General features: G+C 33.1%; 3 protein-coding genes and 1 long non-coding RNA gene across 7 annotated transcripts in view; 2 read left to right on the top strand and 2 right to left on the bottom strand.

The window, feature by feature from the left end:
* Positions 1 to 2,808, top strand: part of LOC131614509 (uncharacterized) — an 11,720-nt gene extending 8,912 nt beyond the window's left edge. The window contains exon 3 of the mRNA XM_058886083.1: positions 2,560 to 2,808. Coding sequence (XP_058742066.1) covers positions 2,560 to 2,808 — 249 coding nt within the window. The remainder of the gene's footprint in view (positions 1 to 2,559) is intronic.
* Positions 2,809 to 23,862: 21,054 nt separating this feature from the next.
* LOC131609745 (uncharacterized) lies at positions 23,863 to 27,966 on the bottom strand. Of its 4 annotated transcripts, none has more exons than XR_009286314.1 (5): positions 27,551 to 27,966; positions 26,994 to 27,069; positions 24,247 to 24,625; positions 24,054 to 24,138; positions 23,863 to 24,008 (listed from the first exon to the last, which is right to left on the bottom strand). It is a non-coding gene; the product is annotated as an uncharacterized LOC131609745 (long non-coding RNA). The 4 variants fall into 4 exon arrangements; XR_009286313.1 differs by having other exon boundaries at positions 23,863 to 24,138; positions 24,247 to 24,452; positions 24,563 to 24,625; XR_009286312.1 differs by having other exon boundaries at positions 23,863 to 24,138.
* An 11,631-nt stretch (positions 27,967 to 39,597) lies between these two features.
* Positions 39,598 to 41,572, bottom strand: LOC131612199 (cyclin-U4-1-like). Its single transcript, XM_058884008.1, has 2 exons — positions 41,206 to 41,572; positions 39,598 to 39,960 (listed from the first exon to the last, which is right to left on the bottom strand). Exons 1-2 carry the CDS (start codon positions 41,544 to 41,546, stop codon positions 39,684 to 39,686), a joined length of 618 nt encoding a protein of 205 aa, XP_058739991.1. The 5' UTR covers positions 41,547 to 41,572; the 3' UTR covers positions 39,598 to 39,683.
* Positions 41,573 to 51,832: 10,260 nt separating this feature from the next.
* LOC131614508 (uncharacterized mitochondrial protein AtMg00810-like) lies at positions 51,833 to 52,405 on the top strand. The gene has a single exon (XM_058886082.1). It carries the CDS (start codon positions 51,833 to 51,835, stop codon positions 52,403 to 52,405), a length of 573 nt encoding a protein of 190 aa, XP_058742065.1.
* Positions 52,406 to 72,089: the final 19,684 nt, after the last annotated feature.

Below are 72,089 nucleotides of genomic sequence, written 5' to 3'. Positions count from 1 at the left end.
TTGTTTTTGTTCCAGTAAGCCTACTGATGATTGGTCTTCTTCTAGTAACCCTAATGATGATTGGTCATCTTCCAGTAACCATACTGATGATTGTTTGTATTCTAGTAACCCTACTGATGATTGTTTTTCTTCCAATAACCCTACTAATGATTGTTTTTCTTCTAGTAACCCTCCTGATGATTGTTTGTCTTCCAGTAACCCTACTGAGGATTGATGGTTTTCCAGTAACCCTACTAATGATTGTGTGTCTTCCAATAACCCTATTGATGATTGTCTTCCAATAACCTTACTGATGATTATTTGTCTTCTAGTAACCTTATTGATGATTGTTTATTTTGGTAACCCTACTAATGCTTATTTTCTAACCCCCGAGTTGATATCATCCCAGTAACTATACTGATTCCAGTAACCCTACTGATGTTTCTTTTCAAATCATCGAGTTGATATTATTCCAATAACCATACTAATGTTTATTTTCCAACCACCGAGTTGACACTGTTCCAGTAATCATACCGATGTTTGTGTTCCAACCACCGAGTTGATATTATCCCAGTAACTATACTGATGTTTATTTTGAAACCACTGGTGTTTATTTTCTTAACCACTAGGTTGATATTTGTCCCAATAACCGTATTGATGTTTGTTTTCCAACCAGCAAGCTGATATTGTGCCAGTAACCCTACTTATGCTTATTTTCCAACCACCAAGTTGATATTATTCCAGTAACCATAATGATGATTGTTTTCTCAACCATTAAGTTGATCTTATCCTAGTAACCGTACTGTTTTAAGTAACTGTATTAATGTTTGTTTTCCAACCACCGAGTTGATCTTACCTCATTCACCACACTAATTTCTTTCACAACCACCGAGTTGCTGGTAGTCCAATCATCGTACTGACGCCAATCATTCCTTTCCCAACAGACATCACCGGTCACCGAGTTAAAGATGATCTTTCTCTTGTATGGGCATCATTGCCACGTTAGAAATAACCACCAATTCATCACCATATTTTATTTTCACAAACCTTCTCAGTAAATCCTCAAGGAATATCACAACACTTATGCATTTTCTCTTCACATGATAAATTTTCAGGTGTTTGTATTTAATCCTCTTCTACCTTGAATGTCTGAAGACCGTTTCCATTCATACCTCCAGGTTTAAGATGATTAAATAAGATATCTTTCATTAGTGGTGTTCATGGTTCAAGAACTGCATTGAACCAAACCACATTTATGGTTCAGTTCAGTTTGCAATAACCACTTCAATAAAAATCCAGTCAACTGTCAAAATGCTTTCAATTCAATTTAAAACTAGTTTATAATTAGTTTGCAATTTTAAACCAATTTCATATTTTAAACTCTTTTAAAGTCAATTTTTAAATTTCAAAAAAAAATTAAAAACAATATTTTCATGATATGTATTTTAAAAAAAAAATCGATTTTTTTTATTTCCAGGAATTTTTTTATTCCAGATTTACTTTGGATAGAAATTTATGATTGTTTTGGTCTTCAATTTTTCCATTAAAATTAAATTGAAGGTTTGATTCAAAAGGGAAAAATGCTAGATGAGACACGAAGATGAGATTTTTTTTTTAATAACTAGTTTAAAAAAAAATCAAAAATAACCAACTTTTCAAAATATTTACGCAAATGTCCACTTTTTTGCTATATTAACACGTTGTCGCCAGGGGGTGGCGACAACACTATCTGCTTAAAGAAGTCGCTATTGGGCCTGGCGAACATGTTAAAAAAATGGGTGTTGTCGCCACCCTCCCGGCGACAACACCTCCTTTCTGTTTTTTTTCAAATTTTTTATTCAATTCTTTTCCCTATTATTATTGTTTTGTGTATTATATTTATTGACTTTAATTTGTTAGTTAGAAAAATAATATAAATAAAAAACATGTAATTCATATTAAAATAAAAAACAAGTAATTTATATTAAAATAAAAAAGTACAATTACATTAATCATAAGAATAAAATTTCGAATGACCAAGCGTGGGTGACCCTGGTACGATCCGCTCGAAGGAGGTCTAATAACTCGTATAGACGGCTCACGAGTTGGTAGTGCTCCCCTATTCCTACGACGCCCCCTCTATTTGGTTCCTCTTGTGTTTGGGTCGATGACCCTCAATGCACTCCGGGTCTATAAAATCTGTTAGCCGTCCTTGACCTATAGAATTCCCTCTATAGGAAAGGCGGGTGCCCGCGACGCCTTCAAAGCTTTGTCTTGGTGGGACGAAATTTCTCCTGGTGGGTGCGGCCTCGAAGTTTGGTCTTGGGTAGTTGGTGGTGGAATCGGGTTGGTTAAAATACAATGGTTGTGGTGGTTTGTTGAAGTTCAATGGTTGGTTGGGGTATTGTGATGTTTGTTGGTCGAATGAGCTGTATGGCGCGTATTCTTCATGTATGCCTATGTCGGGGGTAAGTGGTGGTGATCTGGAAGAGCCCGCCACATTGAGATCTTGGAAGCGTAGGTGGTGGGGTTGAGTTTGTGGTTGAGTTTGAAATTATTGTTGTTGGTGGTATTGTTGTTGTTGCTATTGTTGGTAAATAGGTTGTTGTTGGTTTATTGGTTGTTGTTGGTAATTTGGTTGTTGTTGTTGGTAATATTGTTTTTGGTGATTTTGTTGGAAATTCGGTGGTGGTTGTTGTTGGAAATTCGGTGGTGGTTGTTTTTGTTGGAAATTTTGTGGTAGTTGTTGTTGTTGGAAAATTTATGGTTGTTGTTGTTGGAAATACGGTTGTTGTGCTCGCGGGTCTGCCAAATAGAAAGGGTCAGACACAAACATTTCAGGATTTGTGACCGTTCTGTACTAGTTGACATATTCAGCTATTGGTTTCATTTCGGTCGGCGCCACAGGAAAATGTAGGACATTGGTGGAACGACGGGCCCATATTTTACGGAACTCTTTAGCGAATGTCTTCCGATTTTTTATGTACCACTGTTGGCTGACCTTTTGCAGATGCCAAGGTTCCAAACACTCAGGGGGGTCGGGGATATTTTGATGCATGCCGAATTGAAGCTTGACATGGTCACTTTGGTGCATCTCCACAGTGGTGAACCATATGATAGGTGATTTTTCTGTCCAAACAGCCGCATCTGTTGGCTCGGGTTCATGGCCCAATTCCAAGTATGGTCTCCAAATAAACTACAACGTAAAAAAAATTAATTACAAATTAGAGAAGATGGTTTATTTTACAAATATAGTTAGATATTGGAAAGTTTTAGTGGTATTACATCTTGGGGTCGAAGTCGATTCAAGAGTTGGCGGTAAAAAAATATTTTGTTTACAGGCGTTTTGGTGTAATCCAACCCAGTTGCATTAAACCTAAACACATCCAAAAATAAAAATCAATATAGTTACAATTAATAATAGAATAAATACACTAAATGAAATAAGATCATTAAATTACCTTGACGCGTGAGGGAAGATGTATATGTGCGGGTTTTCAGGGGCTAATACTGGCATCTCCACCATCCCCATGCTTGTAGCAAGAATGCACATCCATAAAATGTACAACTATCATTTTTTTCATTTTTGCAAAAGGAGCTGTAGAGGTAAGCCAACACCGCAGAACCCCAACTATACGTCTTGATTTCATCAATGTCCTCAAGCAAAGACAAGTACATAAAATTTACACTATTCCCCGTGCCTTTGGGAAATAGAAACTTACCAAATAATAACATAATATAAATTCTAGCTTTACTTATTTTTTCTTTTTCGTTAGAAAACTGGTCCAACGCAATTGCGTCATAACGTTCTTTAAGGGTCGATAGCTTAATACCTTGGCCTCTCCCTCTTTCTCTGCCCTCACCCTCAATTAAATCTACACCCAACAATTTCTCCCATAGAGCATTGGGTTGTTGGACATTTCCAAACACTGGTTTTCCATTTGTTGGCACGACCCCCCGTCTACGCATGTCTACTGTATTAGGCATATCGCACAAAATTTTATGCGAGAGATCAAAGAAAACTTTTTGAAGAACCATTTGGTGAATGCGGGGTATGCCTTAAACCAACCTGGATTTCAATACTACCGCCGTGAAATAGCGTTGTCAAACCCAGATGCGGGGAGGTGGATTGACAGCATTGACAGAGCGAGATGGACTAGGTCATACGATGATGGGGCGAGGTGGGGCCACATGACTACAAATCTTGTGAAATCAATGAATGACATTTTCAAGGGCATACGAAACCTACCTGTAACGGTTTTGGTGAGTGCAACATATTTTCGGATGGCAACTTTGTTCGCCACAAGAGGTAAGCGGTGGAATTCTGTGTTACAAACACAACAGGTATACAACGATGTCTGCATGAAATATGTACAACAGGAATCTGCCAAGGGAAACACTCATCGAGTTATAGAGTTCGACCTTCATGGCCAATTTTAAGCGTATCGCATGCCTTGCTCACATGTCATTGCAACATGCTCACATAATCACGTTGATGCACTACCATTGGTATCACCCATTTACAAGGTATCAACGTTACTCAACGTATACGAAAATTACTTTCTGGTGGTAGCGATGGAGTCATATTGGCCTGTGTACGAAGGGGAAACAGTTTGGCACAACGATTTAATGCGCCGAAATAAAAGCGGTAGACCAAACAGCAATCGTATTAGAACCGAAATGGACGCCACTGAAAAAATGCAAAGGAAGTGTAGTATATGTTGTGAGGTAGGACATAATAAGAACAAGTGTCCCAATCGTGGATCTAATTCCACAACATAGTTGTTAGGTTCAATGTTATTTGTAATTTATTTTACCAATGAAATGGACTTTTTTTTTCATTAGTCAGATGAGTTACAACACACATGACAAATAACATAAACAATAACTAGAAATAAAATTTCAACTAAAACCAACAATTGAATAAACAACACAATGACTAAAACAACAACACAACAAACAATTAAAATCTAAGAAATTACAACGGTTAAAACAATGTCATCTGTTCCATCCATTTTTTGTTCAGTATCAAGGTCGGTTTTCACATCAACCCACCAACGTATCGTCTCTTCGGTCATAAGCGACACCCTTGTTCTAAGCTTCTAGATCCTTTTGATTTCTTCTCCGGGACTATACTCCCCCTTTAACTGTGACATCAGAGTCCTCTTTAGGTTGTTGAAGGTACGAATGTTCCAAAACATAATCGACATAGGAGATTTGACCAGAGAGAAAATAACATGCCCATAACATCTTTTGTATTTCGGGGCCGACATGGGACGACTGGATGATGTTCGGTGCCATGAGTCCGACCTTATGCGAGACATGAACTATGTGCAGGGAAAATGAGAAAATTTGTGGAGAGATTAATGAATTTTGATGGAGGAATGGACTGCTATTTATAGGGAAAAAATTCTCAATTTAGTGTTGTCGCCACCCAAGGAGGCGGCTTGGGCCCACGCATGAAGGTAAAAAAAATTGAATAAAAAATTTGAAGACATAAAAAAGAAAGGAGGTGTTGTCGCCAGGGGGTGGCGACAACACCCATTTTTTGTACATGTTCGCCAGGCCCAATGGCGACTTCAGTAAACAAATAGTGTTGTCGCCACCCCCCGGCGACAACGTGTTAAAATAGCAAAAAAGTGGACATTTGCGTAAATATTTTGAAAAATTGATTTTTTTTTAATTTTCTTTTAAAAAAACTATTTATTAAAAAAAAATTCCGAAGATGATTGCAATTATGTTTTTGCATATTATTTGAGATATAGGAATTGATAAGATAGTTAACGACATGCTTAGTTTTTTTCTTTTCCAGAGAGATAATAAAAAATGTTGAGAACACTTGTTTAGTAATGAGAAATAATTTGCATGGAGGCCTAATCTAGTGTGGTATTGTCTAGAAAAAACACAAATCTATTTAATCTAACGGTTTTAGATTATTGTCCAATGATGAGGGACTTGGTAGAGTCTCGTGTGAGAAGTGACCGATATTTTTTTTCCTTTTTTTTTTTTTTTTCAGGGAAACAAATGCTTTTGAGAATTTATTTTCATTTTTGGAGTTTTTCATTTTAAATTTTTTTAAAAAAATTCAAAAATATTATTACCTTTTATTTTTAGAAAAGTTATTTTACTATCAATTAATTTTTTATTCTTTTTATGAGAAACTAATTTATAAAAAGAAAATTGATTCTGAACCGGTTTTAAACTGAATTTGAATTGTTTAAATTAAATGGGTCATTTTATTAACCATTTAAGTGGTTCAATTTTTTATGGTGCAATATAGTTTAGTTCAAGTATACAATTAAATTAACCATATTTTTGAACACCCCTAACGGTCATACCTCAAATTAGCCCTACCTCTCTTGCAATTTCATCTGGCTTATGCTTTCAAATTCACCTGCATTCATCTGCATACATTCGTTCAAAAGGTCCATAAGGCTTGGATTTGAATTCTATGGTTCAACACTTTGGTATTAATCATGCAACTAAGGTTAATTGTTAGTCATCACCTAACGTGCAAAATTCCATAGGACGCTATTGGATCAAGGCTTCACTCTATGACAAGTCCTATGTTATAAGGGTTCTTGGTATTTGTTTGCTTAGTAAAGAAGATATTGGGATACAGTTGACTTTTTAGTTAAAGTCAACTTTCAAAGTTGATTTTTTAGTCAAAGTCAACTTTCAAAGTTGACTTTTTGACCTAAGCTTTGGAATCTCCATTCATACTTAAAGTATGGCTATTGATGCACATCATAAAAAGGGGAGTCTTCATTCATGGACAAATGGAATACATTGCAATTTGTTACAAGCTTCATTACGGAGAAAAGAATCTATTACGAGAAAAACAACAAAATTTGGGTATAATTGACTTTTGGTCAACTGTTGACTTTTGGTTAACTGTTGACCGTTGACTCAATTTTGATTTGTGAAGTTTTCTAGACCTATTCTACAAGCATTTGACCAAAGGGTCATCATCATTTATTGGGAAATAAAAGATTTCATGGTTATGTTACATGCACTACTAAAAAACACTATGTTTTCCTGCGGATTTGAGCAAAATTTTCAGATTTTCTTGCGGTTTCTGGTCCCCAGCTAAAACCTCCGTGGATAATATTTTTGGCAGGAAGTTCCGCAGGAAAATTTCCGCAGGTACTTTCTATTTCAAATTAAATAATTTTTTATTTTATTAAATTTTTGAAACATCATAAATTATATATTAATACTTTATATATTAAAATACCATAATATGGGTATACAATTATAATTTAAAATGTAATGAACTTGAATAAGACAAATTCAAATTGTTAAATATGTTATGTAACAAGTACTTATATAGCCACATTACTAAAATAGATTCAAATAACCAAGCTATTAATAATTTGAAATGTTTACGACTTCAGGTATGATTTTTTTATTAGAAGAAATTGTTACGCCCATACGATGTGATGAGATTAAAGTCTCTTGTGGTCAAAACATATTATATGGTTATGAAGTGTTGATTCTTCAATAGTGAATACTTCCAATTCTTCATTTACTTTATCTTGTATAAGGTTTCTCAATATGTTGTTGACCTAACACCAACACATTTTTCTTTTTGTTTTCCAGGATCTTTCACAAATGGAACATTTTTTGGCTGATATTTCGGCATTTGAAAAGCTGAGTAATCTGCATCTAACTTACTTTGTTACCATTGAAAGTTTGCTACACTTACTTTTAAAGTCACCATGTTTGGAGACTCTAGTTTTAGAGGTTAGTGATTGATATAATCTTTAAATTTTACAAAATCCAACTAAGATAATAAGCACCTTTTGGTGTAACAAACAAAAAGAAGTGAAAATAAGATATTTATTTGTTTTAATTATTTCAAGTTAAAATATATGAAATGTAAAAATTGTGTTAATGTTTTTTGTTATTGAAGATAAATATAAAAACATAATATGTATTTAAGTTTTTTTTTTCATTTTCTTTATTTCTTCTCACCAGGGACCAATATATTCTGACAACAAACCGCCAAATTTTGCGTCCGTACCTGAGTGTTTTCTATCTACTCTTAAAGTGGTAAGATTTGAAAAGTTTGCAGGTGGTGAGCCAGAGTTTAATTTTGCTAAATTTGTTATGGAAAAAAGTCAAATTTTGGAGAGTATTAGTTTCTCATGTTATAAGTTGCGCGGGGCAAAACTCAAAAAAGTTAAGAAGAAAATATTCTTAGTGAAGAGAAGTTTGAACAAGAAAATATTCTTAGTGAAGAGAAGTTTTAACGTAGAATTTTCACATCATTCAGATCATTCGGACACATGAGTTACTTAAGAGGGATGGTGAGATTTTCATAACATTTGAGTTAAAGTGTTGTTTTATGGTGTTGTTGCATTATAGCTGCTACTTTCTTCAATGAGGATGTTGAAATTTTTTTTTTCTTCAATAAGTAATGATATTAAACACAAAAAGAGAAACACACAGACAAATTACCTCTTTATACAGGATAGAGGTAAAATGTTCCAAAAATGAAAATTACAGGATATAGTAGAAGAGTTAACTAGGCAGAACCATTTCCAAGAAGCTAAAACAATAGCGCTATAGCCGTCATCGAAATTGAAACTACAACCATTAAAGATAATTGCATTCCTCATCGTCCAAATGTTTCACACCACCGCTAACCAAATCACTCCTATAGTTAATCTTTCCTCTACACCCTTATGAAATTGAAGTTAAATAACGCAAGCTGCCATTATGATTTACAATTTTACAATCTTAGTGGAATATTAAGCTCACTCAAAAAAAGTCTCTTTGTTTATTCTTATTATCCTTTTACCAACTCTTTCTGCATTTGGATTGTTACACACCTTCGTCTAATTTCTAAAGTTTAAGCCTTGTTTGGATAGAGAGGTTAATTAAGTTTTTATATAGCATTCCTATGCATAATTTACACGCAAGACAAATTTTGTGCGCAATCATATGACATTTATTAAACATCCTGCCTTATATTAGTTCAATTCCTAAGTGAATTTGTAACACTAAATATACAGTACTAATACAAAATATTCACATCGACTTGATTCATACATGACCGTTATAATACCCTTAAAAATACACAAATACATTCATTGTAATTGTTTAATTATGTAACATGTTTGACTGAATATTGACATGTAATATGTTGTCCTTTTACCCGCTCTTCCTACATATGGATTGTTACAAACTTTTGTCTAATTATCTTTTTTTACTTAAATGTATATTTGGCCCCTCTAGTTTGGACGATTTAAACTATTGATTTTCTTATTACAAAATCTAAATTTCTGGTTTCGAATTTTACTTTCTTTTTTATCTTTGAATTTTATTTTCTTTGGGATTTTTGTAACCCCTCTACTTTTGCATGTGTCCTCTTTATGACATGGCACAATCATGGTAGGGCCAGGTCAGCATTTTTTTCATATTTTTTTCATAATAATTTGGTAATACATCTTATCCATGTTTCAAATGAGAACAAAAGTATCCTAACAAGAAAATCCTAATTGAAAAGTATGACCCTTGCACTCCATTCTTTGTTAGTCTGCAAGTAAATGTCATATTATTCTCACGCCACAGTTATAACTGCAAAGCATTAGTTTTGGCATTGGTAGATGTTTCAGACTGCATAATCTTCCCGATTCTTCCAACTTTTAACAACTCTTCCAGAAAGATGCACAATGCAAAATAGTTGTCATATCCATCTATTATTTATACGAGGTTAATAAGGAACTGGATAATAATATATTGTTTAGGAAGAATATAAATGTATTGCAATGCATAGCTAACAACTGGCTATCTGTTTCTAAAAAAGTTGTGGGTATGACCCCATCGGCCACCACGATGACTCTTTTAATTTTTTATTTGTTTTGCTAGATATCTTTCTCATGAAATATTACTACTTTAATCTATAGTGAAAAAACATTATATTGATATTGGTATTATTACCACTTGAATCTACTGTAAAAAAAAAAATATTATATCAATATTGGTATTTTTCAATTTTAAAACATTCTAAGTGAAATATACAGAATGATCTATATAACGTTAATTTTGATGTTATTCAATGACATAGTAAATCATTATAGATTAAGCTCAAACTTTATAGGAATGATCTATATGATATTATGTTTCAATCCAACGGTTGAATTTAAAAAATATTATTTCGAGATGTAGTTATTGAACGAGTGTAACTCGTGGTGTAACTCTTCGGGTGTAATTTGATCCCTCCTTATATATATATATATATATATATATATATATATATATATATATATATATATATATATATATATATATATATATATATATATATATATATATAATTTCTACAAAAATGTTTTTAAATATATTATTTATAATTTAAATATATAATAATTTATTTTATTTTATTAGAGGACCTATTTAAAAAAATAGAACTGGCTCTCTATATTGTGTGGGCGGGCCTAGGAGCAAGTATATGAAACATAACAACAATGTTAAAAAGCTTGTTCCTCATTTCTTACAAAACAGTGAACATGGTATCTATATTGTGTGAGCCTTCCTTCTCATTAGTTTACTGCATATGAATTTAATCACACTTCTTCTAAATGATTATCACTGTTTTGTCTTTGTTTGAAATCCTTTTGTTGCTTTTGAGTTGATTGGTTTTGATGAATTTGAACGAGTAACACATTGAAAACAATGTCGTTGTTGGAGAGTTTTTGTTGTGAAAGTGAAGAGGTGTCTTTAAACATCGACCACCATGTGTTGTTATTGTTGTTCATCTTGAAATTGTTTTGGATTGGGGCATATTGTACTTCCATTATAATTGACGATGAATGATGAACTTGGAGAGGATATGGAGGATAGAGAGGGAATGAGACTATGGAATGAGGTTGAAATGAGATGAAAATGACTGATTAATAAGAATGGCTTGTAGGAATAAATAAACATAGAGTAATGAATGAAGTCTCACATTTGTTTATTAAAAAAATGGTATTAATGTTTATAAAGTGTAGTAAACCCATTAATTGCAACCTGAAACGCATGAAAGGGAGAAAGAGTGACGTGCAAAATTCTCATCACCCAAAAAAACGATAATTTTGAAAATTTTAAAATTATTGGATTGATTAAAAATATTAATTTATTATGTAAAAGATTAAATAATTTAACCATCAATGGAAAAGTTAATTTATTATGTAAAAAATTAAATAATTTAATCATATTACAAAATTAAATTAATCAATAAAAGTAAACAAAATTTCCAAGGAAAGTAAAATTCAGAGACCAAAATTATATTGAGTTTTGTAATTGGGGACCAATAATTTAACACGTCAAAAATAGGTGATCAAAATATAGTAATTAATTAATTAATTAAAAAATATTATATTAATATAATATTTAATTAAACAAAAAATTAAATTAAAATAAATTAAATGAAATATATATTTATAGTCATTGAGAAAAAATAAAATATTATTAATAATATAGAATGGTTACAATGACATTTAAAAATTAAAATGATAATAGGATAGATGAAGGTGATTGTCGGTTCCACATTGATGAACTCTAGGCTCACGAAAACTAAGATTATATTATTGTGTCGCAGGAGGTAGAGGAGGAGACGAAGAACAAGGTGTAGCGAAGAAAATAAGAACGGCTAGAAATCTACATATGCAAAAATAGAGGGGGCCCAAAATTTCCAAAGAAAGTAAATTTCAGGGACCAAAAAGTTGGGTTTAGTAATTGGGGGATCAATAATTTAAAACGCCCAAAATAGGAGGACTAAAAGTAAATTTAAGTCTATCATTTTTTCTAAATCTATTTTATAATAAGAGTTATAATAAAAATAATATAATAATATAGTAATTAATTAATTAATTAAAAATAATATAAAAAATAATATTTAATTAAACAAAAAATAAAAATAAAATAAATGAAATATATATTTATAGTCATTGAGAAAAAAATAAAATATTATTAATAATATAAAGTGGTTACAATGACATATTAAAAATTAAACTAATAATATGGTGGATGAAGGTGATCGTCGGTTCCATATTGACGAACTCTAGGTTCACGAAAACTAAGATTATACTATTGTGACGCAAGAGGCAGAGGAGGAGACGAAGAACAAGGTGTAGCGAAAAAAGTATGAACAACTAGAAATCTATATTAATCAAGTTTGTGTTGTTCCATATTTTGAAATCAAACTCAATGTCCAAATCGACATTGGTTGTTTGATGTTTTGGTTCATTAGTTCTATGAAAGGGAAATGACATTCCGTTGTTGGTTCTATGGAGGTTGTAAGATATTGAGGGTATGATGTGTTATGGTAGTGTTGTTGGGGGTTTGAGCAATCAAAGTTTGATTGATGTATTGTGTATGGATACTAGAATGAGGTTTATTGTTTTGGTGTTTGATATGTGTAATTTGTTTGTTGAGATTATGAGTATTGTGTATGTTGTTCGAAATGGTGGGTGTATATATATTTTTGTTGGGTTAGTTGTAATGGTATTGTTTGGATTGTTGGAGTGTGTGTGTGTGGGTGGGGGGGGGGGGGGGTGTTTCTTGTTTAGGATGGATATGTTGAGTTAAGGAAGAATCACGATCACAATGGTTATTAAGAAATCGGGTGCTAGAGGTGTATGTATAAGGTAGTGATTTAAACCAAGTCACATACTTTTGGCTTTTGGCTTGGCTTAACTTCTCCCTCAAATATTGATCCTCTCAAGAGAAATTCACATTGGTTCCTGCAATGGCGTTTCTCACCTTTGTATAACAATGTATACTGTTGTTCCTTGACTTGGTCATATTCATTTTCTGATGTTATTTAAGGTATATAGGTGGATTGGATATCTCTTGTTGATAGCCAATTGAAGTTTCACCATATTTGTATGATGCATTTCAACGTTAAAGAAACATATTACTGATGTTGTTTACCAACAGTAAAGAAAATCAATCATCCCAATCACACCGATATCAAATGAACCAGAAAATAAACCCGACAAAATATGCCCAATCCATTTTTTGTTAAAGATTTCCCATTGTTGCGCCATTAAATCAATCATGGACAACCCATTAAAGCACCAAAGGTATAATGCAACCCTACTCTAGAGCTCCACGCCTTGGTCTGGTACTAGCAATTATATGTCATTAGACGTTCTTCCTCATTCCACGATAAATGGTAGGGAACCTCCATAATCACCATTCATATATAAGGAATTTCACAAGAGACTTGAGGTATTCTATATCTAACCCGTAACTCAATTTATTCTTTATTCTCCTACTAATTTAAATGTTGAAGTACTAACCTTGCATGTTTACTGTCACGCGGACGTACAAGAGATTTATTCCAACACATCGTGACTCTACTCCACCATTTCACCAAGCATTTTTGGTTCCCTAGTGAAACAATAATGTTTGTCATAAATCAGGGAATGGTTATGAAAGCTGAGATGATCCCTAACCTCCTTAATACTAGACTCTCGCCTTTTTAGAGTTCTAAATGAGTTAGTAAAGAGAAGAGTTCCTGGTTCATCCAGGCGAACCTTAACAAGCTATAGAGAAGAAGTATTAACATTAATATCCCTAATGACGGGGCCAACTGAACCATTCATATTTCCACCAGGATGGGAACTTGAGAGTTCGCTTCCCTATTTGATAGAATCCCCATCAGAGCCAAATCGTTGCTAAGAACAATGAGGTTTGTAGTGAGCGATTATCTGCTAAAGGTGTGACACTTGTTATTTTCGATTTTACTATTTTAGAGAAAAATAAAGCATCATTGTCATCACTATAAGTTTCCAGCTCATTTGCAGGGTCGTCTCCTATATTAGCCATGTTTAGAGCGAGGATGGGTTAAATAATAAGCAGTGAGCACAAAGATAAACGATACCTTGAAAAGATGAAGCTTTATGGAATGATTAAATTAAAGAACAGTTATAGGAATGCAATGAATTAAGGAAATGTTCGGCCTAGAGATGAAAAGGAATATAGGTAGATTAAAATCACAGGAGCTCAAGAGAAAGTAGTTTGGATTCATAGAAGAATAAAAGGCTTACAATTTGTACAAATAGGGGAAATATGGTTAGGAAGTTGAAATAACTTTTTATATATTAAGTGAAGTAGGAAAATCAGCGGTTCCAAAAAAATAAAATGAGAAGATGAAAAAATCGATTAGATTTGCCTCAATATTATAACAATACTTGAATAAATTTGAGCACCCCTAGAGGGAAACACCACTACCTAGTATAAGGAACTATGGCCACGTATAAAGGTGATTTTGCTAAACATTTCAACGACGAGACTAACAATTTAATGTGCATGCTCTTAAGGTCATCCATAGTGAATCCTAAATCTTTTCCACTTCTCCAAATGATTGACTGGTGAAATATGCTCGATCTAATCATCTTAAACACTTACCATTGTTGCACTACGACAAGGATTGTGGGAAACTGTTCTCAGCCGACAATTGGCCCAAAAAGAGAAAGCCTAATCATCAATACTGCAACTCCACTAAAGCACCTAAGGTACAATGCAACCCTACTCTTGAGCTCCATGAAATTGGTTGTTACTGATCATTAGGTGTCATCAACCAGTCTTTTCTCGTTCCACATCAAAATCATAAGGAACCTCTATAACCACTGTTTATTTATAAGTGAATATTGAAGTATTATCTCTATAACCCATACTCACTTTATTCTTCACCATCTTCTTGACTTAGATATTAAAGTACTAATATTGCAGGCCTATCCTCGTACATTTATACCGAAGAGCCATTCCATCGCATTAGGACTATACTCCATCGTTCGACCAAACATTCCTAATTTCCTAATGGAACAACTTATATTTTAAAAAATGGTTGGATAATTAAAATAGTAAAATAATATAATAGTGAAACATGATTGAATGTTTAGGTATACACACACACACTTATAATTACTTGCTAAAAGTACAAATGCGAGACAACCACTAATGATTAAGGGTTGTCAGAGGTTTTAAGGTTTGTTGTGAGGTTGAGAGCTAGCTCACATAGGGGATGATAAACTATGTATGCATGTATTTCTGTATTGGAGTTGGGTTGTTCTTCTTTATCGTAGTACTAATGTATATATAGCCACATTGAGCCTAGACCAAAGACTTCTTGGGATGTAGCAACCACTCAAGGAATTTGTAGTTGATTCCTTGAAATTCAGGGGCCCTTGAACCAGAAAATTGGTGACCTAGAAGGGTCGATAGGCGAAGCGTATACCCTCTCCACACATCCTTCCGATTACACCACTTTACAGTCCCTCAATCATGAGGACTCAGAGAAGCCGAATAGTTTTAGCTTTCTTTCTCACCTTTTTCCATTTTAGAGGAGCCTTATTAAAGTTTTGTGCATGGCTCTAGTTTTCCTAATGAGACTTGGTTGAGTCCCTTAGGAGAGACTTAGTTGAGCCCCTTAGGTGATACTTAGTAAAGTCCATCATGCAAGACTTAGTTGAATCTTCTTAACGAGACTTAGTTGAGTCCCTCAAGCTAGAATTAGTTGAGTCCATCAGGTGAGACTTAGTTGAGTCCCTCAGACAATACTTTATTAAATCCTACATGTGATACTTAGTTGAGTCCCTCGGGCGAGACATAATCAAGTCTTCTTGACGAGACTTATTTGAGTTTCTCATTCTTGACACACTGATGTCCTTTTTCAATCCCCAGCCGTTGTATTGATATCATACAATCCTTTTCCAGCCACCTCGCCAATATCTCAAAATCTGTTTCCTAGCCATCACGTTGATATTACCTAAATTTGTTTTCTTTCTAGCCATCGTGCTAATACTTTATAATTCAACTCCCCAGCAAAGTCACCGCACTTTGTTGATGTCATACAATTTCTTGTCCAACCACCGTGCTGATACTTTTGTTCATTTTCCAGCTACAATGCTGGAAATATCTTAGTCCTCTTCCAAATACCATGCTCACATTCCTTTTTATCCCCAGTAAAGTAGCCACCGCGCTAATATCCTTTCTTGCTTTCCAGGCACCATATTGATATTACAAAGTTACTATTCGGTCAACGTGCCAATGTCATACAATTTCCCCAGTCGCCGTGTTGATATTATCATTTCTCTTTTTACTACCAAGTTGAAGTCATTCCAGTCGTCGTGCTGATAATAATCATTTATTTTTCAACCACCATGTTGATGTTAGTTCAGTCACCACACTAATAATAGTCGTTACTTTTCGACCACCGAGTTGGTATTATTCCAGTAACTCTATTGGTGATTGTTTGTCTTCCAATAACCCTACTAATGACTGTCTTCCAGTAAACCTACTGGTGATTGTTTTTCTTCCAGTAGTCCAACTAATGATTGGTTGTCTTCATGTAACCCCACTGACAATTGTTTGTCTCCCAGTAACCGTACTGGTGATTGTTTGTCTTCTAGTAACCCTAAGGATAATTGTTTTTGTTCCAGTAAGCCTACTGATGATTGGTCTTCTTCTAGTAACCCTAATGATGATTGGTCATCTTCCAGTAACCATACTGATGATTGTTTGTATTCTAGTAACCCTACTGATGATTGTTTTTCTTCCAATAACCCTACTAATGATTGTTTTTCTTCTAGTAACCCTCCTGATGATTGTTTGTCTTCCAGTAACCCTACTGAGGATTGATGGTTTTCCAGTAACCCTACTAATGATTGTGTGTCTTCCAATAACCCTATTGATGATTGTCTTCCAATAACCTTACTGATGATTATTTGTCTTCTAGTAACCTTATTGATGATTGTTTATTTTGGTAACCCTACTAATGCTTATTTTCTAACCCCCGAGTTGATATCATCCCAGTAACTATACTGATTCCAGTAACCCTACTGATGTTTCTTTTCAAATCATCGAGTTGATATTATTCCAATAACCATACTAATGTTTATTTTCCAACCACCGAGTTGACACTGTTCCAGTAATCATACCGATGTTTGTGTTCCAACCACCGAGTTGATATTATCCCAGTAACTATACTGATGTTTATTTTGAAACCACTGGTGTTTATTTTCTTAACCACTAGGTTGATATTTGTCCCAATAACCGTATTGATGTTTGTTTTCCAACCAGCAAGCTGATATTGTGCCAGTAACCCTACTTATGCTTATTTTCCAACCACCAAGTTGATATTATTCCAGTAACCATAATGATGATTGTTTTCTCAACCATTAAGTTGATCTTATCCTAGTAACCGTACTGTTTTAAGTAACTGTATTAATGTTTGTTTTCCAACCACCGAGTTGATCTTACCTCATTCACCACACTAATTTCTTTCACAACCACCGAGTTGCTGGTAGTCCAATCATCGTACTGACGCCAATCATTCCTTTCCCAACAGACATCACCGGTCACCGAGTTAAAGATGATCTTTCTCTTGTATGGGCATCATTGCCACGTTAGAAATAACCACCAATTCATCACCATATTTTATTTTCACAAACCTTCTCAGTAAATCCTCAAGGAATATCACAACACTTATGCATTTTCTCTTCACATGATAAATTTTCAGGTGTTTGTATTTAATCCTCTTCTACCTTGAATGTCTGAAGACCGTTTCCATTCATACCTCCAGGTTTAAGATGATTAAATAAGATATCTTTCATTAGTGGTGTTCATGGTTCAAGAACTGCATTGAACCAAACCACATTTATGGTTCAGTTCAGTTTGCAATAACCACTTCAATAAAAATCCAGTCAACTGTCAAAATGCTTTCAATTCAATTTAAAACTAGTTTATAATTAGTTTGCAATTTTAAACCAATTTCATATTTTAAACTCTTTTAAAGTCAATTTTTAAATTTCAAAAAAAAATTAAAAACAATATTTTCATGATATGTATTTTAAAAAAAAAATCGATTTTTTTTATTTCCAGGAATTTTTTTATTCCAGATTTACTTTGGATAGAAATTTATGATTGTTTTGGTCTTCAATTTTTCCATTAAAATTAAATTGAAGGTTTGATTCAAAAGGGAAAAATGCTAGATGAGACACGAAGATGAGATTTTTTTTTTAATAACTAGTTTAAAAAAAAATCAAAAATAACCAACTTTTCAAAATATTTACGCAAATGTCCACTTTTTTGCTATATTAACACGTTGTCGCCAGGGGGTGGCGACAACACTATCTGCTTAAAGAAGTCGCTATTGGGCCTGGCGAACATGTTAAAAAAATGGGTGTTGTCGCCACCCTCCCGGCGACAACACCTCCTTTCTGTTTTTTTTCAAATTTTTTATTCAATTCTTTTCTCTATTATTATTGTTTTGTGTATTATATTTATTGACTTTAATTTGTTAGTTAGAAAAATAATATAAATAAAAAACATGTAATTCATATTAAAATAAAAAACAAGTAATTTATATTAAAATAAAAAAGTACAATTACATTAATCATAAGAATAAAATTTCGAATGACCAAGCGTGGGTGACCCTGGTACGATCCGCTCGAAGGAGGTCTAATAACTCGTATAGACGGCTCACGAGTTGGTAGTGCTCCCCTATTCCTACGACGCCCCCTCTATTTGGTTCCTCTTGTGTTTGGGTCGATGACCCTCAATGCACTCCGGGTCTATAAAATCTGTTAGCCGTCCTTGACCTATAGAATTCCCTCTATAGGAAAGGCGGGTGCCCGCGACGCCTTCAAAGCTTTGTCTTGGTGGGACGAAATTTCTCCTGGTGGGTGCGGCCTCGAAGTTTGGTCTTGGGTAGTTGGTGGTGGAATCGGGTTGGTTAAAATACAATGGTTGTGGTGGTTTGTTGAAGTTCAATGGTTGGTTGGGGTATTGTGATGTTTGTTGGTCGAATGAGCTGTATGGCGCGTATTCTTCATGTATGCCTATGTCGGGGGTAAGTGGTGGTGATCTGGAAGAGCCCGCCACATTGAGATCTTGGAAGCGTAGGTGGTGGGGTTGAGTTTGTGGTTGAGTTTGAAATTATTGTTGTTGGTGGTATTGTTGTTGTTGCTATTGTTGGTAAATAGGTTGTTGTTGGTTTATTGGTTGTTGTTGGTAATTTGGTTGTTGTTGTTGGTAATATTGTTTTTGGTGATTTTGTGGGAAATTCGGTGGTGGTTGTTGTTGGAAATTCGGTGGTGGTTGTTTTTGTTGGAAATTTTGTGGTAGTTGTTGTTGTTGGAAAATTTATGGTTGTTGTTGTTGGAAATACGGTTGTTGTGCTCGCGGGTCTGCCAAATAGAAAGGGTCAGACACAAACATTTCAGGATTTGTGACCGTTCTGTACTAGTTGACATATTCAGCTATTGGTTTCATTTCGGTCGGCGCCACAGGAAAATGTAGGACATTGGTGGAACGACGGGCCCATATTTTACGGAACTCTTTAGCGAATGTCTTCCGATTTTTTATGTACCACTGTTGGCTGACCTTTTGCAGATGCCAAGGTTCCAAACACTCAGGGGGGTCGGGGATATTTTGATGCATGCCGAATTGAAGCTTGACATGGTCACTTTGGTGCATCTCCACAGTGGTGAACCATATGATAGGTGATTTTTCTGTCCAAACAGCCGCATCTGTTGGCTCGGGTTCATGGCCCAATTCCAAGTATGGTCTCCAAATAAACTACAACGTAAAAAAAATTAATTACAAATTAGAGAAGATGGTTTATTTTACAAATATAGTTAGATATTGGAAAGTTTTAGTGGTATTACATCTTGGGGTCGAAGTCGATTCAAGAGTTGGCGGTAAAAAAATATTTTGTTTACAGGCGTTTTGGTGTAATCCAACCCAGTTGCATTAAACCTAAACACATCCAAAAATAAAAATCAATATAGTTACAATTAATAATAGAATAAATACACTAAATGAAATAAGATCATTAAATTACCTTGACGCGTGAGGGAAGATGTATATGTGCGGGTTTTCAGGGGCTAATACTGGCATCTCCACCATCCCCATGTTTGTAGCAAGAATGCACATCCATAAAATGTACAACTATCATTTTTTTCATTTTTGCAAAAGGAGCTGTAGAGGTAAGCCAACACCGCAGAACCCCAACTATACGTCTTGATTTCATCAATGTCCTCAAGCAAAGACAAGTACATAAAATTTACACTATTCCCCGTGCCTTTGGGAAATAGAAACTTACCAAATAATAACATAATATAAATTCTAGCTTTACTTATTTTTTCTTTTTCGTTAGAAAACTGGTCCAACGCAATTGCGTCATAACGTTCTTTAAGGGTCGATAGCTTAATACCTTGGCCTCTCCCTCTTTCTCTGCCCTCACCCTCAATTAAATCTACACCCAACAATTTCTCCCATAGAGCATTGGGTTGTTGGACATTTCCAAACACTGGTTTTCCATTTGTTGGCACGACCCCCCGTCTACGCATGTCTACTGTATTAGGCATATCGCACAAAATTTATGCGAGAGATCAAAGAAAACTTTTTGAAGAACCATTTGGTGAATGCGGGGTATGCCTTAAACCAACCTGGATTTCAATACTACCGCCGTGAAATAGCGTTGTCAAACCCAGATGCGGGGAGGTGGATTGACAGCATTGACAGAGCGAGATGGACTAGGTCATACGACGATGGGGCGAGGTGGGGCCACATGACTACAAATCTTGTGAAATCAATGAATGACATTTTCAAGGGCATACGAAACCTACCTGTAACGGTTTTGGTGAGTGCAACATATTTTCGGATGGCAACTTTGTTCGCCACAAGAGGTAAGCGGTGGAATTCTGTGTTACAAACACAACAGGTATACAACGATGTCTGCATGAAATATGTACAACAGGAATCTGCCAAGGGAAACACTCATCGAGTTATAGAGTTCGACCTTCATGGCCAATTTTAAGCGTATCGCATGCCTTGCTCACATGTCATTGCAACATGCTCACATAATCACGTTGATGCACTACCATTGGTATCACCCATTTACAAGGTATCAACGTTACTCAACGTATACGAAAATTACTTTCTGGTGGTAGCGATGGAGTCATATTGGCCTGTGTACGAAGGGGAAACAGTTTGGCACAACGATTTAATGCGCCGAAATAAAAGCGGTAGACCAAACAGCAAGCGTATTAGAACCGAAATGGACGCCACTGAAAAAATGCAAAGGAAGTGTAGTATATGTTGTGAGGTAGGACATAATAAGAACAAGTGTCCCAATCGTGGATCTAATTCCACAACATAGTTGTTAGGTTCAATGTTATTTGTAATTTATTTTACCAATGAAATGGACTTTTTTTTTCATTAGTCAGATGAGTTACAACACACATGACAAATAACATAAACAATAACTAGAAATAAAATTTCAACTAAAACCAACAATTGAATAAACAACACAATGACTAAAACAACAACACAACAAACAATTAAAATCTAAGAAATTACAACGGTTAAAACAATGTCATCTGTTCCATCCATTTTTTGTTCAGTATCAAGGTCGGTTTTCACATCAACCCACCAACGTATCGTCTCTTCGGTCATAAGCGACACCCTTGTTCTAAGCTTCTAGATCCTTTTGATTTCTTCTCCGGGACTATACTCCCCCTTTAACTGTGACATCAGAGTCCTCTTTAGGTTGTTGAAGGTACGAATGTTCCAAAACATAATCGACATAGGAGATTTGACCAGAGAGAAAATAACATGCCCATAACATCTTTTGTATTTCGGGGCCGACATGGGACGACTGGATGATGTTCGGTGCCATGAGTCCGACCTTATGCGAGACATGAACTATGTGCAGGGAAAATGAGAAAATTTGTGGAGAGATTAATGAATTTTGATGGAGGAATGGACTGCTATTTATAGGGAAAAAATTCTCAATTTAGTGTTGTCGCCACCCAAGGAGGCGGCTTGGGCCCACGCATGAAGGTAAAAAAAATTGAATAAAAAATTTGAAGACATAAAAAAGAAAGGAGGTGTTGTCGCCAGGGGGTGGCGACAACACCCATTTTTTGTACATGTTCGCCAGGCCCAATGGCGACTTCAGTAAACAAATAGTGTTGTCGCCACCCCCCGGCGACAACGTGTTAAAATAGCAAAAAAGTGGACATTTGCGTAAATATTTTGAAAAATTGATTTTTTTTTAATTTTCTTTTAAAAAAACTATTTATTAAAAAAAAATTCCGAAGATGATTGCAATTATGTTTTTGCATATTATTTGAGATATAGGAATTGATAAGATAGTTAACGACATGCTTAGTTTTTTTCTTTTCCAGAGAGATAATAAAAAATGTTGAGAACACTTGTTTAGTAATGAGAAATAATTTGCATGGAGGCCTAATCTAGTGTGGTATTGTCTAGAAAAAACACAAATCTATTTAATCTAACGGTTTTAGATTATTGTCCAATGATGAGGGACTTGGTAGAGTCTCGTGTGAGAAGTGACCGATATTTTTTTTCCTTTTTTTTTTTTTTCAGGGAAACAAATGCTTTTGAGAATTTATTTTCATTTTTGGAGTTTTTCATTTTAAATTTTTTTAAAAAAATTCAAAAATATTATTACCTTTTATTTTTAGAAAAGTTATTTTACTATCAATTAATTTTTTATTCTTTTTATGAGAAACTAATTTATAAAAAGAAAATTGATTCTGAACCGGTTTTAAACTGAATTTGAATTGTTTAAATTAAATGGGTCATTTTATTAACCATTTAAGTGGTTCAATTTTTTATGGTGCAATATAGTTTAGTTCAAGTATACAATTAAATTAACCATATTTTTGAACACCCCTAACGGTCATACCTCAAATTAGCCCTACCTCTCTTGCAATTTCATCTGGCTTATGCTTTCAAATTCACCTGCATTCATCTGCATACATTCGTTCAAAAGGTCCATAAGGCTTGGATTTGAATTCTATGGTTCAACACTTTGGTATTAATCATGCAACTAAGGTTAATTGTTAGTCATCACCTAACGTGCAAAATTCCATAGGACGCTATTGGATCAAGGCTTCACTCTATGACAAGTCCTATGTTATAAGGGTTCTTGGTATTTGTTTGCTTAGTAAAGAAGATATTGGGATACAGTTGACTTTTTAGTTAAAGTCAACTTTCAAAGTTGATTTTTTAGTCAAAGTCAACTTTCAAAGTTGACTTTTTGACCTAAGCTTTGGAATCTCCATTCATACTTAAAGTATGGCTATTGATGCACATCATAAAAAGGGGAGTCTTCATTCATGGACAAATGGAATACATTGCAATTTGTTACAAGCTTCATTACGGAGAAAAGAATCTATTACGAGAAAAACAACAAAATTTGGGTATAATTGACTTTTGGTCAACTGTTGACTTTTGGTTAACTGTTGACCGTTGACTCAATTTTGATTTGTGAAGTTTTCTAGACCTATTCTACAAGCATTTGACCAAAGGGTCATCATCATTTATTGGGAAATAAAAGATTTCATGGTTATGTTACATGCACTACTAAAAACACTATGTTTTCCTGCGGATTTGAGCAAAATTTTCAAATTTTCTTGCGGTTTCTGGTCCCCAGCTAAAACCTCCGTGGATAATATTTTTGGCAGGAAGTTCCGCAGGAAAATTTCCGCAGGTACTTTCTATTTCAAATTAAATAATTTTTTATTTTATTAAATTTTTGAAACATCATAAATTATATATTAATACTTTATATATTAAAATACCATAATATGGGTATACAATTATAATTTAAAATGTAATGAACTTGAATAAGACAAATTCAAATTGTTAAATATGTTATGTAACAAGTACTTATATAGCCACATTACTAAAATAGATTCAAATAACCAAGCTATTACTAATCATTTGTCAACTAAGTAAAAAAGAAAAAAAGTACAAATCAAAATTCAAAGGTTGAGTGATTTCATGTTGAGTAGATATATTTTTCTTGGACTTTTTTGGCGGTATAGTTTGTAAGTATTAAGCAAGGTTTTTAGTCATAAGTGAATGAGATAATTGAAAACTTACAATGCACTGTCATTATCTATTAATTAAGTTTAATTTACAAAAATCTGTATCAAGTAGTATTTTATGCATGTACCAAAATCTGAATCAAGTTTAATTCATCATCTTCAACTATCTGCAAAAAGAATACTCACCTCAGAGTTAACTTACAGAGTTCATCATTCAGAGTGCATACTCACCTCAGAGTTAACTTACAGAGTTCATCATTCAGAGTGGTCACGAAAGCGAATAATTTTCTTGGTGAAAGGTTTTTCCCGGCAGTAGCTAAAAGATAAAAAATAATAGTATGTTAACAAAAAACAAAGTGAAAAATAAACAATTGTATTCAACAGAAGATCTTAGAAGTCAAAATAAAAGGAAACGTGAATATACATCACATATGATGACACGCAGAAGCAAGCCATCCCAACAGAGGAATGGATCGTAAATGTTGGCCGGAAATTATCTTGGTCCAAAACTACATTCTCAGAAACGAGAGTAATTACACTTGAAAGTAACAGAATAACCCATCACATATGAAAGTCAGTGTTAATATTTGCATCAATTTATGGTCAGCTGAATCAAAGCCAAAGTCATATCTTTAGTTGAGTGAAGGATCCAAGCAAAACTTTTCATTCAGAGATGATGTATATTAAATGTGAGAAATCAAAAGTAGAACTAATAGGATTTAACTAGGTAGAAAGGATACTAAGAGAATTTGCCATGATCAAGCCAATTGACCCATATAGCTTTATTAGTAGGACATTCAGAACTAGGGGTGGCAAAATGGATGGATCGGATGGATATGGATTGGATTGCTAATGGATGGATCTAATCAATCCATTAGTCCATTAACAATCCACTAAATCTTCATCTAAAAAGTCCAATCCAATCCATCCATTAAGATTAAAATCCAATCCAATCCATCCATTAATATTTTTTAGTGGATGGATGTCCATCCATCCAAAACATTTATTTAAATATTTTAATTAATTTTTTTAATAATTTAGATTTTAAAACTTTACAAAAACTTTTTATTTTTTAATTTCTCTAGAATAATATTTTTACAATATATAGATATAATAGATTCATGTATTATATTTATTCATAGTTTATAATATTTAATAGATAAGTTTTTGATAATTATTTGGTAGTGTTATTCTATTTCATTTCTCTCTTTTTTTTTTTAAATGTTATTTCTAATTTTTAAGTACTTTGGTCCCTCGAATTGTGAAATGACAATCACCATCATCTAATTACAATTTCATTTAATAATTGGAATGATATCTTATTTCTCCGTCAATACTTAACTACTGTATTGAATTGTAGAATTTTTCAATTCTATTTTGAGATATGATTTCCAATTCAAATGAATTGAACAACCGCAGAGTGTTTTTCAAATTGAAATTCCACCACTTCCTCGATTTTCAAAGTGACGTTCTTTTACTACACTCTTTTCTCTCTCTCTCTCTCTCTCTCTCTATATATATATATATATATATATATATATATATATATATATATATATATATATATATATATATATATATATATATATATGAGGAGAGTTATATTTACTCCAAGAGTAAGTTATTATAACTTACTCCAAATCTAGATCATTGATTCTTCTCAATCTAATGGTTAGAAATAATAAGTAATAGTTTTATCTCTCCACATTTAATTACTTATTATTTTTAACCACTAGATTGAAAAGAATCAATGGTCTAGATTTGGAGTAAGTTATAATAACTTACTCCTGGAGTAAATATAACCCTTCTCTATATATATATATATATATATATATATATATATATATATATATATATATATATATATATATATATATATATTGTAATTTTTAAAATAACTTTTTCAAGAAAAAGAAATTTTTTTGAAATTTTAAAATAAAGTTAAAAAAAATCCATTGGATTTATTAAATGAGATGGATGGATCGAATCCATCCATATAATTAAATGGATGGATTGAATCCAATCCGTTAACTAATTATTTAGTTGATGGATGGATTGGATGGATAAATTATTGGATGGATTGGATGGATTTTCCTTTAATGGATTTTATTGCCACCCCTATTCAGAACTACAGAGATCAAAGAGAATACAAGTAGTGAATCATTTGAATGCTTGAGTTGGCTCTCAGTTGCAACTGCATTCATAAAGGCTTCAGATGAAGCAAAAGCTATGCCATTGTTACACTTCAGGTTTAATTTCAACTTGATTGAAGGTTTTTCCATTGTAAACTCCATTAATGCTATCGATCATCGCAGCAACATTTTACTTCATTAATAATTCCACATATTTCTTTACTAAACAAGTAAATTTATAAATACTGAATAAAAGTCTTGGAATGAACAGGTCTAATTTTTATTTGACTCAGTCAACAAGTATAATTAAGAAAAAACATCTTCTCTAATATATTCGTATCAATACATAATGTCAATTTCATTAAGCCAGCAAAAACAGGCTTTGCCGGCAATTTAAGAAGAGAGAAAGCTTGCAACAAAAGTCGCCTTGCGTTTCTACAAGCCAACTACATACTGATTGATATCTATTGTACATACTATAACACATTTGGTATATGATCTTCTATACCCATGAAACTTTTTTTATAACTACCATTAACCTCATTCAAAACTTCATTCAAATTCAGCCTACAAAAAATTCATTCACAAAAACCAAAACAACAAACACCGACACAACCGGTAAATTAACACAGCTTGTAAGTTAAAACACAACTTTACTCAATAAATCATCAACACAATTTCAGTTTGTCAAAGCATCCGCACACATGTCTGCTTTTTTAAAAAAGTGATTTACCGACACATCATCATACATCTCTATCATCAACGCAATTTCAGTTTGTACTAAATGCTTGAATCCTAGAACTCTGAGAATTCCCTTGAGAAACTGTTATTGAATAACACATAATTTATTCTTAAAAGACAGTAATCAGCTGATAAGAAAACATCAAAGCAGTAGCATTATAGCAATGACTATAACAGAGAAACAAACAGATAAGAGGAATTAAAATTGAAAAAAATAATCAAAGAAGATAACTAGTAAAGAGTACAGATATGATTCAATTCATCATGTATAATTTGAGATAGACTACAAATGTTTTACCTCAACTAAGTCTTCCATCTTCTGAACTCACACCCAATGTTTTTTCATCTGGACTTTCATCCTCTTTTAAACCATTCTGCACCAAAAAAACAATCAATCGAAAACTTCTGAGTCATTTGTTGCATATTATTCTAAAAAAAAGCATTTCTAACTACAAATTCTTCAGTAAAAGAGTATGGAACACCATGATATTGCTACTCCATCTTCATTATGAAGAAGATAACCTTCAGTAAAAGAGTAAGAGGATGTCATACACGATATTAACAGATACCAGAACAACAAATTAGAGTTATCACAAAATTTTGTGGATTTTCAACTTGAAACAACATGTTAAACTTCAACAATTATTTTATACTAGTACATGCTAAGACTAAGAGCTTGGTTGAGATTTTTAATCAAACACCTTGTGTGCAAGATTTAAAACTCTTCACTTGTAAATCATTTGGTAGCAAAAACTGAGCATCAATCATCAACTATAACACAACTACGACTAAGAAACCAAGAATCGAACAGAAGAGAATAAGAGGAATTCAAAAACGCGTGAATACTTGCCTCACCGGATTTGTTGACGGAAACGCGAGAACAACCTTGGAACTCCACCGCGCACCTCCACGGTTACCTCAAAGCTCCGCTGCACCTCTCAATCTCGATTTCCCCGCCTCCACAAACTGAACGTCCCGCCGGAAACGCCCCCTGCCGGAATCCCGTCACTCCGTCATAATATTTTTCGCCGGTAATTCCTTCTCCTTCTTTAGGAGTGAATCAATTAGTTGATTATTTGTTAGTGTTTCATGATGAAGGAGAGTAGAGAGAATGGCTTTTGAAAATAAGTGTTTTTTTAGAATGAAAAAGCACTTCTCATAAGTGCTTATGGGAAGAAGGCATTTTCACGTTACATGAAAGCTACGATACTCTCTGTAGTTTTCTTCTTTCCTTTTTCTTTGTTGATTATTTTGTTTTATTTTTAATGTAAACTAAGTTTGCCACACGTATTGTTTTGGGTTATGTTCTAATTATAGAAATAATCAAGTGCATTTTGTTTTATTTTTAATGTAAACTAAGATTGCCACACGTATTATATTTATAACATCTATAATAGAGTCTACTTGTTTATTATAATATTAGTATTTATAAATATATTATTATTTATAAAATCAATTAATTAATAATGAATAATATTTTTTGTGTCTATTTATGCTAATAATACTAAAGTGAATTAAAAGCAAAAATTAAATTGTTGGGTGAAAATAGTCATATTAACATTTTCCAAAATACTTACATATGCAGATTCATCATAAACTTCATCCCAACTTTGATCCTTTTTGCTATGTGTGCGAAAATAGAACTCACTCAATGATGGAATATAATGAAAACATATAATATTCATTAAACTCAAATAATTAATAAAATAAAAAAATAATGATTAATTTTTTTCTATAAATTTTAACAAAAAATACTATTATTTTGAGAAAACATTTAAATATGTTACATCTGCAGCAAAATCCGCAGGAAAGTTTCCTGCGGATATTGTATTTCCGTTTGATTTATTACAACAGATATCCGCAGAAAAATTTGCAGGAAAGTTTCCTGCGAAATTACCCGCGGATATTATATTTTAGTTAGATATTTTGTTTGAAATATATATTCCGCAGCAAAATCCACAGGTATTCCTGCAGAATTTTTTACCAATTCTGAATCCGTAGGAAAAATTATTTTATTTAATAACGTCTCAGGAAAATCCGCAGGAATACCTGCGGAATATTTTCACTAGTGATGTAGCAATTTCCAACAAGTTTTCATCCTCCAAGCTTCAATTTCCATGACTTTCCTTCAGGAATCCAATGTTTTCCCTAACTCATTCTTCCATTACAATACTCACTTTGTGAAATTCTGGCACTTACAACACATGCTAACACAACTGTCTCAACAACACATGCTATTAAGACATATGTTACAATATTTGGAGAAAGACCAGACATATCAGACTGAAATTGATACTGAATTAAAAATTACAGAATGATAAATAACACAGAGAATTGTTAACCCAGTTCGGTGCAATAACACCTTTCTTTGGGGGCTACTAAGCCAAGAAGGAAATCCACTATGACATTATTAAGTCAAAGCCTAAACATTCATAGTTTACAACTTCTCACTTAATCACTATCTTGTGGAACTTCTACCTAGAAATCGACACTTAAATATGAGAAATTAACACCTAAAAATGAGAAATCACCATCTCACTTCCTAAATTACCTCAGTGATATCTAACAGTCCCAATCTCAGTGACTGTATCAAGAATATCCCAATTTAGAATATTAAACTACAAATACAAAATACTTGATCTTTCTTAAAAGCTTCAACCAAGAACAATACTCAACTCTATGCTTACAAGCTTAAATAATGAGAACAATAACTTGACAAACAATCAAGTAACAATCAGTCTGCCACACTGTATCAAAAGATACGTGAGTGACTTAAAACACAAGAGACTCTCAAAATCTAAGACTTCTAACCTTCCCCTAATTTTTCAATTGTAAAAGATTTGGTTACATTAGGTCTAGGATTCTCTTTAAATAGTCTTCTGCAATCCATGAGCTTTGAAATATTTACTTGATCCAGAAGCTGAGAGCTGTAACAAATCTTACAGAGAAATCTCATTGAATCTTTGGAACTAATCTTCAAGTTTCCTAAATAGTCTTAATCATCCAATTTTAGAAACTTTAATTCTGTTGGAGATTTGATTCACTTGTTCCAGATTAAATCTTCTTGACCAACGCAAATCATTGAGATATATCCAAAAGAGATATCACAAAATCAAATTAAATCTGTCAAGATTTAAACAACATGTACTGATGTTCTAGTTCAGAATGTCCCGACATTTGTCAGAATATCTAGTTTTCAATGTAAGCTCATACTCAGCTGTATCACTTTGATCAAGATGTTATGCCATATTGCTTAAGATCTTTCAAGAACCATGATTTAGAAAAATTTTGCCACTCCTAAAACCATGGATCTAACAATCTCCCCCTTTGGAAAATTTTGGCTAAAACAACTAAGGTACAACCTAGAGATAGGAATAAAATCACAAAGCAAATTGCACAGAAATTGTATCAAAGATACAACAGTTACACAACCACAAGCTACATGCTAAACATGTAACCTTTGTACATGAGGAATAGGTTAAATGATACTCCCCCTAAAACACGACCCAATTTACCATCCTGAACTTTCTAGGTGAAAGCCCACAACTCCAGAAAACCAACACGGGCTTAGGACATTAGAAGAACATGCAGCAGAAGCAACACACATAACTCAGAGCGCACAAGACACAACTATGCTCATAACTCAGAACACAAGACACAAACAGGATGTTAGAACATCCTACATGACATTGTGCAAACACAACCACAATAGAAGTAGCAGCAGAAGCAAAAACAAATCAAACTAAGACTCACGACTCAAATGACAGACAATCATGCTTCCCCTAAATTATTGCATACGTCAAGCAACAACAATACTAGATTCAATGACATTTCTACCCATTTTTAGCCAAAAATTGACAACAATTGAGTAGAAAGAAATTGACACAGAAGGAAGCAAGAGAATAAAAAAAAGCAATAGTTGATTCAAGACAAACCAAAAGAAGACTCAAAATTGACTCAATAGAAATGGACTCACCCAACTAGGACTGACAAAAAATGGAAACAACAAGAAAAGAACTTGACCCAAAGAGACAAAAAAAAACCAAAAAAAAGCTCTAAACAGAAAAGAAACAAGCAAAACCAAAAAAATCCCTTTTTTAAAAAGTTTTTCTGTTTTTTTTTCAAACCGATATCATATAACAACTATCCAAAATAACCCTCTTGAGTCAATGAGAGTGACCCAGTCTTCATCAGCATCTAAATCTAAATCATGTAGATGAACCCGATTCTTCTTAAGGGGTTTCATATTTGTTACAAATGTTTTCCCTGTCATGGATGCTCCAATATATGTTCCAACATTTGTTGCAATGTTAAACCCAGCCTTCTTTGGATCACTGCCTTTATCCTTCTTAGATTCCAGTAGATGAACCTTCTTAGTACCAATATCTTTGGAAGATTTGCTCATTGTTGTAACTGTGTGATGTTGCACCTTCTGGTGTGACATCTTGACTTTATCTTCCTTGAACACCAAGCAAGAGAATAAGCAATTAAATACTTGTGGAGTCCACAAATAGAAATTGTTTTTAAATCCTCATAAGAACTCCATACATTTCATTAGAGACACAAAATTATTTCTTGATGACATGTACCTTCAGACCTTGATCACACAACTGATTTATGTTTATCACAATAGTCATCTGTCGTTTTAGTAAGAAGATCATTACCAAAACTTGGATACTCTGTCCTGTAATCTCCAGCTATCCAATGCTCTTAATTTCCCTTTTAGTATCAACAACAAGAGTAATAGTTGATAGAATGAGACTAAATAAACTACCAGTAACACTTTTACTGCAGCGAAGTGTCTAGAGCAGTCAGAGTCAAGATACCAATGATCTTAGTTGAAGATCTAAGATAGGTATGAGAAATTAGGCAATTATTACCTTCCCTGAGTTTTAACCACTGCTTGGTTAACCAATGCTAATTTTGACCTTATAGAAGTTAAGGAAAGAAAAGACAAACAAAAGAACTTGTTAAGATCTTCTTATCACATAAGAAATATCTTCAGTGCAAGTATCTACCTATAGTTTGAGTAACCTAATGTCTAGCACAATGTTGATACATTTATACTGACACCCTTGACTCAGCCTGCCTTTTGATGAAACCATCCTTTTGTTACTTGAGTTTTATCTTTGCTAATAATATCTTGAAAACCCAATCCCTTTCTAGGCTTCCAATCACCCCGTTTTGAGGAAATTCTTCCAACTGATCTGAGCTATCCTCAAAGACTTGATCATCATATAGAGTTACTGATCAGTGAATTTTGATGCACGTTCCTTTATGTTTGTACTTAGGAATTTCTATGGTTTGGTTTGTTTATTTTTCTATTTTATTATGTTTTATATTTGAGTTTATTTTTATTGTTATTTGATTTTCGTACTTATTTTTCAACTTTAGCAGCCTGCACTAAAACCATTGTAACTGGAGCTCTGGGAATCAGATCAATGTGTTCTAATAATCTCCAGAAAGCTAAGAGAAAGAGCTACAACTTTTGTGTTGGTGTCGAAGTCAGATTTGGAGCGCAAATTTTCCAGAATTTCGTTTGAAGCTGCATCATTAGTTTTATTTAGTTTTGGGTCATTTGTTATGGGTCAGGGTTATGTTTCTGACCCAGTTTGAGTTAGGTGTGGAAACCCTTATTTTGTTTATAAGTGTTTCAGCCATGTTACAGTAGTTTTTACCTTTTTTTTTGCCACAAATTTTACTTTTGTTTTCTTGATTAGAATAAAAAACTAATTCCCGAAGGCAAATCCTGCTGCTTATGGGTTCCATTGCTTTGAGTTTATTCTAATACTAATTTAAATTTGGTTTCTGTTCAATTCTTTTCTATGAAATCATTTGCTTAATTTGATTACAATTGTTTGCTTAATTCGATTGTTGTTCATAGGATATAATTGTTTAAATTCAATTGTATGCATGTTCCTAAATTTAATTGCGTGTTATCGTTTGCTTAATTCGTTAACTCGTCATATTCTTAACCGTTTGCTTAATTCGATAAATAGGAACATAACTCATATGATTTTGATAAGCGCTTGTCTGATTAATCTCATAATCGAATAGGATCGAAGTCGTTTAGGGATTGGTGTTATTATAACCGATGATAAGTCGGAATCCGAATCAATAGGATTAACCGTTTAGCTTAATTTTGATAATCACTTATTTACTCTGTTTTACAAATTGATTCTAAAATCATAAACCCCCAATTTTATTTATATTAGTTAATAACAAAACAAGAATCCTTGTGATACGACTCGAGTCATTGTCGCTATATTACGTTTTTAAAATCACTCGTTTTTGATCCGCGCGCTACAGCGGATCAAATTGGCGCCGTTGCCGGAGATTCTTGTTGTTATTAACTAATTTTAGAGTCATAGGTATAGGGTTCTTGCTAGCATTTTCTTGTTTTTTGTTGTTGTGTTTGTTGATTTTCAGGGTTGCAATACCAGTTACAGACAGTGATAAGTTTTCAAGCCTATCAGGTAAGTTTTGAAACCTACTGTTTCGATTTGCTCCGATTTTTTTCCACAATAAAAAAAACTGATGAATGATACTCCTTTACAATAGAATTCTAAAAGTTTTCGACCCTAAAAATTGCAAACTCCTCTTTTTTCTATTTTTAATTAATTTTTTACTGTTTTCATAGTGTCAGAAAATTCTAAAAAAATTCTCAAATTTTTTATTTGTCTTTCTTAGATTAAATTTCGTGCTTTTGTATTTTTTTTGAATTTATTTTAATCATATTTGTTCTTTCGTGTAAAAAATAATATAAAAAAATGGGAGACTCGTTGGATCAGTTGGCTTATCTTATTAATTTGATCGAAGCAAAAGAACATCAATCGTGTTACCAAAATCATATTCCACTTGAAATTTGAAAAATCATAAGATAATTCTTCAATTCAAAATACTACATTAGAAGTTCATCTTCCTGTCAAACCAGTAACATCCTTGGTAGATATAAAATCAAGAACACATCCTTCATTTAAGCCAAGAAATAGAAAACCCATACAGTTGCTCTTGAGATAGGTAAGGAATTCTACTCCACAAAGAATCCAAGGTCTTCAAAGAAGCCAAGGAATTACCCCCAGCTTTAGCTTTATCTTGAGCATCATAGACTTATTGATGTTAGAATAGATGTTTTGGACATTTGTCTAGACATTCAATCCATTCTCCTCAAAAGTGGTTGGATTGCCTTTCAAGGAAAATAATAGCAATAAGAAACCCTTCATTAGATACCAGAACACAAGCTCCTAAAGAGTTAGGAACAAAAATAATTCTTTTGTTCTTCTTCAATAGCTCGTCACTTTCATGTCAAACTTCTTGATTAGAGACCTTAATACTTCTTGATCAGCCTCACATCTGAACTGTTTTCTTCCAAACACACTTAGATGTGCCTTTATGAGTGGACTTGAGAAATTCCCAAGTATCTTTGGCCACAATACAAGTGATAAAGAGTCTCATACTCTTCCCTTCTGTCTTCTTAATCACCAAGATTCTTCTAACCTGACAAACTTCAAAATTCTACTGTCCATTGATTTCCAGAATGTTATCACTCTAGCTTTCCAAAAGAAAAATAGTACCAGAAAAATATCTCCCTGAAGCTCACCAAATAAACACACCAGGGGGCATGCTCTGATGTCAATTGAAATTCTGGAACTTACTACACATACTAACACTTGTCTCCACAACACATGATGTCAAGACAGATGTTACAACATCTGGAAACAAACCAAAATGAAATTGATACTGAATTAAAAATTGCAGAATGATAAATAACATAGAGAATTATTAACCCAGTTTGGTGCAATAACACCTACTCTAGGAGCTACCAAGCCATGAAGGAAATCCACTATGACAATATTAATTCAAAGCCTAAACTGTCCCAGTTTACAACTTCTCACTTAATCACTATCTTGTGCAACTTCTACCTAGAAATTGACATATAAAAATGAGAAATCACCATCTCACTTCCTAAATCACCTCAGTGATATCTAACAGTCTCAATCCTAGTGACTATATCAAGAGCAACCCAATTTATAAGATAACACTTAAAAGCTTCAACCAAGACCAATACTCAACTTTATGCTTACAAGCTTGAAGAGTGAGAATAACAACTTGACAAACAATCAAGTAACAATCAGTCTACCACATTGTATCAAAAGATACATGGGTGACTTAAAATACAAGAGACTCTCAAAACCTAAGACCTCTAACCTTCACCTAATTTTTCAATTATAAAAGACTTGGTTACATTAGGTCTAGGGTTCTCTTTAAATAGTCTTCAACAATCCATGGGCTTCGAAATCTTTACTTGATCCACAAGCTGAGAGCTGCAACAAATTCTGCAGATAAATCTCTTTGAATCTTGGAACAAATATTCAAGTTTCCTAAATCGTCTCAATCATCCAATTTTAGAATCTTTAATTCTGTTGGAGATTTGATTCACTTGTTTAAAATTAAATCTTCTTGACCTGTGCAAATCATTGATATATATCCAAAAGAGATATCACAAAATCAAATCAAATATGTCAATATTTAAATAGCCTGTATTGATGTTCTGGTTTAGAATGTCACGACATTTGTGAGAACATCAGGTTTTCAATGTAAACTCATACACAGCTGTATTTGTTTGATCAAAATGTTATGACATATTGCTTAACATCTTTCAAAAATCATGTTTTAGCAAAATTCTACCAATGCTAAAACCATGTATCTAACACTTAGCTACAAGGAAAAAGGAGAATCAAGTTAACCTTCCATATCATGAACTTAAACAATCAAAAAGTCATGGAAAAGTATGAAAATAACTCAAGGAAAAGCATAGAAAATTTTACATAATGTTGAATTGAAATCATGAGTTTTCCCAAGGTATTTCAAGGCAATTCTATGACATAAAAATCAGAAGTTGGTTCATGAATTTACACCACTCGAAAATCCACTTTTCAACATAAAAAAGAACTTTTCAATGAACTTATATCATCCATGGATCATCCATCAAATAATAAAAGTTTAAAGCATTCAAGTTTCAAGTTCATAGCCAAAATTCAAGTTTTATTCATTCATTTCACTAATGCCTCTTTACCTAACATTCCAACATTGTACTTCTTCAAAATCCCAACATTTTCTACCTTTAACTACCTATTTCTCCATAAACCTTCATTTACCTATCTTCCCTTAACTTCCACTCAACTACCTAGGATATACAAGATTCCAACTACTAACTGCTTTACCCGAATTTCCAACTATTTCCAGCTTTCAAAACATTACGCATTCTCTCAAACTTTCTCAAAATCTACTCTAACCAACTTTTAAACCAACTTCTAACTACCTTCATACTAGCCCTCTATCTCTCTACCAAACTAATTCTTCATCCAATGGCCAAAAATGAATCAAACTAAACTAAACTCTCAAATCTTCACTAAAACCCAATCTAACTAAATTTCCACCATTGATAATAAGATAGAGCCACATATTCCAATTTAATAGCTCACATCCACTCATCTCTAACTACCTCCCAACTGTTTTCCCTCCCAAAATCACTCAATCCTCGCCTATAAAAACAATCATTTCTTTCTTCATCCCTAAGTCACTTTCACTCTAAAGCTACTATGCTAAAATCTCTCCAAACCCTCACATTTAGATGAAAAGCTTCCTCAACATCTTCTTAAAAGCTTTTCATCAAAGTTCTGATTGAGCTGAAGCTTAACCTTATCATTTTCATCTATATCTGAGGCATCATCACCAATACCTCATCATAAATCTATCTCAATTAATTTTTCCTTTTTCTTCTTTCATTTTCTTTAGGTTTTTTTCGCTTTTAAAAAATAATAAAAGTAATAAACACCACATTTGATTAATTTTTTGTCTATCTTTAAATTAGTTTTGATCAAATTTTGTTTAGCAAATGTGTTAGAAATCAGGGTTGATCATATTTGACCTTATGTTTCTCTTTTTTCTTTCTTTTGGGTCATGATCATTGATTATATGCTTAAGGCTTGTATGCTTGACAATAATGACGTATAGTACTTGCATGCTCCCTTAGATTCTTGGTTCAGTTAAGTGATTAAGTGCCAATTGATCAATTTAATTTGAATTAAAGCATTTAGGACTTGTACCATAATGTTCCCTTAAGTAAAAAAATACCATTCCCTTTTCAAAATCCTAGAAATTTAGGTATATACTTGCATGACTACATTAGGTTAGTTTCCCTATTTTTGGTACACAATCCTTTTGATCATGTCACTTTCATCTCCATTCATATACTTTATTGCAATTTAAATTAGGACAATTTTTTGTAATTAAAGGATGAAAAAGGAATTGGTGGTGTATTCTTCCCGATTCCCTATACATTCAAATACCCGTTGTATTAGTGGACCATTTGATATACATCTCCTAATAATCAGCTCCAACCAATCAAATCTCATTTTTCGCCTTAGGGCAACCTTGAAATTTTTCTAGAAAGAACACGTTATTTTTGTTCTACTACAATACGAACATATGCTTAAGCCTCCTCACGTGTAAGCATCATACAAGCAATGTCAATTGTTAGAACGCGAGTGAACGTTAATGTTGTTTAATAAAACAACCAACAAATACTTTTTTACAACCCACGAACTACGAGACTCTGATTTTCTCATTCCATTATGAGAATACATAGGCACATGATTCTAAAATCTTGGCAAACACACTAATTAAAAACTTATTTTTTTGCCCCTTAATTAAAACCACTAATCATTAATAGCAAGTAACCTTTAGATAACAACACCCTTAAATGCAAAACAAACAAAGTGGTTCCAATTGAGTACAATGGATGTGAGGGATGCTAATATATTCTCTTTGCATAATCAGTTTTTGAACCCGAATTTAATTGCGACGACCATTTATTTATCTTTTAGGGTTTTCTCGAAGATTTCCCTTTTCTTTTGAATAAATAAAATTCGGTGGCAACAGGGCCGGCCCAAGGCCTCACAAAAAAGAGGGCCTCAAAATTTTTATTTTATGGGCTTTGAGAATATAATGATAATATTAAATATAATATATTTCATTAAATGTACAAAACGTTCAACACGTCCCAGCGGTAGTGATGGTAACTTAATGCTATAACGGTTGGATCCATATGTTATGAGTTCATTCCTTGGCTTTTGTTTTTTTGAAAATCAAAATAATTATAAAGCTTTCAAGTTTAATTTTATTTTAAAACTACAACAATTTAACTGAATTTTTATAAAACACTTAAAATTATGTTTTTAATATTTTATTATTTTTTAGATTTTAAAATATCATTTAAATATAATTTTATTTTACTAAAAACATTAATTTTTAGATATATCATTTTAAAAAACTATATGATTTTAGTTATATTATAATCTTTAATGATAAAGATTTAAATAATTAAAAGTCAATTATTCTTTTAATTTATAAAAAAATAATTCAAATAACTTCTAATATTTTTTTAAAAAATTCTAACAAAATCATGTAATATTTTAAGATATGTTAGTACTTTTGTGTACAATATCTAAGAGTTAAGAATTGGAATCAAAAACTTGATCTAATCTTTAAATCAAAATATCAAATGATTGTGATTTTCAGAAGATAAAAATCTAGGTGAAAAGTTCAACAAGTTAGTTCAAATGTTGAAGTGTGAAAGGATTACTTTAAGAATCCTAAAAGAATCATCATTATTCATTAAAGAGATTCTTTTATTGAAGAAATTGTGAATCCAACTTCATGGTTTCGTTTGAAAAATAATTTCAGTAGATGAATGATCTTCCAAAGAATCATTGTCTGCTAATGAAGAAGTTTCATCAAAGAGAATATATGTTTCGATAAATAAAGATGATGAAGAAGTTTCGGCCACCAAAATTTTTAAAAGAAGAAATGATGGAGAATTTTATAAATAATGTCAAATGAAATCTAACTCATACGATTGGAAAATACAAGTTCTACCCTGACCAACCAAGCTAATCAAATTCTTTGCTTTGCTTGTATACGCTTTTATATTTATATATAATCATTATTCAAAAGAGGAATCCTGTACAATGAGCATACATAGTCTTTCTTATGTGCTTCAGCCAAGAAGAGAATTTAGTTCATCGGATGTTTCAGTGTGTCAGTTCTAAATGCATATGGCAAAGAGAATATATGTTGAAGAAGTTTCATCAAAGAGAATATGTTTCGAATAATAAAGATGATGAAGAAGTTTCGGCCACCAAAATTTTTAAAAGAAGAAATGATGGAGAATTTTATAAATAATGTCAAATGAAATCTAACTCATACGACTGGAAAATACAAGTTCTACCCTGACCAACCAAGCTAATCAAATTCTTTGCTTTGCTTGTATGCGCTTTTATATTTATATATAATCATTATTCAAAAGAGGAATCCTGTACAATGAGCATACATAGTCTTTCTTATGTGCTTCAGCCAAGAAGAGAATTTAGTTCATCGGATGTTTCAGTGTGTCAGTTCTAAATGCATATGGCAAAGAGAATATATGTTGAAGAAGTTTCATCAAAGAGAATATATGTTTCGAATATTAAAGATGATGAAGAAGTTTCGGCCACCAAAATTTTTAAAAGAAGAAATGATGAAGAATTTTATAAATAATGTCAAATGAAATCTAACTCATACGATTGGAAAATACAAGTTCTACTCTGACCAACCAAGCTAATCAAATTCTTTGCTTTACTTGTATGCGCTTTTATATTTATATATAATCATTATTCAAAACAGGAATCCTATACAATGAGCATACATAGTCTTTATTATGTGCTTCAGCCAAGAAGAGAATTTAGTTCATCGGATGTTTCAGTGTGTCAGTTCTAAATGCATATGGCAGAAAATTAATTCATAGTTGGAAATTGGTATGGTGGATGAAACCTGTAGCAATGAGAATTTCTTACTGCAAGTGAAGACCACAAGTAAAATAATTTAATTGGTTCTCAACCCTCTACAACCAGAATATTACATTACATACATGAAATGAAGAAAAATTTCAAACAGCTAACTGTTGTTGCTTTTGATGTGAAGATTCATCTTCATTAAAGCATAAATGATTATTTAGTGATTTTCCTAAACTTAAGGAATAATCTGTAAAATTTAGAGGTTGCATCAGCATCATTTCACTTTGTAGGTGAACACAATAGGCTTGGAAAGTGTTTGGAGTTACATTTAAACAAAATCCCAAACCAAATAAGAAGTCCAACTCAAGAAAGTTCATCTCTATGGTTGTTATTCCTCCAACTTTTGCATAGTAAGCATTGTTGTAGTATCTGAAAATTTAAAAATATGGAAGCATTATATTATAAATTATAATATATGACATAATTTATTAATAAAATGTTCAGCAAACCATAGCTTAATTGAGAAAAATTGAATATCATGTCAGAATTCGAAACCCTAAATATCATAGTTATTACACATTTGATTCAAAACGGAATTACTCCAACCAACTCTCATACATAAAAATTAAAGACGAAGAAAAATGTATCATTCTAACCCTCACTCACATATTATTAATTTTTTATTTTATTAATTTGATCCTCTCTAATTGATCAAATTAATAAAATGTTTTTTATTGAAAATTTGGTGGAGCATGAATAAAAGTTAGATGGGTGTGTGCATCTCCATGTAATAAGGGGGATCACATGGGTGGGTTGTCTCCATCTAATGGAACGACAGGCTGGACATAGTATATTATTCACAAGCAAAGCTATATTCTTTTAACTTGTATGGTCGCTGTCAATTACATATAAATATCACATGATTATTGTACAAACTAGAAAGGAGTAGTAAATAACATAAATGAATGCTTTTATCGGATTAGGTGTATCTAACATCATAAATTTCATGTGGAGAAATTCAAAAATTCTCAAATGGTTTTAAATATTCACACGTTATATAATACTTTGTAACATTTGAAAAAAATGCCATTAATTAAAATAATTGATTTTCAGTTTTCATGTAACACTTATTTTGAATTATTACTCATATTAAAAAATGTTATTAATATAATTAATATGTTGTATAGTTTGTATAATGTATTTAATATCGACTTTTTGTATTCCAATGCAAATTAATGGTATTAAAAAAAAGTAATAATTGTAATTAGAAATTTGAATACTTATATATATATATATATATATATATATATATATATATATATATATATATATATATATATATATATATATATATATTAAAAAAATTGCATAAATATTTGATATGATGGAACCTGTTAAAATTTAGAATTTTCAGTCTCCAACATTTCTAAACATATATATGTCTGAAGTTTGCAGCTAAATCTTTTAGAACTAAAAATAAAATAGAGTATGCTCTTCTTCAAATTTAAATAACTCCACCAAAAGGATGATTTCACATAAATTCTATACCGATGAATAACATAAGAAAACTTCACAATTCATCATTGTTTACCATAAACTTTCATAACATATTTATTTAATGAAAGAAACAAAAATATGAGTATCTTAATAAGAACACAAGATGAATAAACTTACATGTCATCCATGAATTTAGCAGCCACCATAACGCTTGTAATGAGCAACCGATGAACATTGAAGGAATTAACAGGCAAAGAAGGTTGTTTTTGAGTGAAACGGTCAAGATAAACATATGCAACAATGAAACATGATGGACTACAATTTGCATACTTGAAAATTCTTTCGAGATAGCTTTGAATCGAGATGTTGGGTCGAGTTAAGCCTTGAAAAACTGAGATCTTTTGATGTTGTAGTTGTTGTTGTTGGTTGATATCATTGGACTCAGCTACTTTTTTTAGAAGAGAAGATAGAAAAGCTATAAGCTTTCGCATTTCATTAGGATTCTCAAGCTCTGCCATTGGTAATAAGGAGTTTTTTTGTACAAGAGTGCTTGGAATTTATGTCTCATAGTATTATGGGTAATGGCAATATATACATGTAAAATATATATTATAAAATGAATACATTAAATATATGTATAAAAAAAAGTGAAATTGGTTTTTAGGGTAGGTGCTTTAATTGGCTAAAATGCCTCTTTGAAATTTAAATTTTGAAATGTATGGTGGAATCTATGTACCATGTCCACCCCGATTAGAACGACCGGTAAAACTTTGAAAAAAAATGAGAAAGTAACAAAACATATATAATTAAAGATGCGGGTCTAAGATTTTTGACTCATTAGAGATATTTGAGGGGGAGGGAATTTAAAGCCTAAGTTCGTCAAAAAATAATCGGACAAAACAGACATCTCTGACCTACCGACCGTTTTGCTACCCTAGATTCTATGTGTCTTTATTACAGTGAAATTATGGTTTAATGGTGATTTATTTGTGAGAATAGAGATGGCATTCCATACCCATCATGTGAATACATGTGACAAATTTTGTTACGGTAGTAAAAGGGTCCCACGTTTAAGGGACCTTTGCATGTGTTTTGATTCTGTTTAAGTGAGTGGCATAACATGGATTTGCAATGATGTTTGGTCTTTAGACTTTAGTATTAGTATATGCTGTTTTTGTTCCTATTTCTTTGCTTAACCAATAGAGCAAATGCAGAGAAAGGTGGCGGTGATTGGTGCTTTGATTTAAGGTGGTTCATGTGACCCAAATATGTTTTAGATTTTTAATAGTACAATAAAAATCTATACTTTGATTTGATTTTAGAGATTTGGCGTATCAAAGAGTCCATTACTTTGTGTCTGGATTGGTTAAAGATTTTGGTGCTCTCCAAACTCAATTATGATTTTGGTTAAGCAACACCTTCCTTATTCTTTATTTATACAGTAAAAAAATTCTATACTAAACTCCTCTAGTTTTTTCAATAAAAAAACTCGGTACAAAATTCCTTTATTACATTTCAAATTTGTGATAGGTTATTATTTATAGCTAGAGTTAAATCTTCTGTCTTTGTAAGTCATTTTCCTATCATGCTAAAATATGTAATTATTTATTTTTAAGAGTGGGTTCTTGATTTGAGATAGAGAATCAAACTTGATTTATATAAGTTATTTTTAAAGGATGTTCTGCACGTTGATGGTGTTGGTTGAAAATATAAGTATGAAAAAAAAGTTTAGAAGTGAGTTAAATAAGCCTGGTTCCCTTTTAAACAATTTGAAAATTTTCAATTAAAAAATTAGAGTTTGTTGGGCGGAAGTAAAAAGAACATAACATGAAAGCATGCAATCTCATCAATATTGATTCTATCCAATGTATTTTAATGTTATCAATAAGAGAATGATCAAACAATGATTTGAGTCAATTAAGACAATTCAAGTTGCTTAATTCAAATAATCTTATATCTTAACTTAGAATGTTGTTTAACACAATCAACTTAAGCATGATTCAATAGGTTCGATGCAACACAAACCTATGCATATATAACAAATCACTACAAACCTGATCTAACATAAATGACATACAAATCATGCTATGATTTAACTTCTACATGATAAAGAGAGATGGGGAAGGAAGAAAGTATATATATATATATATATATATATATATATATATATATATATATATATATATATATATATATGGGAGCGTATCCGGTGAGAACTGATATCTTTTATGAGAAACGAGAACTAACAATATTAACCATCAGATTTACTTAACGCTTAAGATTTAATAATTCCACATAAGGAGTACTTTATTGAATCTTTTCTATTATGTTTAATATTTTCATAAAAATATAATCTTATCAAAAATATTTTTCAATATGCTATTTAATTTTACCATTAATATATAAAATTTAATTTTTTTCCCTCATATGTGTACAATTTTTTTAACTCTCCTGATCCTTTATATCTATTGCAAAATAAAATCATATTTTTTTATTGTTATGGAATTGTAATATTATTTATGTTACTAAAATATATATATATAATATACATGTATGAAATAAACAAATTTTTTTATATTATTATTTATTGTATTGTTAGATAGTTCGAGATATTATTATTTATATATAAAAAATCATATTCTATATTTTTGAATTGTTAAATATTTTTTGGATATTTTAATTTGGTTGATTTCTTTATTTCCCAATTTTTTTAACTTTACAAATTTTACCATGATGACTATTTTAAATAAGTTTTACTATTGTTATAATATTTTAATAATTGTGGCCTCTTTTTGATATCGACAAACTAGAAATTTTAATCTTATTATTTATTTAATTTTTTTCTGATAAGAAATTATCATTCTTGCAAGTAGCATATTGAAAAATATTTTCATTCTTGCTAGAAGGATAAATTTATATTGAAAATAAATAAATAAATAAATAATAAAATTAAAATTTATAATTTGTCAATAGTTAAGAGGTATCATAATTATTAAAATATTATAACAACAGTATAAATTATTAAAATAGTCAGAATGGTAAAATTTGTAAAAATAAAAATTTTCAAACATGCAAATAAATAAATCAACAAAATTAAAACACTGGTAATACGTTTACATTTTTATATATTTTTAATAAAACATAAAGAATAAATTAAATGAAAATATTTTTTCTTATAAAAGAAATATTTTTAATCAAATAAAAATATATATAATAAATCAATAATGTATTTTTATTTAGTAGAACTTGTTAAAATAATAATTTCCTAAATAAATCATCCAAAGTAAAATATAGGTTATAATTTTAAATTCTTCAATATTTTTAATAAATGAATATATAGGTGATAAATAAATAAAATTCGTAGTCAACAAAAATTAAGTAAAGTTCTACACCTTTGACATGTCTATTTTACGGTCATAAAATAAATAAAATTCTTAGTCAACATAAATATAGAACATGATTTATTTTTTTATAATAAATTTAAAGAATCAAGAGAGTTTAAAAAAAAGTTTGAGATAACATGAAAAAATTAAAATTGATATGTTTTTGATATAAAATTAAATAGCATATAGAATAATATTTTTGGTAATTATTAAGAATAATAGAAAAGATTCTATAAAGTGTTCTTTATATGGAATTGTTAAATCTTGAGCATTAATCAAATCAAATGGTTGATATCGATAGTTCTCATTTCTCACAAAAGATATCAGTTCTCACCGGAGGGATCAAATTACACCCGAAGAGTTACACCACGAGTTACACTCGTTCAATAACCACATCTCGAATTAATATTTTTTAAATTCAACGTTCGATTGAAACATAATATCATATAGATCATACCTATAAAGTTTGAGCTTAATCTATAATGATTTACTATATCATCAAGATATCCAAAGATTAACGTCAAAATGAACTTTCATATAACGTTAATTTTGATGTAATTCAATGACATAGTAAATCATTATAGATTAAGCTCAAACTTTATAGGTATGATCTATATGATATTATGTTTCAATCCAACGGTTAAATTTAAAAAATATTAATTCGAGATGTAGTTATTGAACGAGTGTAACTCGTGGTGTAACTCTTCAGGTGTAATTTGATCCCTCCTCATATATATATATATAGGGAATGTATCATGTATCAAGTAGGAGGGTTTTTAAATAAGAGATAAGAGGATTTAATGCTAACCATTGGATTAATCAAGAGAGAGAAATAAATTATTTATTAAAATATTAATATAATTATTATTTCTCTCTCTTGATTAATTCAATGATTAGCATTGAATACTCCAATCTCTTATTTAAAAATTCCTCCTACATCCCCTATATATATATATATATATATATATATATATATATATATATATATATATATATATATATATATATATATATATATATATATATATATATATATATATATATATTAGTTCGGCAATCGGCCTCGCTATGCCTACTTCACTATTCAATATGGTATGAAACCATTGGGAAAAATAACCAAATCTTCCACTATTTTCAAGAGTTAATTAATATACAAGTATTTTGATACAACGAATTATCATCAATTTGGATGCTAATAGCTAGACTGCATTAGCCTACGCACGAATTCAATAACAATTCTTTCTATTGATGCAAATACTCAACTACTACATACAAGATCCTCAATGATCTTAATCCAATAATCTTGTTATCCACAATAGTCTACTCTAAACTTCCTTTCTGCAACATTTTTCCCTCGAATCTGACGAAAACTTGTTTAAGCGATTGTCATTCGCCTCGATTAATTGGATAAATCCCAACTTTGTTCTACGAAATACTTCACATGGTTTTGTCAAAGTTTTCAATGGAGTATAGGGACAGTCTTCTTTCTTTGTGAATAAAACACAAACAAAATCCATATTCAATAATCGATTATTCCACCTAATACACCAAAAACATAACTTCAAAGAAAAACATTAGTGTCATACCCCAATTTTTGACCCTAAGATCATACATCATTTGCATTTCAATCATCAATCAAGATCACAATCTTGAGGTATCATTTTTCCTTTGAGGGGAATCATCAAGCACTTTTAGCTTTTTATTTGTTATACTAACCCAAATACCAAAAACATTTCTTTATTTCTTTGTAGGCTTTTGTTTTGTAGGTACCAAGCCAAGACATGCAATAAACAAGGCATTTTTCACATTTTTGACTGATGAAATCGATTTCCCTACTGGGTAAATCGATTTCCCTGCAGCAATCATCAACAAAATCACATTCTGGACAGCATGAAATCGATTTCCCTCCTGGGTAAATCGATTTCCGTAGTGTATTTTGCGCCAATTTCTCTTCTGGAACAGAGTGAAATCGATTTCACTCCTGAGGAAATCGATTTCCTTAAGGCGAAATTCAAAAAATATAAGGAGGGAAGCTTGACATCATTTTGGCACCTTTTTATTTGATCATTTTACCAATTTTCCACCTCATCAAAATTAATCCCTTCATTAAACCCACTTAAACCTCATTTTACCATTTCTTACCATTTAAATACCACTTTAATCACCAATTAAACACAAGCTAATTACCAAATGCAAAAAGACCAAACTACCACTACTCTTGCTCTCATCCTATAAATAGAGCCCACTACTCTCTCATTTCTCAAGCTTGGAGAGCCAAAAAATTGCTTGCAAATTCATTTCTCACCCTTTCCAAAACCCTCACCCAAAGTTCATTTTCATAAGATTAGTGAGATTCACATTGAATCTTGCTAATTTTGAACTAAACCTCCTACATTTCTCTCTTTCCTTTGGTTGTTCATCTCCAAATTTGAAGGATCTATACACCTTGTGCTTGCTCTTGAAGCTACTCCAAAATCTTTGTTCAAGAAGTGGTAATTTGCTAGATCCATGATGTAGATCTTTATTGCTTGTGTTCAATGCATCTTTGATGCTATATTGGTGCTATTTGTTGGTGATTTGATGGAAAATTCGTGCTCAAGTTGATGTGTGATCATAAGGTGTTTGTATATTTGTTCAAATCAAGTTTCATGCCTTTAAATGCTGTTTTTGCTGAAATTTACACTGAGGAAATCGATTTCCTTAAGGCTGAAATCGATTTCCTGCTGAACGTAACTTGTTTTTTTGAAAACTGCACTATGGAAATCGATTTCCCCCTGCATGAAATCGATTTCCAGCAGGCAGAATGTGGTTTTTTGCCTTTTTTGTGCTTGTTTTGGCTTCCTTCTTCCTACACTTCATTAATATCATTGGATCTAGGGTGTTGATAGGTTTGAAATGACCTAATCCACCAAAATGGATGAATGATATTAATGATAGTGTGAGTTGATTATCTTTTGTGTTTTCATTCTTATTTTCATCTTATTTTCCTTTTGATCGATGAAAGTCTTAATATCTTGAGGATTCTATGGATTCTTGATAAAGACTAGATCAATTTATGTTTCCATTCTTATCTCTTTCTTCTTGTTTTCTTTTGATCGATGAAAGTCTTAATATCTTGAGAATTCTATGGATTCTTGATAAAGACTAGATCATTTCTTCTTCTCCTTCTTATTTCTTTTGATTGATGATCTTGATACATGGAGAGTTCTCCTACATTTGTCCCGACTCGATAAAAGATCAAATATGGAAGAGAATTGTATGCGGTTGATTTATGACTTATGGAAATTTATCGTGTAGTCGCTATGATTTTATCAAGCTTCTGATAAGTTTCCATTGACCTTAAATCCGAGTACATCATTCACTCACCATCGATCTTCATTACTAACTTTGATAACATACTTGACAAGTTTCAAGATGGTTATCTTTAACATCTAACAACTAACTTTAATTTCCGCCATTTATTATACCGCTCTTTATATTTCTCGCTTTATCGCTTTATTTTATCATTTCATCATATTTACATTCCGCCATTTTCTCTTTGTCCATTTGGACGTTTATAATTCCGCTATTTTCTCTTTGTCCACTTGGACATATGTTTATGCTTCCGCTATTTTCCTTTTGTCCACTTGGACCATACTTTACTTTTATGCTAAAACACTAATAAACAACCAAAATCTAAAAAATACATAAGGCTCTCTTTGGACTATTGGTTACTATCCCTAGCATTTTGGAGATTCGGACTTATGGACCTAGTGCCTCTGGACTCTTATTCTGTTATTACTCTGCTGTTATTCTGTCTGTCTGGCATTGGATTGTTGTCTGTTTGTATGTGCAGGTATTTCCTTGAAAGCCCTTGATGGTAAATTCCAAGGCATTGAGATAAGGATTTTACCCGAAAACAGCCGTTACTCTGCCCGATTTTCGTCAGAATCTTAATGTGCTTAATGAAAAGTGGTGCTAAGATAATAAATTCATCTGGATCCCCAAGTGATAATGTGTTGGTTTAGTATTGATATTCCAAAGGATGGGAAATCTACCTTGACTCTTAATGCCAAGTATTGGCTTCTTATTTCGGTTAGACCGTTTCTTTCCTTAGCTTTTATTTTACGCAATAGGATAGCCTCTTCATCTCCTCCCCTTCTTTAATTTTCAAAATCTTCTCCCTTTTTTCAAAATATTCTTATGTCTGCAACCTTTTCAAAACCTTTTCTCAAAAAATATCTTTCGCCCTTAGTGGCTTTTCTTCAAAAGTTTAGACACCGTTAATTGTCGAAACGAGTGGTTATACCCCACGATTTTGAAATTGATTGATATAATGAGATCTTTTCCGCGTGAGAGAGCTAATAAGTGTCAAAATGTCGATATTTTGAGTATATAATTGTGGCACTTATCGATTCTTTTCTTATGATTTTTGTAATAAAATCCCAACTTTTGTGTAAATATGTGCATACTTGTGTTTTTGATTCATTTTTATACCAATTAATAGTTTTCCATTCATTTTATAGGTATTCATGCATCTTTGGAGCATTGAGTAATAAAGACCAAAGGCTAAGCTTCAAGAATGCAAATTCTACCAATTCATCAAAGAATAAGGCTCAAAATAAGGATGATAAAAATTATCATTTTGGTTTCCATTCATTCATTATTGGATAGAGCATTGAATAAGCTTTCCAACGCTTCGAACCGGGCGTAATTCGGAGTTACGGTTCTCAACTTATGGCGAAAACAAGATTTCACTTTTGCTGTCAGCCGCTAAGCGGGAGTACCTCCGCTGAGCGACCATGACAGATATCAGCTCGTTAAATAGGGGTTAAAATCACATTTTTAGGTTATGTTTTGGGGTAATTGTTCCCAAATCATCAAACCTTCATTCTTAGGGTAGATTAGCTTAGAAAACAACTTCGGAGGTTGCATTTGGATGATTGGGGGTGGATTGAGCGTCGAACGGAGCTGACAAACCGGGAGATTTTCGGTTCATTTCTCTTCTTCTTTGTGTATTTCTCTTTGGTTGGGTTTTGTTTGTATATTTACTTGAATCTTATGTATATTTACCGATTATAATGTTATGTTTAACTTGCTTTACAAATCTGTGTTGATATTATCCTTGATTTTTGCTCTATGCTGGGGATTTAGGGTGCTTTAGAGATAAACTTCTTGAATCCTTATCTAGGATGATATCTGTTAGTTTCTGAACTCTAGAGATAGATTTAGAGCTAGCATTCACTTTGGGTATCTGTACTTAATGCTTTCGTGTTTGAGCGGCGCGCGAGAGATCGCCGACGCGAGAATACGGATGTTCTCGCGACTTCGCGTTAGAGATAACCTTAGTTATGAGATGATCTCGTTTGTGCTCCAGAGATGGACGCTTATGTGAGAGATACGTGATGACATAGATGAGTATCATAGGTTGAGTATAACGGGTTGGTAAGTGTATGTTTGTGAAGAGTGATTATATTTACATTCCTGATAAGTTATTTCTCTTCTAAGAATGTGTTTATTCTTTTGCTGTCTATATCTTTGTTTACTTTTTGCTCATTCAATCCCGAGCTCGAAACCATAGAAACTATTGAATGGCATCTCTCCATCTCTGTGGACGATAATTCCCGGATCAATATTTCCAAATCTTTTTTGTTGCTTGCCCTATACTGCATTCAACAGTGGCATACTCGTTGATTTTATCCGAGTTGGAGCCCTTCTTTCATTAGCGATGCAAAGAACTCGTTTGTTCTCATGCTCAAGATCAATGGCTGAGTATTTCTCTCCAACGACGATAAAGTGTTTATTCGTTTTTAAACATTTTTTTCCCTTTAAGCGGAACTACATTAGCTCTGACTTCTCTATTGCACCAAGGAGGTATGTAGGCCCAAAGCTTAACGCTTTGCCGAGCTTATTTTAAAAATAAAACAAACCCTTTTTAGCACACACACACACACAGATTTTCAAAAAGGTTCCTGTGGAGTACCACAGATATGAGGGGTGCTTAAAACCTTCCCCTTGTATAAGCAACACCCGTACCTAAGATCTCTTCTTTTTGTTTTAAAAACAAACTTTGGGTTTTTTCGTTCTTTTCCCTTTTCCTTTGGAAACAATAAAGCGCGGTGGCGACTTTCACTGAAATATTGATTCGAGTCAATCTTATGGCTTCGATATCAGATTTTCCCCGCTACAATTAGATTTCCTAATGTACCTTTTATCTACCTCTTATACTCAATCTTTAAAGTTGAAGGTCCATAACAATGGTTTTTGACAAAGGTTGAAGATGATTAATAGTATTTGAAGAATCTCACACGCGCAAGAAAAATTCACAAGATCCACATTCTAGGAGGTTAATCACAATGTATCAACAAGGAATTAGGTGTTGGTGAATGAAGAACACTTTCTAAGTTCTCTCAAGGTTCTTGGAAAAATTGGATTTCAAGGTTCATTTGTGGTTGTTCGTAGATTGATCAATCATATCACTTGATTGATCAAACTCTTTTCACTTTTTATAGATTTAGATACTTTTGAGTGGATTTTTGGTCTAGTCCCCCCACCTTTTTGTGTATCAATCTTATTTTTTTAATATAATCCTTTATCCAAAAAGAACTAGAACACAAGAACAACAATGGTATTAGAGATGTGTTTCCTCACACATTTTTTGAGTTTTTTTCTCTAGGGGGACACACACTCTCGTTGACCAAAAAGAAGAAAGATGAAAAAGATTGGTGCAAGAGAATAGACGCATTCTGTAACGCCACAGATTTTAATCCAAAACATTTGTTCAAAAACTATATTTACTTTGAAAAAAAGCTGCAATTTATTTTTAATATAAAATTATAATTACAAGTTTGGAAAGATATATAATTTAAAGTAAAATAAATGAGGTTGATAAAAAAAACTCAATTTTCTCTCCGCGATCACTTGAAACATCACACTATTTTCACTTCACATCTTCAAATTCATTGGTACCTAAAATGTTGGTTGTAAGGGTTCAATCTTCCATCATCCATATCAAATAAAACAAAACATACAGTACGATATTATAAAATAAATCATATAAAACATAATAGCTTAAGAGAAATCAAATTTGTGAAAATCATTATTTTACAATTATCTTTAGGTATGAGAGATTGAGCAGTTTCTTGTTAGAAAATGGTTTTCAAAAAGGTCAAGTTGACACTACATTATTCGAAAAGACTCTGATTAAGGATATCTTAATTGTCCAAGTTTATGTTGATGACATAATTTTTTGTTCTATTAATGCCTCTCTTTGCAAGCAATTTTCTGAGACTGTGCAGGTTGAATTTGAGATGAGCATGATGGGTGAATTGAAGTTCTTCCTTGGAATTCAGATCAAGCAAGGTAAAGATTAAATCTATGTTCATAAGTCATAATACACAAAGGAGCTGCTGAAGAAATTCAATCTTGAAGACTATAAGGTTATGGCAACTCTTATGCCTCCAACCTACAACCTAAACAAAGAAGGGCGTAACACTAAGGTGGATCAAAATCTATATCTAGGTATGATTGGTTCTTTGCTTTACCTCACAACTTCTAGGCCTGTTATTTTGTACAGTGTTTGCTTCTGTATAAGATTTCATTCAAATCTTAGAGAGGCTCTCTTAATTGTTGTTAAGAAAATCTTTAGGTATCTGAAAGGAACAAAAAATCTAGGACTTCTTTATAAAAAATCCATAGATTATAAGTTATTTGGATTCTATGATGTTGACTATGTTAGGGATAAAATTGAAAGAAAATCCACTAGTAGAAACTGTCAATTCATTGGTAAAAACCTAATATCATGGGCTAGTAAAAGACAACCAACTATTTCTTTGTCTATAGCACAAGCAGAACACTTCTCAGATGCTAAATGTTCTACACAACTTCTCTGGATGAAATATCAGCTAGAGGATTATCAAATTTGTGGAAGCAGTATACCTATTTTCCGTTATAATACTGCTACTATTTGTTTAACAAAGATTCCAGTTCAACATTCTAAAACCAACCATATTTAAATAAAACATCACTTTATTAGAGATTTGTCACACCCCAAATTTTGACCATAAGATCATACATCATTTGCATCTCGATCATTAATCAAGAGTTACATCTTAAAGTTTTGTTTTTGGTGTTATGCTAACTTCATCTCTGAGGGGAACCATCAAGCACCTATGTTTGTTTAGCTTGTATATGTTACACTAACCAAAATACCAAAAATATTGCTTTGTTCCTTTTGTATGTTTGTGTTTTGTAGGTATCAAGCCAAAACATCCATTAAACAAGGCGTTTTCAACATTTCTGACAGATGAAATTGATTTCCCTCTAGGATAAATCGATTTCCCTAATGCATTTTGGGCCAGATTCTCACTTTTTCACAGAGGAAATCGATTTCCCTCCTGGGTAAATCGATTTCATGCAGCAAATTTGAGCCAAAAAGAAGCAATTCTAAAGCTTTGTGATATTGGGGCACCATTTTTGGGAGAATATTCTTGATCTCATAATTCCATGCCTCGTCATGATTAAATCCTACCATACTCCATCATTTGATGACATGTGCACCACTTGATCATTTCTTGGATCACTTTTTATTATTACCAACATTCCACATCATTACCATAATTAATTTCCTTCAAAAACCTCATTTTAATCCCATTTCTTACCAATTAAATTCAAATTAATCTCCAAGGGACAATTACCAATTTGCCACTACCCTCACTCTCAATTCTATAAATAGAGGTCTCCTCTCCTTTATTAACAAACTTTTGAGAGCCAAAATCACCCTTGCAAATTCTCTTCCCAACCTTTCCCAAATCACTCAAAGTTCTTCTTCCACAAAAAGTTAGTGAGATTCACATTGAATCTTACTAATCTTTGAGCTAAACCTTTATCGAAATACTTTTTCTTCATCCATTCTTGGTAGATCAAGGCTTGTTGGTATTTTTTCTTGAAGAAGTTTATTTCAATTGGTAATTACTAGATCCACTTCCATCCTTCAAGATGTGATCCTTTGTTGATTATGTGTGCTACATCTATGGTGTTACTTTAGTGCTATTTGATGGTGATTTGATGGTATTTTTTTGCACTATTGTATCCAAGATCACAAGGTGTTTGGTTTTATGTTTAAACAAGTTTTCTCCCTTTAGATGCTGTTTTTTCTGAAAAATGCACTGATAAAATCGATTTCCCTCTAGATGAAATCGATTTCATGCTGTTGTTTTACACAATTTTTGAAAAATGAAGCTAATGAAATCGATTTCCCTCTGGATGAAATCAATTTCATGCTGACAGAATCCTGTTTTTTGCCTTTTTAAACTTGTTTTTGGTTCTTCTTCTTCTTCTTCTCCTACTTCCTTCTTTTGATGTTTACTTTAAATTGCAAGTTTAGAGGTCTAATTCCTCTTTAAATTCAATGGACTTAGGGTGTTGATGGGGTGAAAATCCTAATCCACAATATTAAGTGATTGAACTTGAAGATGTAAGGAACCTTTAATGTGATTCCATCTTTTTCTTCACTTTTATTTTGGTCGATGAAAATCTTCGATATCATTGGAAATCTTTTGAGTTCTTGATGAAGATGAGACCGTTACCTCTTTTCTTTTCGTGCGGCATCGCTTTCGAAAAACGATCTACATATCGTTTCTCTCGCATGCATTAGCACACAAATCGTTATTGACCAGCCTCGTTGTAGGGTGACTTCTATATAAGTTATTTGGCGATTGCTTAACATAGCGCTACATTTCTTGTCCAGAATTGGAAAAAGATAATAAAAAAATGGCCGAGATTATATGCGGTTGGTTTAAGACTTTTGAAAGCTTATCGTGTAGTTGCTTTTATTCTACCAATCTTCTGATGAGCTTTCATTGAATTTAAACTCGAGTTCATCATTCACTTACCATTGATATTCATTTACTAACTATTAAAAATTAACAACTTACTTTACTTTTATGATCCTTATTATATTGTCCTTTATTTTTATCATTTTATACTTTTATTTTATCATTTATCATTCATCATCATCTTTATGTTTATGCCATTTTTCCTTTTTCCACTTTGACTTATTTTTATGTTTATGCAGTTTTTCTTTTGTCCACCTAGACGTATGTTTATGTTTACGCCATTTTTTCTTTTGTCCACTTGGACCATACTTTAATTTTACACTAAAATATTAATATTCAACCTAAATCTTAAAAGACTTAATGTGGACTTGGACTTTGGTTACCATACCCTAAGCTCGGAAGAAGGATCTATGGACTTAGAATTAGGACCTTGACCCTAGCGCCTTAGAGTTTCATCTGAGTTCTTTGACTGTGGTTATATTCTCTTTGTCTGGAAGTCCTTGGAGTTTACTCTAAGGAATTATGTTTTCTCTTTGTGTATGCAGGTGATTCTTTGAAAGTCCTTGATGGTTAATTCCAAGGCATTGTGATAAGGAAATCATTTGTACACAGCTGTTACTCTGCCCGATTTTTGTCAAGAGCTTATGATGTATTCCAAAGGCTTGGTGAAAGTTTTGTTAAAGATATCAAGTTCATCTGGATTCCCAATTGGTATTATATTTTCTTTCTTATGGTAGTCTAAAGGATGGGAAATCTACATTGACTCTTAATGTCAAGTGTTGGTTTCTTTATTGGTTAGATCGTTCTTTTCCTTAGCTTTTATTTTATGCTCTAAGATAGTCCCTTCATCTTCTTCCCCCTTCTTAGATTTTCAAAATCTTCTCTCTTTTTCTAAAACCTTCTTATGTTTGCAAACTCTTTTAAAAATCTTTCTAAAAAAAATATCTTTTGCCCTTAGTGGCTTTTCTTTAAAAGTTCATACACTATTAATTATTGTGGTGAGTTGTAATACCCCCACGATCTTGATATTGATTGATACGGTGGAATATTTTCCACTTGAGAGAGCTAGTGGCATACTTGTTGATTTTATCCAAGTTGGAGCCCTTCTTTCATTTGTGATGCAAATGATCTATTAGTTCTATGTTTAAGATCAATGGCTGAGTATTCTCTCCTATGATCATAAAGTGTTAATTCCTTTTTTAAAAATCTTCCTTTTAAGTGGAACTACAGTAGCTCTGACTTCTCCATTGCACCGAGAAGGTATGTAGGCATAATATGTAATTTCTTGCCGAGCTTATTTAAAAAAACAAACAAGACCATTTCTTTTGCACACAACATCTTTTTTATAAACACAGATTTCCAAAAAGGTTCCTGTGGAGTATCACAGATATGAGGGGGGCTTAAAACCTCCCCCTTGTATAATCAACACGCGTACCTAAGATATCTTTTTTGTTGTTTTTTTCAAAAACTTATTTTTTGGGTTTATTTCGCTCTTTCCCCATTTCCTTTGGAAACAATAAAGTGCGGTGGAGACTTTCACTGAAATAATGAGTCAAGTCAATCCAATGGCTTTGATCTCAAATTTTCCCCACTATAAGATTATGTTCAGAAGGGTGTGATAGATATTCAATTCATTCATAGTGATCATCAATGGGCTGATATATTTACAAACCTTTAGCCATTGAAAGATTTGATTTGATTTTATATATTCTTATCCTTGTATATCTTAGAAATCTTAAGTGTTTACAGAATTCTATACATATTTTGTATCGTTTCTATACTTCTAATATTACATCAAGTATACTAGTTATCTATTCCTCCTAAGCAATTTGTTTAAGAGTATAGGAAGTCTCTTGTTAGGTTACTTAAGAAGTGGAAGTCTCATGCTTGTGTGCTTGAGTAGAAGTCTATTTCAAGTGTTATTGAGCAGTAGAAGTCTCTTGCTAGTTTGCTTGAGCAAGTGGGATCTAATTGATTATAGTGAAAAATCACTTGTTGGACAAGGAGACTGGACTACTCTTAGTTTGTGGGAGGAACCAAGATAACTCTGTGTATGAATTTACTTATTGCTTTTTCTCTTTATTTCATTCTGTTGCTATCAATTTTGAAGTTGAATTATGAACTAGTTTAGTTTCCGAAGTTGGTTTTAAGAAGCTAAAAAGAATTCACTATACACAATTAAACCCCCTTCATTGTGTATTTTCCCACCTTCAATAGCTACCCAAATCATTTTCTCTACTGACATTAAGTTAACATACATATCATCCTTTAAATAGGCATAATTTTTGCCTTTAAAAATCAGGGATCTGTTGTATGCACCATTGGATCGTTTCTTATATTCTCAAATTTTGGAGTCACAACTGATTAAAAGACCAACTCTGAGGCTAATTATTGGAGGAGGATATGGAATCAAATGTTCTAGAGGAGAGAGGTTGAATAGTCTGTTTCTAAAAAGACCAATTTAAAGACATGTTTGTTTTTCAAAATTTGAGTTTTATGAAATCACTCGACATAGTAGAATTTTGTACAATATATGTGATTGAAATGATTGTGTCACATACACTTGTATTCAAAAACAAAATGAATGAAGGATGAAGAAGTTAAAACAATTAATGCCTCAATTAGTCTAATTTTTTTACATGAGATGTATAAATAAAAGTTATTCGATTAATTGAGAAATATATTATTATTATTATAGTTTCTAGGTTTAATCACAAGTAAGATCGTTCATAATCTTGATTTAATACAAACCAAATTTTATACAACAAACCGCTATGATGGCGATAAAACCTTATTACATGCAATTTATAAGAAAATGATAAATCAAAAGCGTACAACTCTTAACGGAATCTAAAAGATATAGGGAGAGAGAGATAGTACACATGATTTATAGTGGTTGAGCACGTTCGTCTTTGCTTTGTGCTTAATCCACTATCAAATGGTTTGCAATTGAAAATTTGTAGTATTCTACTATGATTTGACAATTGTTTTATATATTATTTAATACAATCATAATATTCAAGATCATGCTAAAAATTAAACAATCTTTTACCTGAATAATTTGCTTCAAATGTATACAATGTCTGAAACTAATATTTGTAAGATCTTTACTCAATTTTGAATTCCACCTTCCAGATTCAAGAATTTTACTCCAATCATCTGTTCCATATAAACTTCTCCTAAGTCCTGCAAGTTTCTTGTCTGTGCCTTGGCTTGTCTGAAGGCAATAAAAACTCCAACTATTTCTATAGAAACTTTCACACAGTTCTATTAAAGCAATCTTGGAAAAAACCTCTTTATTTTTCATGGTTGAATTGTCAATCTCTTCCATAACCACACAAGAACTACCAACCTGAAATCTTCAAACCTTCACAAAACATTAAAACCAAATGAACCTCATCTGATTCTCTTACATCTTGTTATCTTTAAAACTAAAATTGGAGATCATTGTTTCTTAACCAACTTGATTCTAACACTCGTTACCTTGGACAAGGTTTTCCTCTTTGTGTTTTTTGGCGCCCTTTCACTGAAATTTTAGTGGATGAGTGTATTTGGTAATATGTTAAATTATTTTTCTTCCTTTGTCTATTTCAGGTCGAAATGGGTAAGAAAATTTCACTAAACATATCCCACCCCCAAATGAAAAAAAATATGCACGCGTCGACGAAGAGCCCCTAAGAACATTCTTACTATTTTGACAAACTCTTATCTTAAGGATTCCTTCATCGAAGTGGAGGAGGAAGGCTCAAACAGTTGAGATGTGTGCCTTATCTTAAGGTTTTTTAATGTTTTCTTTTCAAAATAAAAACTAAGTAAATTGGCATACGATAGAGTTAATTAGAGCTTCCTTAAGTATATGCTGAAGAGAATGGGGTTTGGGGAGCTTTGGGTGAAATGGATGGAGGCATTGGGGTTTAAGAGCTTCAAGGAGTTTAACGTAGTTCTATTATTCAAATGGATTTGGCAGATTATGCAAGGGCCTGACTCTCTCTGGGAAAAAGTTTTGTCGGCTAGGCACGTTAATTTGAAACATATAGCTTTTTCTTCTGGTATAAGGAGAAAGTATAAATCCAAGTCTACTTGGGGGTCTGATTTGTTGAAAATCGAATCTAAATTCTCTTCTTCAATTGTGTCTGATAACTGTGAGTTCAATTTGGGTGATGGAAAGGATATTCCTTTCTGGAGCGCAAAGTGGCTGCAGGAGGGGAGGCTGGTGGATATTTTTCCAAGTCTGTTTTTGGCTAGTGCTGATAAGGGATGCAGTGTTAATAAGATGGGAGCTTGGTGCGGTTTTGTGTCGGTCTAGGGTAATCTTGGTATCCTTTCAGATGAGCCAATGTTGTTGGAGGATCTGCAGGTTTTGCAAGTTTTGCTTGCAAATGTCGTTTTCTCTGTTTTTGAATCAGACCAGTTGGTTTGGTTAAAGGATAAACATATGTGTTATTCAATTCAGAGTGGTTACTTGGCGCTGTTTGGTTTACATGTTTTTCTGACTGTTTCAGATTCGACCAGGCAGAGCTTAGTTGCGTGTTGGAAGTTTATTGTCCCCTATAGAACTACAGCTTTCAGATGGAGATGTATGATTCACAGACTGCCTTTAAAGAAATCGTTGATAAGAAGAGGAGTTAGCTTGGATCCTAGTTACGTTTTGTGTTTTGCGGGGGAAGAAGAGTTGAGTCATCTGTTTTTGGATTGTTCTTTTTCTAGGCATGTTTGGCATGATATTAGCTTATGGTTGGACATAGAGATGGTTTTGGGAGGGTCGTTTTCTGTCAGTATGCTTGGGTGATTGAGGGAGTGTAGAAAGGTGGGGATTTTAAAGGATAGTGCTTGTGGTATTTGGTTAACGGTTTGTGGTGTATCTGGAGGTATCAAAATGAAATTAATTTAAACGGTTCTTCACGGTGTATTGATTTGGGTTGGAACATTAAGTTGAAAGTGTCGAAATGGTTGTGTGTAGGTAATATTTCTTTATCCAAGTGTAATTTTTATGATTTATGTAAAAATCCGGTGGATAATCTAGGATAATTTTTAGTTGGTAGGAAATTTTCCTTTTCCAAATTTAATCCATGACTTTTGTAAACGGGTTAGAGTACCCTTAGTACTCATTTTAATTGAATTTTGCTTATAAAAAAATTAATAATCAAATTTGTAATACATGTCGAACTTCATCGCAACAAAAAAAATTAATATGATATATATTTTTTGAAAGACGTTTGATACTTATGAAATTAATAATTATTACATTTACATTTCTTGAAGTCAATATACCAGTGTTGTAAAAATCGGACCGGACCGGCCGGTCGGACCGGTTGGACTGAGAACCGGCCAGGTAACCGGCCGGGTTCGTTTATCGGATCGCCTATGTCATTGAACCGGAGGAAACCGGTGGTTCAAATGTTTTTTTTTTAACTTTTGAGTTTTTTAAATTTTTAAATAAAATATTACACGTTTTCATCTAAGCCCCACACAGCACACACACCCCACTCTATTTCCAATCTGCAACCAGAATAGAAATTAGAAAATACACTTACGAAGAAGAAGAACAACCGCCGTTTGCTGCAAATCTCCGTCGCGACTGTTTCCTTCCCCCTCACCGAACCTCCATCTTCAATCTCACCGCACCACCGTATGTTTTTTCATTGTTGATTCTGATATGTGTTAAAAAATTAGGGTTAGTTCAAATTGAAATTGAAATTGTTGAAATTAATATTATTGATTTTTTTGTTGTCTGAGAGTTGTTGTTCTTGGAGATTTATTGATAAAATTATACACTGTTTGTGAAATTTATTTATAGTTGGTTTTTGTTCATAAAAATGGATGCATCGTGAAATTTATTCATAAAATGGATGCATCGTGTTTTTGTTTTACACTTTTACATTTAACATTAAAATGTGTTTTTGTTTTACATTTAACAATGAAATATTAGAGTTGATGAATCTTTTGGCAACTTGTACATTTGACATTTAACATGGAAACATTTAACATTCTTTAACATTGAATATTGATATATCAGTGTGTATGTTATGAAGGAACAGTAGGGAAAATATCAATTTTTAAATGCTAATTATAATTTTTTTAGAAATTGAATGATATGGTTCAATCGGGTTTACACCTATATAGTTTTATTATAATGACAGGTTTTATCCGGTTTAATTCGGTTTGGTCATGCGGTTTGACCAGTGACCCAGTGATTCGACCAATAAACTAGTGACTCAGTAGCCTCACCAGTTTGATAGCCGGTCCGATTTTTAAAACATTGCAATATACAATTACTTGGCTACAACTAGGCACTATGATAGTACAGCTAGAATGAGATGGATTATGTTTCCAAAGCAGATAACCTAGTTGGAACTATAGGCTGTAATTGCTTATAGAAAATGGAAAGAAACTTTTTTCACGTCCTTAATGTAATTAGTAAGATTTCTGGCCCATAATGTGGTGTCTAATTTGCAATACAACTGTTTTGGATATATGCTGAGAGTAATTAAATAATATTAGTTCAAACATAATGACAATGTTTGGCTTTTGGTAACCGATACTTTGAAATTAGCAACAATTTTTTGGGCATCATATCATTATTCCGAAAGGAACTATGTGTATTCAATTATGCTGTGATGAAAATTGATTTTTGAATGAATAAATTATTTAAAATTGATTGTGATTAAACATAAATTGAAGACTATTTTTTTAGGGAAATACGAGAAAGTCCTAGGGGCACTTATTAAGAGTTTAAAAAGGTAAGCAATACTTATATTTAATGTTCTAAAAATGGAAATAATTGAATTTTTTTAAAGAATAATAAAGTTTGTTTTATTGAAATTGCTTGTATTTAATGTATTGGATATTGAAATAAATCATTTATTGAACAAATTTTTTCTTTATATGGAATGCTTAAAGAGTGTCTCTGACTCTGAGACACTCGTTAGCATGATCCTTTTTTTTAATACATTTATGCAAAAACGTTAGTTGCATAGAAAATTTCTTGTAAAAAGCATATTTAAATTAAAAATATTATAAATTCTAATTTCAAATAGAATAAATTCTTCAGACATAATCAATTCTACATAAAAACAATCAAACACATCAAAATTAATTCTACACCCTTGAATTTATTTTAGATTCATCCAATATTAAAATTACTCCGGCCAAGAATGAAAGATAATTAGAGAGTGTGGATGTGAACACACATTTTGTGAGTTAATATGTGCTTTTATATTAGAAGTATTTAGTGTGAATACAAGATTACACTCAAAGATGTTTTTGATTCATGGCAAACTCAAATAAGCATTCAAACAACAAGACGGAAGCAGAAAACTTAAAGAAAAGCAAGCATTGATCTCTCATAGGTCAACCCATTATGTTTATATGTTTATAGGTTGCCTCAACACAAGCAAAACAAGAAGAATGCAGAAAAACAGCAGTTAGGTCGACCTACCATCAACCCAGGTCGACCTAAAATGGAGAAAAATTCATATATCCCTGCTAGGTCGACTCACACATCATTTAGGTCGACCTAAATTGATGAATTCTACATACCAGCCTGTTAGGTCGACCTACACATCAACTAGGTCGACCTAATCTGTGAAAATGTCCCCAGAATGCATCAGAAGAGGATTCTGGTCGACCTACTCCTTCAACAGGTCGACCTAACTGGGAGCAAAATTCTGCAAGCTCTGTTAGGTCGACCTAAGCACTACAAGTGGTCGACCTAACTGATCAAGAAAGTTCAAAAATCAGTTTTTCTTGGTTCTAACTGTTATGCAATCATATATATTGTGCAAGGGTAATTATTCAAGGAACACCAACGACTGAAAGATACACAAACGCTTCTCATCTTCGTTCTTCATCATCTCCAACACAATTACACATAATCATTCTTGCGTTGCGGGTTAGTGATGAGTTCGATAACGTCCATGGAACGGAATTGAAGATTCCTAGTGGGTGAAGGTTTGTGGGGTTTGTTGGTGAATAAAATCTGCGGGTTTTGTCCTCCACGACGGGTGGTTCTTGGGGGTTTTTATCAAGAGGCGTTCATTGAGGATTCGGCTGAGTGTAACGATTGAGGAACGGGGAGTTCAAGGAATCAAGACACTGCAGAAGGGAATCAAAGTGAAGCTCTTGGATAACCTTGATCTGGCTCAAGATTAAGGGGGAAGAAGATTCAAAGGATCGACATAATTGGTTTATCGTTTATCGCTTTGTTATCTTCTTTGTATATACTACTTTCAACATTAATGAAAGATTACCCAATTTCAATTTGGAATTGGGGGCAGACGTAGTCGTAGCGAGGACGATCGACGAACTGCCTAAACAAATATCGTGTTCTTGTCGCTTTTACTTTCTCTTTTACTTTTTGTTCATAATTGGTTATAAGTGCAAAATTGATCAACGATTCAAGTGTTAAAATTGTGAATTAAAGTTCTGCACAAACATCACAATTCACCACAACTTGAATCACTATCAATTTGAACGTATCACCAAGTGTTTGTGTTTTTGCTTAATCCAATCTTACTGCATTGCAAATCAAAGTTGTCAATCTAGAAGTTAATTGGTTTTCAGTTGTTAAACGTATTGGTTAGCCATCATATTACTTCACCATCAATTCCACTTACTTTTTGGTTTTGAAACACATACGACCTTTGCAATAGCGGTCCGGAATAGACGCAAGTCGATTCAGAACCGCTTTCGCTCGAGTCAGTAGAAAAATCCGTAAAAACTTAGTGAGATCTATTCACCCCCCCTCTAGATCTTTAGGCCAGCGTCTAACAAGTGGCATCAAGAGCTCTGGTTTATTCCGTGCTACGTGAAACACTTATTGGAAAGATGGCTTCCGGACCTAAAGGGGCTCATAATAGAGCTCCAGTTTTCAACGGAGAAAACTACGGCTATTGGAAGGATTGTATGTGTGTCCATATCAATGCAATTGATAGGAACATCTGGACAGCTATTGTCAATGGTCCATTTCAGATCACTATGACAAATGCAGCTGGTGCAGTTGTTCCAAAACCAGAAGATACTTGGAATGCTGAAGATGAAAAGAAATATGCATACGATTGGAAAGCGAGAAACATTCTAATCTCAGCTCTAGGAGTTGATGAATACTATCGCGTTTCCCATTGTAGATCAGCTAAAGCTATGTGGGACACATTGCAAGTTGCCCACGAGGGAACGGATGATGTCAAACTAGCTAGGATCAATACGTTAACTCAAGAGTTCGAACTTTTCCACATGGAAGATGGTGAAACCATCGAAAGCATGCAGAAAAGATTCGTTCACCTGAAAAATCGATTAAATTCTCTTGATAGACCTGTTTCCAATGCAGTTGCTACTAACAAAATCTTAAGGTGTTTGAACAGGGAATGGCAGCCCAAAGTTACAGCAATTAAGGAAGCAAATGATCTCAACACTTTAGACATTACCACTCTCTTTGGTAAACTAGAGGAACATGAACAGCATCTTAAATGCCTTGACATGCATGAGAAGAGGACAAAGAAAGAAAAGAACATGGAGAAAGAGGTAGAGAAGAAGTCAATAGCTCTAAAAGCTTCGAGCTCCAAGACCTCAAAACGAGAGCCAAAGGATAGTGACACAAGTGATGACGAAGACTCCGATGATGAGGAAATGGGACTGTTTGTGCGAAGATACAACAAATATCTAAAGAAAAATGGAGCAAAACATTCCGACAAAGGATTGATCAACTATAGAAAGCAATCAAACATGTTCAAACAAGATGACGACAACAAAGGAAAGATCAAAGGTCTTTGCTTCAATTGTGGGAAAGCCGGTCACTACAAACCGGATTGTCCATACCTTAAGAAAGAAAAGGAGAAGAACCAAAGCAAAGGTCATAACAAATCTAAAAGAGCTTACATAGCATGGGAAAGTGATTCATCTAGTGAAAGCTCGTCAAGCGATGAAGAAGAATCAGCAAACCTATGTTTCATGGCTCATCAAAACAAGAAAAAGAAAGCTGTAAGTCATCTTAAACCTGAACTCGTAGATAAGGTATCTCATTCTCAACTAAAACTTGCTTTTGAAGAATTACATAGAGATGCAATTAAAGCTTTCAAACTTTTGGCCTCAAATAAGAAAATATTTTCATATCTTGAATCAAAAGTTGAGAAAACCGAAAGGGATATGGAAGCTTTAAAACAATCTATGCTAGACATTCAAAAGGACAAAGTTGAAATAGATCCTACATCATGGTTTGGTTGTGAGACATGTCACATTTGGCAAAAAGAAGTGAGAGATCTAAAAGCCAAGTTAGACAAGGCTCTACAACCAAAAGTGACTTTTGCGGTTGATCCAAACAAGTTCAAAAGATCGTATACTCCTTTATATAGTAAATACACTTTTGTACCAAAAGTATCAACTAGCAAAACTCCATATTCTCATCATATTACCTGTCATTATTGTTGCAAAAAGGGACATACCATTGAAAAATGCAAATTTAGGAGAATTTTAGTTCCTAAAGGAGTATTTCAATGGTTGCCTAAGTGCAACAAATTGTGTACTCACTACCAAGGACCCAATGAAAATTGGGGACCTCCCTCTTTAAATTAATCTTGCAGGAAAAGTGTCTTGACATTGCCGAAAGGTTGTGGTTCCTTGATAGCGGATGTTCAAGACACATGACTGGAGACCTATCTCTTTTCGTTGAGTTTCAAGCAAAGAAAAAGGGGTATGTCACCTATGGAGATAACAATCGGGGAGCCATACTTGGTAAAGGAAGTGTAGGTAACCCTTCTACCACTACTATAACTGATGTGCTGCTAGTAGAAGGTCTTAAACATAATCTTTTAAGTATAAGTCAATTGTGCGACAAAGATTTTAAAGTAATGTTTACAAATTCTGGATGCACAATAGAACATACTAAGAAAAGAGACATTATGTTTAAGGGCTTAAGAGTAAACAACATCTACATGCTAAACTTGGATGAGGTATCTAAGTCTAGTACCAAATGTCTAGTTGCTCTAGGCGATGACTCATGGCTTTGGCATAGACGTCTCGCCCACATAAATTTTGACTTACTAAATAAAGTTGTCTCAAAAGATTTAGTAATCGGCTTACCCAAAATGAAGTTTTCAAAAGATCATCTATGTGATGCTTGTCAAAAGGGAAAGCAAACAAAAATCTCTTTTAAATCAAAGAACGTGGTTTCAACATCACGCCCTCTTGAACTACTTCACATGGATCTCTTTGGCCCTTCAAGGACTAAAAGCATAGGTGGAAACACCTATGGTTTTGTCATTGTCGATGATTACTCGAGATTTTGTTGGACAATCTTTTTACCTAGTAAGGATCAAACTTTTTCAGCCTTTACTCAATTTGCAAGATTATGTCAAAACAAAATGAACAACAAAATAGTTGCAATTCGAAGTGATCACGGTGGAGAATTTGAAAACATTCTTTTTGAAAAATACTGTGATAAACATGGAATTGAGCATAACTTTTCAGCTCCTAGAACACCTCAACAAAACGGAGTAGTTGAACGTAAAAATCGAGTTCTAGAGGAGCTGGCAAGAACAATGCTGAATGAGGGTAATCTACCAAAGTATTTCTGGGCTGACGCGATTAGTACAGCATGTTATGTTTTGAATAGGATAACAATACGTCCTATACTGAACAAAACTCCCTATGAATTACTAAAGGGTAGAAAACCAAATGTATCTCATCTCCATGTATTCGGTTGCAAGTGTTTTGTTTTGAACAATGGTAAGGATAATCTTGGCAAATTCGATGCTAAAGCTGATGAGGGCATATTCCTTGGTTACTCACAATCTAGCAAAGCATATCGAATATATAATAAGAGATTACTTATAGTAGAAGAGTCAGTACACGTTTCTTTTGATGAATCTTATGCAAAATATGTCGAGAAAGGTCTTTCATTTAATGGTGCAGGCCCATCCACTGAAGACATTGTCAAGGATAAGGAAGATGAGGATGAAAGTATTGTAAAGAAAGATGCTGAGAGAGAGAAAGATGAGTCTCACAATGAAAATGAAAAAGAAAGCATCTCAAACAATGAAGAACTTCCCAAGGCCTGGACAAACGTGAAAGACCATCCAATTGACAATATAATAGGAGACATCTCAAGGGGCGTTACAACACGCTCAAAGATAAGTAACTTCTGCCATCATTTTGCTTTTGTTTCACAAGTTGAGCCGAAAAACGCTAAGGATGCATTACTTGATGAGCATTGGCTAATGGCCATGCAAGAAGAATTAAACCAATTTAAACGGAATGATGTTTGGGACTTAGTCCCTCATCCGGGAGATCATCAAGTAATAGGCACTAGATGGGTTTTTCGTAACAAACTTGATGAAAACGGTGTTATTACTAGAAACAAAGCTAGATTAGTTGCCCAAGGTTACAATCAAGAGGAAGGTATTGATTATGAAGAGACATACGCTCCTGTAGCACGTCTCGAAGCTATTCGCCTCTTACTTGCTTATGCTTGTTCTAAAGACTTCAAACTATTCCAAATGGATGTTAAGAGTGCCTTTCTAAATGGCTATATAAATGAAGAAGTCTATGTTGCTCAGCCACCCGGCTTTGAGAATTACATGTATCCAACTCATGTTTATAAGCTGAAACGTGCTCTATACGGTCTTAAACAAGCCCCTCGGGCTTGGTACGAACGTTTGAGCAAATTTCTCCTTAGTCAAGGGTACTCTAGAGGTAAAGTTGATACTACTCTCTTTATTAAAAGAAAAGATAAGGATATTCTCTTAGTCCAAATTTATGTAGATGATATTATATTTGGGTCCACTAATGCAAAACTTGTCAAAGACTTTTCTAAGCTTATGCAGAGTGAATTTGAGATGAGTCTCATGGGTGAGCTAAATTTCTTCCTTGGCCTACAAATCAAGCAACTCAGTCATGGAACGTTTGTGAATCAAACTAAATATTGTACGGAGCTGCTCAAAAGATTTGGAATGAGTGAAGCAAAGGAAATTGACACACCTATGGCAACAAATACAAATCTAGACAAAGATGAGAAAGGTAAAGAGGTTGACGTGAAATTATACCGAGGTATGATAGGTTCACTATTGTATCTTACTGCCTCAAGACCAGACATTATGTTTAGTGTGTGTATGTGTGCAAGATATCAATCTTGTCCAAAAGAATCTCACTTGAAAGCTGTCAAAAGAATTCTGCGATACTTACGTGGAACTACTACATATGGCCTATGGTATCCAAAAGGAAATGAGTGTCATTTGGTAGGATTCTCCGATTCAGATTTTGCTGGCTGCAAATCCGATAGAAAAAGCACTAGTGGAACGTGTCATCTATTCTCAAACTCATTAATAAGTTGGCATAGTAAGAAACAAGTATCGGTTGCATTATCCACTGCTGAGGCAGAATATGTAGCTGCTGGAAGCTGCTGTGCACAAATATTATGGCTCAAGCAACAACTTCTTGACTTTGGTATTAAGCTTGATCACATACCTATCATGTGCGACAACACAAGCGCCATAAACTTGAGTAAAAATCCTGTCTTACACTCACGTACCAAACACATTGAAATAAGGCATCACTTTCTACGAGATCATGTAGAGAAAGGAGACGTTACTTTTGAACATGTAGAAAGCAAGAAGCAACTAGCTGACATCTTCACCAAACCGCTAGCAACGGAGCAATATTTCAACATTCGTAGGGAATTAGGGATACTCGATATCTCTAATTTGGGCTAATTACGTTTGTTTTCTCTTAATATTATTTCTTTACTTTATGTATATATCTATTTGTCTTGCTAACATTTTTTTCTTAGCATAAAGGTAGTTCATCATCAAGCCAGGCGTCATATTGAAAAAGCGGTAACGTAATTGTTGTTCACTTCCAAAAATATTATTGATACTATAATATGCTATCAATTAACATGCTTATAGTGACTTCATGCATAAAAACTGCTCCTGCTCACATATGTGTCTCATTCTATCATTAACTACCTTTTACCTACTATACTGTACATGCTAGCATTATTATCTATGGTTCTCTTGTTACTCTCCTATTCTCCTGTTTTCTCTTTTTGATGTTGACAAAGGGGGAGATAGATGCTGGATGTACGGGGGAGCTTTGTTGAGAGATTGCCCTGTTGAGAGATAGATGCTGGATGTATGGGGGAGCTCTGTTGAGTCTTTATCATATACTACCAAAGCTTAGACGAATGGTTTGCCATCATCAAAAAGGGGGAGTATGTGAATACAAGATTACACTCAAAGATGTTTTTGATTCATGGCAAACTCAAATAAGCATTCAAACAACAAGACGGAAGCAGAAAACTTAAAGAAAAGCAAGCATTGATCTCTCATAGGTCAACCCATTATGTTTATATGTTTATAGGTTGCCTCAACACAAGCAAAACAAGAAGAATGCAGAAAAACAGCAGTTAGGTCGACCTACCATCAACCCAGGTCGACCTAAAATGGAGAAAAATTCATATATCCCTGCTAGGTCGACTCACACATCATTTAGGTCGACCTAAATTGATGAATTCTACATACCAGCCTGTTAGGTCGACCTACACATCAACTAGGTCGACCTAATCTGTGAAAATGTCCCCAGAATGCATCAGAAGAGGATTCTGGTCGACCTACTCCTTCAACAGGTCGACCTAACTGGGAGCAAAATTCTGCAAGCTCTGTTAGGTCGACCTAAGCACTACAAGTGGTCGACCTAACTGATCAAGAAAGTTCAAAAATCAGTTTTTCTTGGTTCTAACTGTTATGCAATCATATATATTGTGCAAGGGTAATTATTCAAGGAACACCAACGACTGAAAGATACACAAACGCTTCTCATCTTCGTTCTTCATCATCTCCAACACAATTACACATAATCATTCTTGCGTTGCGGGTTAGTGATGAGTTCGATAACGTCCATGGAACGGAATTGAAGATTCCTAGTGGGTGAAGGTTTGTGGGGTTTGTTGGTGAATAAAATCTGCGGGTTTTGTCCTCCACGACGGGTGGTTCTTGGGGGTTTTTATCAAGAGGCGTTCATTGAGGATTCGGCTGAGTGTAACGATTGAGGAACGGGGAGTTCAAGGAATCAAGACACTGCAGAAGGGAATCAAAGTGAAGCTCTTGGATAACCTTGATCTGGCTCAAGATTAAGGGGGAAGAAGATTCAAAGGATCGACATAATTGGTTTATCGTTTATCGCTTTGTTATCTTCTTTGTATATACTACTTTCAACATTAATGAAAGATTACCCAATTTCAATTTGGAATTGGGGGCAGACGTAGTCGTAGCGAGGACGATCGACGAACTGCCTAAACAAATATCGTGTTCTTGTCGCTTTTACTTTCTCTTTTACTTTCTGTTCATAATTGGTTATAAGTGCAAAATTGATCAACGATTCAAGTGTTAAAATTGTGAATTAAAGTTCTGCACAAACATCACAATTCACCACAACTTGAATCACTATCAATTTGAACGTATCACCAAGTGTTTGTGTTTTTGCTTAATCCAATCTTACTGCATTGCAAATCAAAGTTGTCAATCTAGAAGTTAATTGGTTTTCAGTTGTTAAACGTATTGGTTAGCCATCATATTACTTCACCATCAATTCCACTTACTTTTTGGTTTTGAAACACATACGACCTTTGCAATAGCGGTCCGGAATAGACGCAAGTCGATTCAGAACCGCTTTCGCTCGAGTCAGTAGAAAAATCCGTAAAAACTTAGTGAGATCTATTCACCCCCCCCCCCCCCCTCTAGATCTTTAGGCCAGCGTCTAACATTTAGTAGTTAATAGCTTTTGATTAATGTTTTATTGGTTTTTAGTTGTTTTAGCTCGGAGCACAACAAGTGCTCCCTTTCATTGTTTTGATGTGTTTTTACATGTTTCAAGGTTATTTATGTTGTGTGGAGGCAAGACTGTAATGATCTGCAGCGAGGAACACAATCTGAAGCAAGAGTTGCACTTGGCTAAGGGAAAGAGTATGATGAATCCTGTTGGTTTCTAGGGCAAATGTGGAATGATGGAAGCATTGGATATAATCTTTGCTATGCTAAGAAGAGAATTTCATTTGAATCAAAAGATAAGAGTGGGAAGCGCTAGAAGACAAAAATAAAGTACAATAGTGAAGGTAGAGGAAAACACAAGAAAGCAAGGTTAGAATTGGGTTTTCTAAAACTTGTAATCTTTGAAATACCTTTCACAAAAGTTAATGAGATAGTTAAACAGAAGAAGAAGAAGAAGAAGAAGAAGACTTTCGGTTATCCAAGTTCTCCTTAGAAAAGGCTAATCATGTCCACCCCCAAGGTGAATTCGCCTTAGAAAATGACTTAATCCATTAATATTTAAAGATTACAAACAACCTCTAAGAATCTAGAAAGACACTTGAGTCCTCTCAAGTATACATACTAACTATCTAGTCACTTGAGGAATATAAATCTCAACAGATTTACAAATGGTAATGTTTACAAGATATTGCTTCTAAAAAGAAGATTGAAACATCAACAGTTTAGCACAAATGGTAACACAATCTAATGATCCACAACTCTTATGTTCTTGCATATTCTTAGAAACTTGATTTCTCACAATGGAGTGTTTACTATTACCGCAGATCTAGTCTTGGAACATTAATTTTGTCCTCTAGTGGTTCCAGTCATTGAGAACTACTTACTCCTGATTCTGACTCCTATAATAATTTCGGCAATGCGACACATGTGATTCCAATCGTGGATGATCAATTTACTCCTCATGTGGTTCCTGTTGTGGAACATCAATTTAATACTCATGTGGTTCTAGTCATGGAGCATCGGTTAACTCTTATTTAGGTAATCTGATAATTTCTTTTACAGCTTTTCAACGATTTATCTCAACCAGTAAAAAGTTTTTTCTCTCCTTTCTCCCATGTCTGTCAATTTCACATGATTCTATTTAGATCTCATTTTTCGTCTTTATTGTTTTCCTTTCTTTTATGTTATTCTTTTTAGATCTCTTTTTTCCTTTTTATTATTTTCTTTCATTTGATATAATTCTTGTTAGGTATCGTTTTTCCTTTTTATTGTTTTCTTCCGTAAATATGATTCAATTTAGATCTTATTTTTCCTCTATATTGTTAAAAAATGATAAAAATTTGCATCTTATACGGTATTAGTTTATTAATTTGTAATAATTTGATAAGATCACAGGCACAGACAAATGTTTAATTTGCTTGTTAAAGTTAATCAGGAAGGAGAAATCTTTTGACAATTATCTGCGCACCAAACCCTCTCCACCAAATTCCTAATCGGTAGTGTATATTGTTTTGTAAATATGTACAACAAAAAATGTAGTATTTTTGGATGTATTGGGGATTTAGGCAATTATGTGTCGAGAGAGTGTTTTCTAATTTTTCGTTCAAAAATAGTTTGTTGAAAGGGTTTTCTATTTTTCCGTTCAAAAATAGTTTGTTGAGAGTGTTTGCAATTTTTCGTACAAATTTTGTAGTTTAGAGAGGGTTTGTAATTTTCCCGTTCAAAATTGCCGTTGAGAGAGGGTTTGCAATTTCTCCGTTCAAAAGTTGCAATTGAGAGAGAGTTTACAATTTTCTCTTTAAAAGTTGTAGTATGAAGGTGTAATACGGTGAACTGACTTTTTATTAATCGGAATGTCGCGGTAAGCAAGAGTCGCCACCGACTTTTATTTTATCCAAACTAAATCAGAAAGGCAAAAAGAAACAGAAAAAAACCTTTTAAAGAAATCTAAGTTCGGGGGGTAATTTATGCAAAGGGAAGGTGTAAGGCACCCTTTGCATCCATGGTTTTCCATGGGCTCTTAATTGCTTTGCTTGCTCATTTGTTTAGAAAATGTAGATGAAAGAGATAGGGACTTTAGCTCGTAAATGAGCGTAGCCCTTTTGAAA

Source organism: Vicia villosa, linkage group LG6 (assembly GCF_029867415.1).
Source record: "Vicia villosa cultivar HV-30 ecotype Madison, WI linkage group LG6, Vvil1.0, whole genome shotgun sequence".
Lineage (NCBI taxonomy): Eukaryota > Viridiplantae > Streptophyta > Magnoliopsida > Fabales > Fabaceae > Vicia > Vicia villosa.
Note: the sequence above shows the minus strand (reverse complement) of the source record. Positions and strands in the feature narration are given on the sequence as shown.

Excerpts from the sequence above, each read along its gene's own strand:
- LOC131612199 (XM_058884008.1), bottom strand. The coding sequence starts at position 41,546 with ATGGCAGAGCTTGAGAATCCTAATGAAATGCGAAAGCTTATAGCTTTT. Across the intron at positions 39,961-41,205 it reads GCTAAATTCATGGATGACAT|ATACTACAACAATGCTTACT; the intron begins GTAAGTTTATTC and ends TTAAATTTTCAG.
- LOC131614508 (XM_058886082.1), top strand. The coding sequence starts at position 51,833 with ATGGCAACTCTTATGCCTCCAACCTACAACCTAAACAAAGAAGGGCGT.